Below are 72,089 nucleotides of genomic sequence, written 5' to 3'. Positions count from 1 at the left end.
GACTCAATAATTCAAGACTAAGTCTATTATGGCCAGTTGGCTTGGATGGAGGGGTCATATCCACAGGGTCTTTTTATTTTATTTTATTTTTGATGGGACAGGGGCCTTTTTGTATCTTCATTTTCAGCCAAAATTGGAAATTAAGATGATGTTTGAATTGAATTTATTGTTATTAAAATTAAAAATTAAAAATTAAAAATATTGTAACAAAATAATTTTTAAATGTGTGAATAATATAATAAGATTTATTTTTAATATTTTTTAGTACATAAACAGTATTATAAACAGTGTATGAATTATGATTTTTGTCCCTATACAATGAACCTAAATAATGTTACTGTTTACGTGCAGGAAAAAAAAAAAAAAAAAAAAAATCTGTAAACGCATAATCTGAAAACACAGACGCTACTCCAAACAGCATCTTAGTAGAAGGATCCATATGTCATAATTTTCATTAAGTCTTTTGCAATTCACTTGTGAATGGTAGCAACAAAGGCGTCAGCTACCTCTTGCTAGTGTCACTGGTGAAGGTAGTGGCGGACTAGTTGTGGACCGGTGGGGCGATGGGGTTTGGTGGGTTTTTATTTATTTATTTTGGGTATTTTAATTATTAAAGGAATACAATTAGAATTGAATTAATTAGGTTACACATGACATGTTTTTATTTGTAAAGTATAAAGTAGAACAGGAAAAAATGGAAGGGGAGATTTGGACTTAGAAGAAAGACCCATTAAGGTCATAATTTTCATAAGTCTTCACGCTCACGAATAGATAGACCCACGAGGCCATAATTTTCCAAGTCTTTGGCCAATGACTTGAAGAAACATCTACAGGTTGAAGACTTCTAATTACTTTGCAGCACATAAATATCTATTTGTCATCTATGCCATCTTAATTCTCGTCTCTTTCTATTGTTTAAATGTTTTATGTATCATGCAATTAAAAATTTGGGTTAGTCTTAGATCCAGTGTCTAGTAGTACTGGACCCGTTGAGATGATAACATGTGTCCATTTTTGGATATATGTCATCATCTAACCGATTCCAGTTCACTGGATGCACTGCACCTAAACTAAGTGCTAAAAGTTTAATGATTAATGAATATTAATGAGGTATCAAAGTTCAAACAATTAAATTCATTAGAAAAAAGGAGAAAGAAAACCAAAACAATTAATGTTCATTATAAAAGGAAAAAGTCATCATACAAAAACAATACATAGGGTATTTGACCGGTAAAGATCTTGATCAAATAATTATATCCTTACATTCATGAACCATTAACCATGCTAAAGCCTAATAGCATTAGAGCACCTTCGCGGAAACTCATATCGTTCAAGGACTCGTATTTTAAATTGTCATGCTTTCTAATCTGCTTTATGGAATGCATCTAAGACATAATTAAGTGGAATGATCTTTGTGGAAGTCAAAAATCTTATCTATGGATCATGATATTGTAATTCATAATCTGGTACTGGTCTAGCTATTATGAGGGAACAAATCTAGTAAATCATATGTTAATGCGTATCTTCTTCGTCTTCTTCTTCTTTATGGTAATTTTTTAGATACATATAAAATTCAGTTATATTACGTTCTTCTTCTAAAAAAATCATAACAAAAATACTGAAATATATACAACATATTTTTTTGAAATAAACAAAATGAATTTTGTGTTATGACCTTTTAACTCTAGTCAAGTTTAATTTAATCTTTAAAACATCATAACTTAAAATTTTTATGAGTGATATTAGGTATATTAGAAATTTTACTACATAGATTTTCCACACTGATGTGTCATCAAAAGTAAGAAAAATGCTAAAAGTACTAAAAAAATTTATAACAAATTTTAGGTAATAGGTTGTTATTTGCTATTATGGGTTGGCAAAAAAGTAATTTAATTTGTTTATTTAAATTGGAATCAATAACAACTTACTAATTATGATTTGTTGTGAAAATGTTGTGGACGTAGTACTTCTCAAATATTTATATGTGTTGAGACGATATTGTTATACTGGAACAATATTTTTTTTTCACAATATTTATTTTCATAATTATCGAAGTGTCAATTTCTTATAGAACAAAAACCACAACTGAAAGTAAATTTACTATGAAAATGTTGTAACATTTTTTTGTTGTCACAATATTTTCACAATTGCCGAGATCTTAGTTCCTTATAAAAAAAAAAATTATAAGCCCACAACATTTTCACATTCATTTCATAACAAATCCTAGGTGCCAAGCTACTATTGATGGATAAAAAAGTGATATCAATGATAGGACCAATTTTAAAATCAATAATAACTTGTCATCTATAATTTTTTTGTGAAAATATTGTGAATGTAACATTTTTTAAAAATAAATAATAAAATATCATATCAGAACCTACCACGATTGAAAATAAAATTATTGTGAAAAAGTTGTATCATTTTTTTTATATACCATTTTTTTTTTTAGTTTAGTCAAATTGGATGAGCCAAAATTCATTGTTCCACTCATAGTATTCTTGGGCTGGTTTTTTTTTTTTTTTTTTTAATGCACAATTTTAAGTGGTGACCATAGTTTAAAATCAGTAACAATTTGCCACCTAAAATTTGTTGTGAAAATATTATAAACATAAATAATAAAATATCAGACTAGGACCTACTATAGTTGGAAATAAAAGGTATTATGAAAATGTTATGACATTTTGTTGTGTTCTTAGACTACTTTTTTTGTTTAGTCAAAATTTGGTGAGCCAAAATTTACTGTTTAAAGCACAATTTTCTTTAGTTGGCATTTTGTTTTGTTTTTTAAATTTTTTTAATGCATAATTTAAAGTGGTTGGCCCAGCTTAAAACCAAAAACAATTTGCATCCTAGGATTTGTTATGAAAATGTTGTGAATATAGCATTACTTTAAAATAAAATAATAAAATATCATACCAAGGCCCTCCATAGCTAAAAATAAACGTAATATGAAAATTTTATGACATATTGTTGTGTTCCTAGACTTCTTTTTTGGTAATGTCTTAATTTGTTGAGCCAAAATTCACTTTTTAAGCACAATTTTCTGTAAACAAGCATATACGCATGCTATTACTGTTTTAGTTAAACCTTATCGAAATCTTATGACTCCTAGAAAATTTCATTGTGCAATTAATGTCTTAAATGTCCCAAAAATTTATTCATGTATTTTGAGTTTTATGTGGTGGTAATACTTGGATAGTAAGAATAATGGTGATGTATGGTCTCTATTTGCTACCTAGAGAACACTAATTTACTAGATGTTTAAATCTTCTAGATTTATAAGTTTATCTAATGAAAACTTCAATGACATATCCTTTTTTTCCTTGCTTAAAAGGTTGTTCATTACAAATTAAATAAGTTAAATATCGTAATTACACTTGTAAAATAAGATGACAAAGAAGGAAATATGAATAACAAAATATTCATTGTAGATGATTGTAGGTATTTAATTTGATGAAAAGTTTCAATTATAATATATATCATTCATTGTGAAGTTTTAAATATTGTGACAATATCTTATCAAAACTTAATTGTTTATTATTGGAAGATGATGACATTCATTATCATTCTTAGTAGAATTTTTTCATGAGTAGATATCACTTTTAGTAAAATAGGATCTAAGAAATTATTATATTAAACAGATATTCATATAGTAAATAGCTATACTAAATTTAATTACATGATTTCATACTTCTTCCAAAAAATATATTCTCTTATTTTTCTTGCTTAAGGTGCAGCACGTGGCTTGCAACCCAAACTAGTATTACCAAAAGTGCAAAAAAAATTAAAATTTTTATTATTTATTTAGATTATTTTAATAATCGATTATTCTTTTTAGGTTGTGATAAAACTCAATCTTACATAATTTCATTTCTCTATGTAACATAAAGTAACTTTTCATTTTTACCATGTATTTTATCGTTCATTTTCAATTATATTTTTTATTTATTTATTTTTTTGCATACAATATTTTATTAATCTGCACATTATACAAAAATAATACTTATTTGTAATCATCGTGATGAAAAATAGTGTTCCATGGGACCGTGAAGCATCCATCTAGCAAGGAGAAATAATGTTAGATGATTAAATCAAAATGAAAACCCAATGGATTTATTTAAACTTGTTCGAAAAAGGTTCACAGTGAATATTTTATAGAGAATGGAGGGGATTTTTTTTTTCTTTGTATTCTGTGCATCATTACATGCATGATAAAACATTTTTACGCGTAAAGGCAAAGTCTTGGTTTTTCGTTTTGGGGGGCCAAACCGCCATACCAAATCCCTGGATTAGAATTTAAATCGAAATAGAGAAATTTAAAATATTGTTACTACAAGCTTGTAGCCCACACTATATGATTTGGTTCCTCTCATTGTCTCTTCCTAGCCTCAACCCAACCAACATTTTTAGTTCAAACACAACCAACCCCTCTTCCTTTGTATACTTTCCTCCCTCTCATTCCACTTTTGTAGCATAGCTGTAATGCCTCTTGAAGGGGCAAAATTTAGCGCAGTAGGGCTTTCACGACATTGGGCCTAACGGATCCGAGCCCATGAGCCGGCAACAGTAGAGCCCAGTGGCCTAGAGCAGTCCCATACTCTTGGCGCGCACGTGTGGTCTCCAAGGAAACTAGAAACCTAGCGTAAGGGGCAATCCGGAAGGTACGCGCGTTAATCCTCTCTACAAGGAAATGTCTTGTCCATCACGTTTGGGATTACTCAAGAGGATTCCCATAAGGAAAAGACTTCTAGTCTACTATAAAAGCTACAATACTCTCGCGAATCAAGGTACGCATAATTTACCCTCTTTAGCACTCTAGAGTTGAGAACAATTCTAACTTGACCGTCGGAGGGTATTTGGTCGACACCACATCGATGCCCACGGCGAGATCACTTCTTTCTTCTTGCAGATTGTTAGCGGGAGCGAGCGTGGATTGTGCTGCTCACTGGTGATATTACGGCCTCATCAGTTGGCGCCGTCTGTGGGGAACGCGAAAAGTTAAAGCCAGATCATCGCCTCTCGGACATAAGAGTCGCATGGTACTCACTCGCTCGATGGCTACCACCAACAATGCTCAAGAAGACGATCCACCAAGATCTACTGCATTAGAAAGGCAGGTCCAGACTCTCATGACAGCAGTAGAATGACTCACAAAGCAGAACCACGATCTGGAGAAGCAGCTACGACAAAGGGATGTAGGACCCAACCTTCAGGAGCAAAACTAGGAAGGTAATAGTGCCGAGCGAAGGGAGCAGGAGAAGCCTGAAGGTAGCAATGCCCCAAGCCGACCAGAGCGGCAAAACGTGAGCCTTCCGTCTCTCATGGATTTTGCCCCCCCCCCGCTTATCGTCGCTAAGATGCAGGTGATGAAGGAGCAGATGGAGGTCATGATGAACGCCCTCAAGGGGCGAGTATCTTCTGATCTCGACGATTTAGTGAACAGAACCGACTCACCATTCACCGCGTCCGTCAACTCATTCCCCCTACCACAAAAGTTCCGGATGCCGCAGATCGAAAGTTACGACGGGGTCAAGGATCCACTCGATCATCTAGAGACCTTCAAGACCCTGATGCATCTTCAGGGTGTACCAAACGAGATCATGTGCAGGGCGTTCCCGACCACGCTGAAGAGGCCTGCGAGGGTCTGGTTCAGTAGGTTGACACCGAACTCCATTAATACTTTCAAGGAGTTGAGCGCCCTATTCACCTCACACTTCATAGGCGGACATCGATACAAAAAGTCCACCGCTTGCTTAATGAACATCAAGCAGCGAGAAGACGAGACGCTGCGAGCCTACATAACTCGTTTCAACAAAGAAGCCCTTTCGATTGACGAAGCTGATGATAAAATACTCGTAGCCGCGTTCACTAGCGGGCTATGGAAGGGTAAGTTCTTGTTTTCCTTATACAAGAATGACCCAAAAACCATGACGGACGTTCTCTACAGGGCTACCAAATACATGAATGCAGAAGATGCGCTGCTGGCCCGCGAGGAAAGGCCTAAGAAGAGGGAAAGGCAAGAAGACACAAGACAAGACAGGGGGCGAAAGGTTACTAAAACCGAGGATCAACGTGATGAAAAGCGCTCCAGACCCACAGGAAGGTTCACCAATTTCACCCCGTTAACCGCCCCAATCGACCAAGTATTGATGCAAATCAAAGATGAAGAAGCATTGACCTTCCCTAGAAAGTTGAAGGGAGACCCCAACAAAAGACCGAGAGACAAGTATTGTCGCTTTCACCGGAACCACGGGCACGACACAGCTAACTGCTATGACCTGAAGCAGCAGATTGAGGCCCTAATCAGGCAGGGGAAACTACAGAGGTTCGTTAGCAGGGAAAGAATTGATACACCGGAAGAACAGGCTCCACGAAGGGAGAACGACCGCCCTAGACAACCCATAGGAGACATACGAATGATCGTAGGGGGCACAGCTGCAGCCAGATCTTCCAAGAAAGCCCGCAAAACCTACCTCAGGATGGTCCATAGCGTCCAACTCACAGGATCCGTACCAAAGATGTTGCGGATAGATAATCTCGTCATAAACTTTTCAGAGGATGACGCTTGGAGACTTCACCATCCTCATGACGACGCGCTAGTAGTCAGCCTGCAGATTGGGGATTACAATATGCACCGGGTCCTCGTCGACAACGGCAGCTCAGCAGACATCCTGTACTATCCAGCATTCCAGCAGATGAGGATAGACAAGGAACGATTGTCCCCAACGAACGCCCCACTCGTAGGATTTGGGGGTACGAAGGTCTTCCCTTTGGGCGCAATAACACTAGCTGTGACGGCGGGTGACTATCTTCAGCAGATCACTAAGGAGATAACGTTTCTCGTAGTTGACTGCTCGTCCGCTTACAATGCCATCCTCGGGCGACCCACTCTCAATTCCTGGAAGGCGGTAACCTCAACATACCACCTAATGATCAAATTCCCGACGGAATATGGGGTAGGAGAACTGCGGGGGAATCAAGTAGCAGCACGAGAATGCTATATCGCCATGTTAGAGATGGAGGATCAGCAGCAGACAATGTGTATCGGGAAGCAGCGAGCATTAGCAGAGTCGGTTGAAGAGCTAGAAGAAGTAAGACTTGACGACACACGGCCTGAACGAATGACTAAGATTGGCACACTAGCCAGTTGGCCCGTACGCCAGACGATCACAACTTTCCTAAGAAATAACCAAGATGTTTTCGCCTGGAATCACGAAGACATGCCGGGAATTGACCCATCGATCATGGTCCACAAATTGAATGTGTCGACCTCCTTCCCTCAAGTCCGGCAAAAGAAACGAGTCTTCGCCCAGGAGCAGGATAAGGCCATAGCCGAGGAAGTTCGGAAGTTACTGGAGGCAGGTTTCATCCGGGAAGTATATTATCCCGACTGGCTGGCGAACGTTGTTATGGTTAAAAAAGCCAATGGAAGCTGGAGGATGTGCGTAGACTTCACAGACCTCAACAAGGCTTGTTCCAAAGACAGCTACTGCTCCCACGGATAGATACCCTTGTGGATTCGACTGCAAGACACCAGCTCCTCAGTTTCATGGACGCTTTCTCTGGCTACAACCAGATCAGGATGGACGAATTTGATAAGGAGAAGACCTCTTTCGTCACAAGCCAGGGATTAATCTGCTACAAGGTGATGCCTTTTGGACTCAAAAATGCTGGAGCAACATACCAATGGCTAATGAACAAGATGTTTGCACATCAGATTGGCAGGAACGTCCAGGTTTATGTTGACGACATGTTGGTTAAAAGCATGCACGAAGAAGATCACCTAGACGACCTCAGAGAAACATTCGATATGCTTCGATTGTTCAACATGAAGCTGAATCCGAACAAGTGTGCGTTCGGAGTAACGGCGGGAAAATTCTTGGGTTACATGGTATCCCAAAGAGGAATAGAAGTCAACTCAGAGAAGGTACGGGCGATAATGGAGTTGGAACCGCCAAGGACGATCAAGGAGGTCCAAAGTCTAAATGGAAAGATTGCAGCACTAAACAGGTTCGTCTCAAGGGTGACGGATAGGTGTTTGCCATTCTTCCGCACTCTGAGAAAGTCATTTGAGTGGACGTATGAATGCCAAACGGCTTTCAACGACTTAAAGTCGTATCTCTCGTCTCCACCACTGCTCAGTCCGTCCATACATGGAGAGGAACTATACCTTTATTTGGCAGTCTCGAGTGCCGCAGTAAGCACAGCCTTAGTTAGAGAGGAGGATGGGATACAGAAACCCGTCTACTTTACCAGCCGTGTGCTCCGTGGAGCTGAAGAGAGGTACCCTAAGATGGAGAAGTTGGCTTTCGCGTTAGTAATCGCTGCGCGGAGGCTAAAGCCATACATCCGAGCGCATACAATCATCGTCGTAACGGACAAGCCGCTGAGAAAAGCCATGAATAGCCCAGAAGCAGCAGGAAGGATGGCCTTGTGGGCAATAGAGCTAAGCGAATTCGACATCCAGTACCGCCCGCGGACGGCCATAAAAGGACAGGCAGTAGCTGACTTCATCGCCGAGTTCACACTCGGGGGGAACCAGTTGGTAGAAGAGAAGGAATAGTGGAGTATCCATATAGACGGATCCTCAAACAGACGAGCCGAGGAGCCGGAGTAGTGATTAAAACTCCGTAGGGGGACACGATACAGTGCATGATCCGACTGGATTTCCCAACAACCAACAACGAGGCAGAGTATGAAGCCCTGATCGCGGGGCTAGACCTTGCAAGGGCTGTGGGAGCAAAAAACATAATTGTCCACTGCGATTCACAAGTGGTAACAAGTTAGATCAATGGCGACTACGAGTGCAAGAACAATAGAATGAAGAGATATTTGGAAGAAGTGAGGTACCGAATCAACAGTCTCGAAGTCGAATTCATTCAGGTCCCATGAGAAGAGAACGAATGGGCTGACCAACTAGCAAAAGCTGCATTAGCCGAATTCATGCTGGTTCCCGAACAGGTATTATCATTCGTCCAAATATCTTCATTTATCGATGACGGGACAAATATGCAGGTTGTGAACTCTGAACATAACTGGACCACGCCATTGATCTCCTACCTAAGGGACGGGGTGTTACCAGAGGAAAAGGGCGTTGCAAGGAAGCTGAAGGTCCAGGCGTCACGGTTCGTGCTGATGAAGGATGTCCTATATAAAAGGGGCTTCTCTCGACCGTACCTAAGGTGGTTGTACCAAGAAGAAGCAGACTATGTGATGAGTGAAGTACATGAGGGTATCTGCGGAAACCACTCAGGCGCACGATCACTGGTACACAAATTGATCCGAGCAGGATAGTACTGGCCTACAATGATGAAGAATGCACAAGCTTATGTCCAATCTTGCGACAAATGCCAGAGGTTCGGCAATTTCATCAGGAAGCCGTCCGAAGAGCTGACACCTATGACGGCACCCTGGCCGTTCACACAATGGGGGCTTGATATTATGGGCCCATTTCCGACGGCTATCTGGCAGCTGAAATTCTTGGTCGTTGACTTAGACTACTTCACTAAATGGGTCGAGGCAGAAGCTTTAGCCACCATCACAGAGAAAAACATCCGAAGTTTTGTCTGGAGAAATATCATATGCAGGTACGGGATACCCAGGGTACTGGTCTTTGACAACGGTAAGCAATTCGACCATAACATGTTCAGAGACTTCTGCGCGGAGCTAGGGATCAAGAATCACTACTCGTCACCCGCACACCCACAGGCAAACGGGCAAGTTGAGGTCACGAATAGGTCCCTGCTCAAAATAATCAAAACCCGTCTTGAGGGGGCAAAGGGTATCTGGCCAAACGAACTACCTAGCGTCCTATGGGCATACCGGACCACAACAAGAACACCTACTGGAGAAACACCATTCCGACCCGCATATGGAACTAAAGCTGTCATTCCTGCAGAAGTGGGGCTCACAAGTTACCGGGTGGAGAGCTACGACGAGAATATGAACAAAGAAGGTATGTGCCTCTAGCTTGATCTACTGGACGAAGTCAGGGCGACAGCAGAACAGAGGTTGGCGCGCTATCAGGATCTTATGGCGAAACACTACAACAACAAAGTGAGGCACAGGCACTTCCAGGTCCGGGACCTCGTACTACGGAAAGTAATGGGTGCTGCTAGAGATCCTTCACAAGGAAAACTCGGCCCCAACTGGGAAGGACCCTATAGGATCGCGTCATGGCAAAGGAAGGGAACCTACCACCTCGAGACGATGGACGGACAAAAGCTGCAGCACCCTTGGAACTCGGAGCATCTTCGGAAATACTACCAGTAGAGGAAAATATAGGGAACCGGTGATTTCCAAGTTTATTTTATTTTAATCTTTTAGCTACAATTTACTAGTCTTTCCTTTGCACTTTTGCTACAATCTTTTTGTGCCTTTTTAAGCCCAAAGGGGTAGGTACTTTTTCTACAAACGCATTTTCTTTAAAGAAGAATATTCAGACACAACTTTGATTTCTCACATGGATGATTATTACGAATGTATATATTATACAGGTAACAAAATCCACAAAGGTGGACGGATCACTAAGGTGATGGAAAAACTGTCCATAAAAGTGGACGGATCACCAAAACGGTGAAATTACAAGTCCACAAAGTGGACGGATCACTAAGGTGATGAAAAAACTGTCCACGAAGTGGACGGATTACTAATGTGATGGAAAAACTGTCCACAAAAGTGGACGGATCACTAAGGTGATGGAAAAATTGTCCACAAAAGTGGACAGATCACCAAAACGGTGAAATTACAAGTCCACAAAGTGGACGGATCACTAAGGTGATGAATGAACAGTCCACAAAGTGGACAAATCACCAAAACGGTGAACTAAATTACAAGTCAACAAAGTGGACGGATCACTAAGTTGATGAAAAAACTGTCCACAAAGTGGACGGATCACTAAGGAGATGAAAAACTATCCACAAAGTGGACGGATCACCAAAACGATGAACTAAATTACAAGTCCAAAAGCGGACGAATCGTACAAAGTATGTAATTATCTCATACAAAATGGATGGATCAATCAACACTGTGGACGGATTGAACGTCGGCTAGAAGTACACTCAGATAAACGAATATTTTCTTAATCTCTCCTTCATAAGGAGGACGGATTTTTAAGAAAGTTCCAAACAGTAATAGAAAGCATAAAAATAAAGTATAGCATTAATAAACATATAAAGAGCCCAGGGGGCAACTGTTTAATACAGAAAAAAGGATGGATTATTCTCAAAATAAATTACAAAAAAGACAAGTAATATCAGTCTACTTGTTTAGGTCGACAACTTGGGCATCCTTCGACAGGACTGATTCTCCGTCACCCTGAACCGCATCATCACCTAATAGGTCGTCCGTATTCTCTGAAGCGACGGGCAGAGCAGACGTTTGATCTTGATCATTGACGTTTATCATTGATACATCCAGGTCAGGGTAGGCTTTTTTAAGATGACGGAGTGCATCGTTGAAGCCTTGAAGGAACGATCCCCCCAGCTCTCTCAACAAAGCCTCGGATTCTCGGTATTCACTGACAGCATCCTTCTTGGCTTAACGGAGCTTTTCCTTCAAGTCCATTATTTCCCCGTCTTTGGCTTCCAAGGCCTTCCCAGCTTCCTCCGTCCTCTACTCAAGCTCTTTTCTTGTCTTCTCTGACAGGTCGAACTTCTTCTCCATTGTAGACTTCCACTTATGAAGTTGACCAAGTTCGTCCTCTGTCTGCTCAGCTTTTGCCCGTACACGTTCCAAAGCCGCCTCACGGTTTAGACACCGGTCCATTAGGCCCTTCATCATAACCAAGGACTGAAATAAACAAGTTAAAAGGGTGTTAAACAGAAGGCTAAGAAAAGTTGACGGACACTAAATGTTATGATAAAAGTTAAGCCCTTCATCGACGGATAAAAGTTACCTGTGCAACAGCAAACAGACCCGTCTCCCTCATTGCCTTTGTCGAATGATTGCCCAGGTCCTCACAATCCTCCGTGGAAATTATTGACGAAAGTTTCTCCAAGGAAAATTTGGAGTCATCACGGAGAAGAGGAGGAGGTTTCTCCTGGCTGGTGGACGGGGCCTTCATTAAGCCCTTGCCGGACCCATGTTTTGTTGGGGTCACGGTCTTCGCTCCCTCAGCCATCAAGCCTACAACGGGTTCCAGAGGAACCTTCTGCTGCTTATGTGGACGGTCAGACTTGGACGGCTGCTTCCTCTTCGCCGACAACACCGTCCCCTTGGGAACCACAACCTCGTCCGTCTGTTTTTGTTTGACGGCCTGTGATTTTATCAGTGCCCTCCTCTTTGCGTCGTCCATTTCTGTAATACAAGACGGATGAAGCCATCTACATAAATTAAAAGCTATTTACGGAAAGTAAAAGTTGACGGACTTACGTCTGTGGACTCTTTCGTCGTATCTAATGGCTTCACGGGTAGGTTCGGGACCGTCACAATACCAATGGATTGTTTTTGGATTCACCAACTTTGCCCAAGTTCGTTCTTCCGGCTTCGTCTTCTGGAAAATTCTTTCTAGAAAGCCAAACTCTTCAACGCTGACTTGAGGGCGCCGTCTACCTACAGATGAAGTAGACGGTTAGAGAAAACAGCCAAAGCTGACGAATGTAATATATCAAGCAAAATGTGACGGGTTCATACGAGATGAATGTAAAACCCCCCAAGTTGTGTCGACGGGCAAAAATTTCGTCTCCCCCGGATGGCTCATCCATCCGTCACCCTCTATGAAGAAATAGCGACTCTTCCAGTCTCTATTTGAGTCTGGTGTTTCAAAAATAACCTTCAGCAACGAGCTCCTACTGGCAAAACTAAAAATTCCCCTTGACCTGTCAATCTCGTCTGGACGGTAGCAATGAAGGAATTCACGCACTGTCAGCCTCCGTGCACCGTCAGTCATTGCACCATAGAGTATCTCCATGGCAATGAAGACCCTCCAAGCATTTGGGGATATCTGGCTAACGGACAGACCCAGATACTTTAAAAGCTCTCTATGCAGTCTACTTAGAGGAAATCTAAGCCCCGCCTTCAGCATCTGTTCGTACACTCCGACACCTTCCACCCCGTCGTAATAGCATTTCTCTGATACGTAGGGCAGATGGATTGGAATGTAGTTAGGAATTTGAAAGTTGACCCTAAATGTGTTGAAGTGTTTCTCCTTAATGACGGAAGTAAATTTGTGCACCGTGCACTTTGGTAGCATGATGAACTTCCTAAGTCCATCTGCACAGACGACGGGTTCCGACGATAGATCCTCGCCGTCATCAGACGATTCTTCTACTTCGACCATCTCCATATCCTCATTTATTGAGGAGGAAGAGGTGGACGGACTTCTCTCTTCGCCAGGACTCTCTTGGTCTTTATGACCGAACGGGTATACTTCCTCGTATTCCGTCCCGTCACGAACCATTGACTGGTTACTTGACGTACTAGACATTTCCTACAATGACGGCAAAACCTAAGACAGACGGATCTAAGAGTATTGACGGTTGTATAGATCTACCTAAATATAACTGCCAAATATGAAAACTTGCACGTAAGAATAGCAATACTCACCGTTCTTTGAAGTAACTGGAAGTAGACGGTTGTATGATCGACATGTTTGTATGGGCGACGAACTGTTCTGATAAAGATGACGGTTGCGCTCTGACAATGTGTTTTGGCCGTGAAATGAAGAAATGAGGATTGAGAGGTGTTATATATATATACCTAGAGTGCACGGAAGACAAAGCGACGCTTCGATCCGATAGAAAAACCAATCAAAATGCGACATGTGGCATGCTCATAAATGCTTGGCTATCTGCCATGACATAGTCGCAATCCGTGTTCTCCTTAAGAACCGTCAACTTTAGTGTTCATATGGCACCGTCATAAATTTTCTTTTACCGTGAAATCCAAATAATATAGAACCGTCACCTTAATGGTCCGTCCATATAATAGGTGACGGACCCATAGGGTGAAGGGGCGGTTGAAGGGGCAAAATTTAGCGCAATAAGGCTTTCACGACATTGGGCCTGACGGATCCGAGCCCATGAGCCGGCAACGGTAGAGCCCAGTGGCCTAGAGCAATCCCATACTCTTGGCGCGCGCGTGTGGTCTCCAAGGAAACTAGAAACCTAGCGTAAGGGGCATTTCAGAAGATACACGCGTTAATCCCCTCTACAAGGAAATGTTTTGTCCATCACGTTTGGGATTACTCAAGAGGATTCCCATAAGGAAAAGACTTCTAGTCCAAGAAAGAGAAACCGACTTTCTTCTACTATAAAAGCTACAATACTCTCGCGAATCAAGGTACGCATAATTTACCCTCTCTAGCACTCTAGAGTTGAGAACAATTCTAACTTGACCGTCAGAGGGTATTTGGTCGACACCACACCGGTGCCCACGGCGAGATCACTTCTTTCTTCTTGCAGATTGTTAGTGGGAGCGAGCGTGGATTGTGCTGCTCACTGGTGATATTACGGCCTCATCACCTCTAAATCCATGGAACACCCTCTTCTCCTTCTTAACAATCATCCTTCCCCTCTTGAACCCTTTTGTAGCTTTCGCAGTTAATCCACAAGGCGAAGCTCTTCTTTCATGGAAGCAAAGCCTGAATGGACCCACTAAGGCCTTGTCTAATTGGAACCCAACAGATGAAACTCCATGTGGGTGGTTTGGAATTACTTGCAACATCAACAAGGTGGTTGTAGAATTGGAATTAAGGTACTTGAATTTGTATGGTATAGTTCCGACTAATCTCACTTCATTGGTTTCTTTAACCAAGATTGTACTTTCTGATACAAACCTCACGGGTTCAATCCCAAAAGAGATTGCTACAATACATGAACTGAATTACTTGGACTTGAGTGATAATGCGTTAACGGGTGAAATCCCATCTGAGATTTGCAACTTGCTTAAGCTCCAAGAAATCCACCTCAACTTCAACCAGCTAGAAGGCTTGATTCCGGCTCAAATCGGCAACCTCACAAGCTTGAAATGGGTGACTCTTTATGACAACCAGCTCAGTGGAGAAATACCCAATACCATAGGCAACTTGAAGAACCTCCAGGTGATAAGAGTCGATGGGAACAATAATCTCGGAGGCCTTCTACCCCGAGAAATTGGGAATTGGACCGAGTTGACCATGCTAGGCCTAGCCGAAACAAGCATCTCGGGTTTCCTTCCTCCATGTCTTGGTCTCCTCAAGAAGCTTGAAACCATATACATTAGGAAAACTCTCCTCTCCGGCCAAATCCCACCTGAAATTGGCGACTGTACCGCCCTCCAAGAGATCTCCCTCGATCAAAACTCGCTCACCGGTTCAATACCGAAAAGTCTTGGAAACCTCAAAAACCTCCGAAATCTTTATCTCTGGGGGAACAGCTTGGTGGGTAACATTCCATCAGAGCTTGGGAATTGCAATAAGTTAACACTTCTCCATGTTTCGTGGAACTCGTTAACCGGAAACATTCCGCAAAGTTTCTGAAACTTATCGGCTTTGCAAGGTCTCGCACTCCAAATGAATCAAATATCGGGCGAAATTCCAGCAAAATTAGAAAATTGTAAGGAGCTCACTGGCATCAACTTAGGCAACAATAGTATCGCCGGTACGATACCATCCGAAGTCGGAAACCTTACGAAACTTCAACAACTTTTCTTGTATGAAAACGAGTTAGTGGGACCCATTCCATCCTCAATTTCCAAATGTCAGAATCTCGAAAAATTCTTGATTTGGCTTCTAACGGTTTGATTGGGAATATTCCTCCAAGAATCTTTCAGTTCAAGAAACTGAAAATAATCTATCTTTCCTCCAACAATTTCTCGGGTGAAATACCGGAAAATATCGGAAACTGTTCGTCTCTAATTTGGTTCGAAGTTGGAGATAACAAGCTTGCAGGGCCGATACTGAGAGAGATTGGGAACTTGGAAAATCTAGATATCTTGGGTCTCGGTTTGAATCGAATTTCGGGAAATGTACCTGCTGAGATCTTTGGCTGCCGAAACTTGGCGTATCTCAATTTGCATTCTAATTTGATCACCGGAAACTTTCCCGGTAAGTTAAGCTGCCTTGTTTTGTTGCAGTTTGTTGATTTTTCCAATAATTTTATTGAAGGTACTTGGCCACTTCATGTATTTCCACGGCACATTGTTTTCTTTTCAATCTCAAGGAACAATTTAAGCGGAGAGATCCCTTCCTCGGTTTGCAATCTCAATTTTGTTAACTACCTTGATTCCTCTCATAATCATTTTAGTATGATTCCTCCATGTTTGGGAAATATGAGTGATCTCATAAATTTGGAATTGCGAAATAACAATCTTCGCAGCGCCATCCCTAAATTTGTAAAGTGTAGTAACTTGAGAAGTCTTAAACTGGCCGACAATCAATTAGAAGGGCCATTGCCATGTTCATCGGTCAATTGCAAGAAATTAGAAATTCTAGACGTTGCTAACAACAGGCTTAACGACACATTCCCTCATTGGTTGGTAAATCTTCCAGAGTTGCGGGTTCTCTTATTGCGATCAAACAACTTTAATGGTTCCATAGGCAATCACAAGACTAAATTCTCATTCCCTAATTTGAGAATTATAGACATCTCTCACAATATGTTCCATGGTCATTTGCCATCAAACCTTTTCAAGTATTTATCAGCCATGATGAATGGGAACATGGATAACGATGGATTGCAATATATGGGTGATGATTATCATTTTTTTTAGAAGAGATATGGATGATGATAATTATTCTCATAATGATTCTGTTACAATTGATGTTACAATTGATATTAAAGGGAATTATATTGACGTGGTGAAAATACTAACTCTATTGAAAACTATTGATTTTTCCAACAATAGTTTCAAAGGAGAAATTCCAAAGGTAATTGGAAACCTTGGATCACTTAAAGGGCTAAATTTTTCACACAATAATCTTATGGGTCATATACCTATATCATTCGGAAATTTAACTAATCTTGAATGGCTAGATCTCTCCTCAAACAAGCTCACAGGCAACATTCCTATACAATTGACAAATCTTACATCATTGGAAATTTTAAATCTCTCAAAAAACCATCTTGTGGGATTGATACCTCAAGGTAAACAATTCAATACATTTACAAATGCTACTTACAGTGAAAACTTGTGTTTATGTGGATTTCCATTGAGAAAAATTTGTGGCAATGATGAGGGACAACAACCACCACCATCACCAACCATCCAAGAAGATGATGTTGGGTTTGCAAATGGATTTCATTGGAAAGTTGTATTGTTGGGATACGGATGTGGTTTCATGTTCGGATTAGGTATGGGATATCTTGTGTTCTCAAGTGAAAAACCAAAATATCTCTTGACTATTATTTATGGAGAACGACGCAACAAGGTATGAAGATCCAAGAAGAATGCTCATGGAAGAATTAGTTGAAGCAAAATTTTGCAAATACAAATAATGATTTCAGGTAATTATTTATGTACTATTATATTAGAAAATGCATTTTTTTATTGAGTCATATTAGAGAATACTTTACTTCATAGTTTTGGTTCTTAAAAAAATGTCCTTTTAAATTGTAAATATGAATTTTCAGTTTTAATTTATTTTCTACCAATTAGAAAAACCTTTTTTGTGTCAATGTTGAGTCTATTACCATATTTTATTTTATTTGTTATTATTATTATTTTAAGGGGCAACTCCTCAACCTTGCTAGTTGAAGTGCCAAATAATCGGGGGCATATTCTAAAACTACACTTAAAAAAAATTATTATTATTACTTCCTTGTGATTATTACCGACATTTTGCAGAACAAAGAAGATGTTGTTGGTTGGATCGCTTGAAGAGTGGAGTTAATTTTTTAGTACAAAGTAAGATGTTTTAATTATGCACGTTTTAATTCAATTATGTTTCTCCTAGAGTGTATTTTTTTTTTTCGTCAAATGTGTTGAAATAAAACTTTATTTTGATATAACTAAGCTGTGATGCATTTTGTTTCTGCTTTTATTTTTTCTCTTTGTCTGGTTGGTAGATTATTTGTTGTTATTTTGAACTATTTGTTTGACCCTCATGGGTTACTTGAGTGATGAGCTCATTGATCTAGGGTTTGAAATAAATTTGGAGGTCCTACTCTTAATCTATGACATTATCTATTCATGGGGTTGGGGTATTTCATAAAAAAAGAGTGGAATAATTTGGTCAGATATTAAGATAACACTTCCTTATATCAAACAAACAAACAAATATTTCTAACTGGACTGCTATAGCAGCATTTAGTTTTGTACTTTAATTCCTACTTAAAATGATCATCAACTAAAGAATTAAAAAGAATAATAATTTTATTTGCATTAGCAAATTTCACTAGAAATATTCAATGCAGACAAGAGTGGAATTTAAATTTAAGTCCTTATGATAGATGTTGACTTATTGAGTTTTCTCTTCTTTGTATACCATCTAATTCTTCAAAAAGAATAGTTTGTTATGATTAAATACATTTTCATATATTTGACTGGTAAAGATCTTGAACAAATAATTATATCCTCACATTCATGGACCATTAACCATGATAAGAAATCTTTAATAGCATAAGAGCACCTTCTTGGATACATACTCATAGCTTTCAAGGACTCGTATTTTAAATTGTCATGCTTTCTAATCAGCTTTTTGGAATGCATTTAAGACAGAAGTGGAATCTTTGTGGAAGTCAAAAATCTAATCCATGGACCATGGTATTGTAATTCATAATCTGGTACTGGTGTAGCTATTATGAGAAAATAAATCTAGCAAATCATATGTTAATGCGCATCTTCTTCTTCTTCAAATGGACTGGCATTCTCTTAAATATTTGTTGAGAAGACATGGACATATGGTACAAGCATTTTCTCCATTTGCTTATTTGATCTTGCAACTTGAAAGCACATTGCATTAATTTACTATTCGATTTTGCGTTTACTGACTCCACCACAGTCTACACCCCACTCACAAGTCAAAACAAGGGGAAAATGATAGAAACAATTAATGTTGACAAGGATTGCAACAATTAATATGGGTCCATTTACACAAGATCGAATTTTTAGGAAATCTCAACAAATATATATATATATATATATATATATATATATAAAGTCAAAAGATTAGAGAAAGTCTAATTATATTTTAAATTGAAATTCAATTCTAAGCTACGTGTCTCATCTATTTTTAAATTTTTGTGTTAAGTGAATTATTAGGTGCAAAAATTGAATATTCTAAATCCAATTAGATTCTAAATTGGATTTCAATTAAAATTCAATTTTATGCCACGTATCCTATCTAATTTTTTAATTTTTGTAATAAGTAAATTATTGGGTGCAAAAATCGAAGAGTTTATATCCAATTAGATTCTAAATCATATATATATATATATATATATAAATATATATATATAAAGTGAGGAATCATTACATATTTTAGAAATTTATGACTTAAAAAATGTTTAAGTTGTAACTTTAACACCACGTATAATTTGAACTTATATATGTGTGTGTGTGTGTAAGTGTGATTATTTTTAAATATACATGTGCATATGCACAAGTTTATACACTAGTTATGATATAAAAGCAATTTTCCAAGGGACTCAAATCATCTAACATAATTTTTTTTTTATTTAAAAAAAGATATTTTATGAGATGATTTAGTAAAATCTCTCTCACAACATTTATGAGTCCCACATGTGTAGAACTCATACCATAAGAAGATGGTTTCATGAGACCGTTTCATGAGATACACTCTCATCATAAAAGGAAAATAGGTTAAATGATTTTAATTATCAAAATACAAAGCCAAGAATCTCCTTTATATATATATATATATATATATATATATCAAAGAAATTTTCCGTTCTATATGTTATGGTTGCGATAAGTGGACGCTCTCTCTCTCGTTTCTTTTCTTTTTGTTTAATATATATTTTCCTTTTGTTTTTTCTCCTTATAGCACATGATGAGATGGCGCATAACTACATTAAAATTAACACAATATTTTTTCTAAGTAAACCCCTAACATCAAAGTTTCAAGAGTTTTAACAATATTATTCCAATTAAATTATATTGCCAAATTTTTTTTAAAAAAAAAGTTATATTATTTATTTTAGATTATTTTAATAATTTGTTATAATTTAGGTTTTGATAAAATTCAGTTTTACATAATTCCATTTCTCTATGTAACTTAAAGTAATTTTTATTTTTCAATTTTTCCATGTATTTTATTGTTCATTTTCAATTATATTGTTGAAACACTTGTTTTAACTTACATACAATTATTAATCTATATATCATTGCATAAGCATAATACTAATTTCTAAGAGCATTCCCATCAAGAGTTTTAAATTTTTTAGCATTTAACATATAAAAAAAAAAAAACCAATTTTATAGCATTTAACACGTCACTTTACAATACACCTAACATCAAAATTTCTATTTTTTTTACCACTTTATTTAAATATTCTTTCTTTATTATTTTTTTATTCATTTTTTATTCTTCCTCTCTCTCCTTCTGTGTCTCTCTCTTTCTCAACCCAACTGTTCTAAGCACTACCAGCCATATCCACTAGCCACAATATCAATTGACAACAGAGATAACAACCCACCAAATCACAAAATTAGATCAACCCGCCGAAGTCAAACCACAAAACCCACCAAAATTATATCATACCTCAGCCCACACTTGCCGAACCACCGAACCATGAAATCAACCCAGACCCATGAAATCACGAACAAGGACGATCCACCACCACCCACGAAATCAACTCGTCCTATGGAGAGAGGAGAAAGATCAACAGTCAAAGAAAGAGAGTGAGAGTCAGAAAGAAAAGGGGAGGAGACACGGAGAGAGACGAAGAGGCAAAGTGAAAGAGAAAGAGAGAAGAAATAGAGAAGTGATAACACCTTAAAATGTATATTTGGTATATATTTATGTGGGCGTTATCTCCTTATTACTATGCTTAATTTGTATAATTAAGCCATGATTTGCATTAGTCCCTATTATTTATTTTTACATAATTTCTTGAATAAGATGCTATTCATTGTGTGTAATTTTCCACTTTCAGGAAATCATGTGAGAAAGATGAGTTTACAGGAATTTGTGAGAGAATTGAGGCCAAACTAGAATTAAAGTGGAGCTAAAGGACCATACTTAAATGTTTAAGGAGATGCAGCTGGAGTACTTGGATCGTCTACCATGATTGGAAGCTTCAGATAAGAAAAGAAATCAAAGAGGCAGAATTTGAAAAGGAAAAATCTGATTTAAGTACTGATCAGTATTTTGGGCGTATCTCTCATCCCAAAAATCCAATTGACACAAAGCTAGATGGGTTGGAACTGTGACTTAAATATCTACAACTTTCCAGTTTTGAGTTTTTTGAAATTCTCAATTTTTTAAGGCTGAAATTAACTTACAAGTTAGTTATTGCTGTAAACCTGGACGGAAATTAAAATAGTAAATGTTTTATTTTCTTTGGACACTTTTTACATTAGGGTTTTGGAAGGGAGGTTGTGCAAAACGAATTTTGGTTGAGAAAACCTTGTATTTTTCTTTCTCTAATGGCAGCCTAAACTCTTTGTTAGGGCTAGGGGTTATGTTTCTTCTATACGATATGAATATCTAATGTGATTCTTTCTAGAATTTTATCAACAACATATTTGATTGTTCAATTAGATTTCTTTTGATGTATTAGCTCTTCCATGCTTTCAATAAGTTCAATCATATTTTTCTTATTGTTTAGATGAATTTCTAATAGTTTCAAATAGAAATCAGGTTTTAAAGTGAATGGATTTTTCTGAAAACTTTTCTAACTGCATTATTAATCGAGGTTATCATGCTTCTTGAATTGACTCAGTTCAACCGAATCATACGTTTTTATTTGTATAAGAACAATCAATTATGAAATAGATATTTTCTTAGATCACAAAGAAATTCATATCGATATAGGGAAAAACCCCGATGCCCTAGTATTTACTTTATTGATTTAAATCAGTTTTTATTATTATTCTTGTTAACAATCACCAAGCAAATGTATTTTTCTTCTTCACCCAAATTGTTATTTAATTATATTGTCTTTGAATTTACCATGCTCCTTATGGTTCGACATCAGTACTCCGAGAATTATATTGCTACGATCTCCTGCACTTGGGAGTGAGCAAGAAAGAAGAGAAGAGGCACGGCAAAAGAGAGAGAAAGTGATAAAAAAAGAAAAATAATGATAATAAGAGCATTCTCATCAAATGTGTTAAAAATGCTAAATGCTATTTTTTAGCATTTTTAACACCTCAAATCATAAAAACCCATCTTTATCAAGGGTGTTAAATCTTAAAAATTTTAGCAACTTGCTTCAGTGAGGTTTTATTACTAACACCTCACTGTAGCAAGCTGCTACTATTTTTTTTATTACTTTTTTTCTTTCCTTTTCACACACACACACACTCTCTCTCTCTCCCTCTCTCTCTCTCTCTCTTCGCCTCTCCGTTTCCCTTTCTCTCTACATCTCGAGTTCGTTGGTCTTAGGTGTGGCTGGGTTGAGTTGGTGTTCTTGAGGCGTCATTCTTGAGTCGGTGTGGTCGGTGTTCTTGTATGGGGTTGAGACCAGAGAGGCTAGGCCACTGGGGTGGTGGTCATTGGAGAGGTTGGGGTGGGTTTTGGCTGTAGTTTTATGGTGGGTTCAGATTGGGGTGAGTTTGATTTGATTTTGGGTCTTGATTTGGTTTTGGGATTGTGTTTTGGTTTGAGAGTGCGAAGGAGGAAAGGGAGAGGAAAGTCAAGTCGCCGCCGTGGAAGAAGATGACGACGGGGAGGGAAGTGGTGTCCGTGTCCGTGTTTGTGGGAACAAAGAGGCAGAACCAGATCAGCTGTTGACGATGCTGTCAAATCAAGTCTTCCATGGGAGGACCAAGGAATTAGAATCTGATGGTTTGTTTTTGTGTGTGTGGGTGTGCTACAAAGTTAAAGAAGGGATGAACTTTTTTTCTTTTTGGTGGTTGGGGTTTGATGTTGTGGTTGGTGGTAGTCGCTGTGGCTATGGCTGTGGGCGGTGGTGGTAGTGGGTGTTGGCAGTGGCAGTGGGTTTGTTGGTAGTGAAAGAGATGAGAATGAGAATAAAAAATTAATATTTTAATGAAGTGGTAAAAAATATAAAATCTTTGATGTTGGATGTATTGTAAAGTAAAATTGATAAATTAGGTTTTTGAGATGCTAAATGGTAAATTTTTTGAAATCTTTGATGAGGATGCTCTAAATAGTAGCAACTTGCTACAGTAAGGTACAACTACTTTTTAGTTTTAGCATCTTTGATGTATAGCATATTTTAAGATTTTAAGCTATAAAATAGCATTTTAGCATTTTTCACATCTTTGATGTGAATGTTCTAATCATTGTGATGGGTCCATGAAGCCAGGAAGAATAAAACACAAACCCAATAGATTTATTTAAGCTTTTGTACGGAAAATGATCATTTTGATTTTATTGGAAATGAAGAAAGTTTCTTTCACAGTTAAATTTTTCTTTTTCTTATCTAACATTGCAGAGAATAGTATGTAATTTTACATAAACTATGAAATGAAACTATCATGGAGAGAGGATCATTTTCTTTTGTGTTGATCTATACATCATTATTACACGCATGCCTTCTTCTTCTTCTTCTTCTTCTCGCTTAGTAAGTGCAGAGTATAGAACCCCAAGCAAAAGGTTACAAAGGAACCCGGGTGCCACTTGGCTACAAGGCCATTGGCATCATTACATGGATGCTAAGCAATAAAGTAGGGAGCAGACAAATGAACCAAGTGTGTCCAATAGTGTACTTGTTATGAATTATGATCAAACATCATCACCATTGATCATTCTTTTCTATGAGGATGTGAGCTTTCCACATGTCAGTTTCATGAAGAGAGGGACCTCTCTCACCTGAACCTGGCTATCAGACACGAGATCATATTCTCTTAGTTCTCTATATAACTCTAGAACTAGCTAAACTTTTTCCTTAGCACTGACCATTTGAATGGTTCTCCACAGCCTCTCATAGCTCTCTTATGCTCACATACTTATGTGCTGCTTTATTTCCATATATACTCACACAGCATTAAACAAAAAGTAATGCCCATTACAATCAACAAGCTTAATGGAAAACCCCCAACTCTTAAAAAGTGTAAGAAAGAAAAAATTATCCTTTATTTTTTTAAGAAAGTTTCGACATATAACGTTTGCTTTTAATAATAAATCTTTATTATCAAACCAAAATATCAATCAGTTTTAGGTGTAAACGGGGATTGAACTCTAAATCTCTTATTCAATCACAGAAAAAATTATCCTAGTTATGTGAAAGTGATCTTCATGGATTCCAAAATATAACTCTGCATAAAACACTTCAATTGTAATTCCAAGGGGTAGCCGCAGTGTATATGTGAAAATGATTTTCTTTGGGTAACCGCTTGGAACTGCTTAGTGCTTAATGAATTGGAATGTACATAATCTCCCACTTGTGTGCTCACTGAAAGCCATTATCAGGTCATGTCAGATGACTGATAGGTATCTGATATGAAAACGTTATCACTTTTTTTAATGGTGGAGCTTCTTCTAGATGGCCCAAAAAATGATGTTTTGTACCGCTCAATTATCTAGTTTGTTATAAGTATAAATCCGCATGTGTGAAGAGACTACTAGATATATAAAATCACTACGAAAAGATCTCTCAATCATTTTTACGTGGAAATGTGAAGTCTTGATTTTTTGTTTTGGAGGGGCCAAACTGCTATAGTGAATCCCTAGATTAGAATTTGAAGCGAAATAGAGAAATTAAAATATTGTGCAATTGGAAAATGCAGAAGATAAATATATCATACTTAAACAGTGGCACAGAGGTAGAAAGAGATAAAATAATTAACAATATTTTTTTAAAAATAAAATTAAACACACTAAATATAGCGTCCTATAGGAAATCCATCTTTTTTATTTTGGTTGGGAGTAATAACAATTATTAAGAAAATACACACTTAAGATATTCATATAGGAGACATGAAAATTTGGAGACACATATATTTGTTGTAAAATATAACTCAAACATAGGGCTAAATTTAAATTTGTGGAAAGTTTGGAAGGCAATGACACTTCCTTCCTACCTCGCAAGAAAAGACATAGAAAAGGTTTAAGAATTATTAAGAAAAATTATAGTTTTCATTTAATGCTTTTGTGCACTAGACAAGATATTGGCAAACTCGTGGCCAAAATGGCCCCATCTCCCTCTATATAACATACGCTGTAGATTGTAAATTCTCTGACAGTTTTTTGGTGTACATTGCAAATCTTCTCAAAGTTTTAGAATGCACAATTCTAAACTCCCGTAGATGATGATGGATTGATTAAACTATTAAATTGTACAATAATTTATACGTTGAGAGATGGATAATGTAAATTAACATCAAGTGAGGGTGTTGATTAAAAAATTATTGAATTTGTGGTCATATTATAAATACTCCTATAGTTTAGGGTGGGATGATTACAATTAACCAAAAAAAATATAATATAATAAAATTACACCCAAAAACATAGCTACTAGATAAGAGACAATGGGAAATTGGCGAAGGATTGTTCCCAAAAGTTCAAGGGTACAATTAAAGTTACTGCTTTGCAGATAAGGAAACTATAACATAATAAAACTAAATTGATCGTTTCTTCAATTATTGATATCAAACTTTTGAGTCACTTGGAATATATGAATTTCTATTATTAACTCAGTTTACATTTTATTCTTAAATCCCATCATATTATTAAAAAAACACATGACACGGATAAGCACATGATGTGCTTGTGAATCATTGAAAAATGACCAACCATTCTCAGGTTCATTACATGCAAACTTTCCAACCCAAAACAAAAGAAGATAACTTGTAGTAGGAATGCTTGCCCAGTTGATTGCACAATTCATCAATCATGCAATTATATCCATGATTTGGTTCCAAAATGCCTATTTAGTTGGAACTTAGTTTAGTACATTGTGACACCACCAATTATGGGTTTTAAATTGGATAAATGCATGTTATGCATTGAATCCTACAACGAGTGTTTATTCGGTCCTACTAAATTATGAGAGGTAGAGGGCTTGAGAGAGTTTTTGAGTCTTCTAGTTTCTTTGAGAAAGTGTGAATAAGAAATGAGATGAGTCTTGTCTTTCTATTGGTGTGTGAACCCGTGGACTTGAGAGAAAGACTCAAGGGAGCTTCCTAGCTCTTTCCTTAAGAGAAAAGAGAGTAAAGTGAGTGAGAAATTCTAATTTGTGTGTGGACCCGTGGAAAATGAGAGCAAGAGAGTTTCTTGGAAGCTCAAATTGTCTTGAACAGTCAAAGAAGAATTGAGATGAAGATTTCTTTTTTGCATGGCCGGCCAAGTGTTGGTCTTGGGGCTTAAGAAGTCAACATGTATGATGCTTTGGCCCTATATGTGTTGAATTTCAATTGGTTGCATGTGGGTGAAATTTCCACTATAACATCTCATGCATCATATACCTAATTAAAATACTAACTATGTATCTAATAACTTAAACCACTTAATATAGTTTTGTACATACTAAGTATATATTTATAATATAAATAGCCAGTCAATTATTTATAATCTTTACCATTCTTATTCAATGGCATTATAAAATTGTAAGGACACGATTCGTAACGACCCGTAACAGTGTTGGGTTCGCACATAAAAATGGCCCAAACAATATCATTTGTAGAGCGTGGGTTTGAAAGGCTAGGCTTTGGTCACCAGGCAGTGGGTTTCTCGTGATATCCATACATGGTTAAGTCGTCTTCGCCCTAGGAGTCTTTCTCCTGGAGGCGGGCTGGGAGGCTCTGGTTTTTGGCCATTTTTCCAGCCCTTTTTTGGCGCACTAACTTTTACATTATATAGTCCTTCTTGGTTGATCCTAGCCCTCCACTTGTTGGTCAGGTAAGTGCTTACTTCTGTACCTGTCCCATCAGCTGTCCCCTCTTACTTTTCTGTTTAGTCGCGAGGATCGAAGTTACATCGTCCAAGCGTCTTTTCTCATTAACATGATCAGGACGTTGGCCGGTGCATTTAATGCGGAGGGAACGTATTTTCCTTGAACCTATTTTGCACCGTACCTCCATGTGGGCCCTATTCCACTCACATCCCCTTCAGGGGACGATTTGGGGATGGCCTTCACTAAGACGTTGCTCTTCTCATCAAAGCCTTGGAGTGCCGAGGACAGGGTCGTCCTCAGCTGTTCCCCTTAACCCCTTGGCCTTTGATCACTCGTCTTCGGCACACTACCTCCTCGGCACGGGCCCTGAGCCCGAATAGAGCGTGGGCCGGATCATAAGCTTCCCAGCCCTACAAAAATAATATGATTATTAAATACTCTTCTATTAATTATAAAAAGAAAGTAGCTTAAAATAGTAATTAACCACTTAAACACATAGTTTATTTATAAAGTTGAGTCGGGGTGTTACATTTTTGTTCAGTCTTTTCTTACTTTTATATATAAAATTCTATCTTCTTTTTCAAAAGAAATAATAAAATAATAATGTTATTAATTAAATATTGTGAAAGATAAAAAAACGCAATTTTAATGAGAGTTAATAGATAGTTTAATGGAATACTAACTGTAAGAACCAAGTGCAAGACTTCTGGACCTTGGGTCACTTGGGCTCACAATTTATTTGTAGTGGGCTTAAGTATTTCCTACAATGGGTCGTTCTCGGCAGAGAGACTCAAAGTAACACCCAGTTAGTACCCTCTCCTTGACTGTTTTCTCTCAATATTTCTGAACCCCTTCTTCTCCCAACTTTCTTCTATTTATAGCCAAGGTAAGTGGGGAGATTATGATTACAGTCACCGTTAGTGCTACTGAAGGTCCAGTATTATCTGGTTAAAGTGGGTGTTTAGGTGAAAGGGCGGTGCAGCATTTATGATCTTGGAACTTGGTTCCATTTTGACCGATTATGTTCGGCAACTCACGTTCCCGTGCATATCATGATTTTCCCGGATATGACTCATACGCTCTACCGGGAAAGCTTAACCGGTCAACTCTGGGAACTCAATACCTAAAACTTGTTTTTTACTCTAAGGCAGTTTCAAGAAGGGCACAAGGTAACTGGAACTTTCTGCTGGGCCTGCGCCCAAGGCCGGTATGGGCTTGGGCCCGGGGCCTAGATGGGTCTGGGCCCAAGGCCAGTATGGGCTTTGGAATCTCGGTGCCGTACAATAGCCCCCCCTTGATTCATACTCGGTCGCCGAGAAGAATCAAGGAGCTGCCTGGGCCTTTTGACCTCGGGAATCTTCTAATCTGGGACTTCTGGCTGTCACTTTTTATTAATATTCATCTCAAAAGACGCGCCGTTTCGCTGCGCCAGGCGCAGTCGTCATTATTGCCTGACGGTTCGTGAACCGAAGCGACGCGCGAATCGGTTATGCTTGGCATTCGCTGGGTCGCTCGTAGACTGTGTCCATTTATTGCTTGATTAAGCGTTTCTTCTTCCCCCATTTCTTTTTGGCTCTATAAATAGTCCTTCTCTAAACACCATTCCATTTTTCCTTCGCCTCTGATCTTTAGTGCTTACTCTCTGCCGACCACATTTCTATGCGCTTGCTTGCTCAGCGTTCTTTTCCTCCTTAGAACCCAAAGTAAGTCTTTCTTCCCCTTCCTGTTCCTTCAGCTTTGTTTCTTTGAGTTCACTCTTGTAGTTTTAGGCTTTATAGATGGGTTACTCTTACCTTCTAGATACCCCGGCTGCTTTGGCCACCTTTAGGAGTAAATTTAGTATTCCCAATGACGTGGACGTGGCTTACTGCCATGAGAGTGATATGGAACTCCACCGAGGGCAGGGTACAGCCTTCTTTCCTTTGATGTCCATTTTAGAAGGTGGGGTTAGGTTCCCCGTAGATCCCCTCTTGATAAGCACACTCACTTACTACAGGCTGTGCCCCGACCAGCTTCCCCCCAATTTTTACCGGGTAGTTAGTTGTGTCAGCAAGTTGAACCATACTTTTAACTTACAATTAGACCACCATGATATTAACCAAATGTACAGCCTCTGTGGGAACAAATCCACCAATTATTACTTAAAGACCAGGGATGCTCGGGTACGGCTGATATCGTGCCTACCCGATTCGAACAGGAACTCCGCCGGGGAGTTCGTCAGGGTGCGCGGCAATTGGTTTGCCGGGGAGATCCCTTGCCCCCTTACACGACGTGAAGTGGGTTCGTACCATCCCCTTCGTATAACTGTTTTCCACTGCCTCTTCCTTTCTTCTTATTGGAGTAAAAAAAAGATTTTTTTTTTTTTGTTAAAGGCTAATGCGTCACCTGTTCTTTTGCAGACGGCAAAGTGTTTGTTCAGGACCTCAGAGCCGTCCACACCAGGGATCTAAACTTCGTCCTCCGTTCCGAGATCTACGTGCATTGGGACGGGCAACTCCGGGCCTCACACCTGATCCTCGGAGTGGAACCGGTTTATTCTACCTGGCAACCTTTCAAGCAGGCGCTGATAGTTGACAGCCCCCTGCTATCGTACATAGACGTCCGGTACGTGAATTTTTTGCCGCCGAAGCTTACAACCGGGGAAGCGAGGGAATTTGGTCGGCGGTTCACTGCCGCGGACGAGCTAGTCCCCCTGCGAGACGATTCCGCGGAACGGGTATCTCGGCGCCTTAGAGAGAGAGCTCACGAAGCCATACAGCAAGGGGACCAAGCCCAAGAGTAGCCCCATCCCGAGGATCCACCCGCTGAGCCTCAACAGCAAGTGATAGAAGCGGCTAACTTGCTAGCTGAAGCGATCCAACCCGGTGCAAGAATGGTGGCAAGGAGAGTCATGACCCTTGACCGGTTCGTGCCTGGCGCCTGGCCGCCCAACCAGCCCCCGCCTACTCAGGGTCGGGGTCCAGCGTTTCAGCCTCCTCCCCCTCCGCAGTCCGGATGGGCCCGTAAGAAGCAGAAAGTAACCGAGCAGCCTTCCACGGGCCCGGGGGATGCCATAGTCCAGACTCCTCCCCGACCAACAGGCGGAATCGTTATCCGCGAGCCGCCGAAGCTGGCACAGGGGGCGCGTCCTCCTCCCAAGTGGCTCCAGCGTGGGAGCCAAAGTTCCTTCTGGACGGCAAGCCATTGCCCTCAACCGCCTCTGTTCGGATGTGGGATAAGGGCGAGGGCGGCCGTATTGCCCAAACTTTGGCTGGAGCTCTCCAACTCCCCGAGGACGTGCATGCTTTCGAGGATGGGTCCGAGGAGTCTGTGGGGCGCCGGTTAGAGTGGCACGCCATTGCGGTAATTCTTTTATCTCTTTACTCCATATAGATTTCCTTTTGTTTCTTTGCTAACCCCCGTGTTTGCTAGGCCGCTCAACTGGCTCACATCGTGGCTGCCCGGGCACGGGAGCTTGATGAAGAAAACGAGCGCGAGAAGGGGGCGCGGGAGTCAGCAGTAAAAACGGCCAAGGAAAAGCTGAAGATTGCTGAGGCTGCCGAGAAGAAGGCTGCTGCTGCGGAGAAGTACCGGGCATTGGCTGAAAAAAGAAATGCAGAGCTCCTGACCAAGCAAAATGAGATGGAGCTCAAACTAGCCGAAGCCCTCAGCCTCAACACTTCTAATGCCGAGGAGATAGCTGATCTTAGGGCAGGCTTGGCGGCCGCGGAACAAAAGTGGTACGACGTAGGTTTTGCCGACGTCGAGAATTCCGCGGAGCCGGTGGTGGCTCGGGCTCGGCATATGGGTTTCGAGGCCGGGTGGTTTGCCGCTCTTCAGGCAATGGGAGTTCCTGAAGATTCGTCGCTGAGAGACCCCGGCCAGATTCCCTTTCCGAACCCTGTACCTGCCGTCCAGGACGCCCCGGCTGCTCTTGACGATGAGGAGACGGCCAATATGAGGGAGTTGGTTGAGCAAATCGACTCTCACGCCGAGCCCGAGGAATTGGAGGCCACTAGCATACCTACTGTGCAGGAACTTCTTGATGTGGGCCAGCCTTTTTCCCTGATCGTCCAGCAGGAAGTGCCACCGCCGACCCAACCTCCCAGCTGATTTTACTTTTACTTATTAGCTTATTTTTATTTTATTTTTATTTGACTATGTCACCGGGATGTGGTGATTGAACAACAGTTTTTACTTATTAGTTTTATTTGCCCACGTCACCGGGATGTGGTGATCGAACAATTTGCTTTAACTTATCGGTTTTGCCCATGTCACCGGGATGTGGTGATTGAACAATTGCTTTTACTTGTTTAATTAGTAGTCCGTTTTCTTTTTCCGTTTCAATTTGTTGAATGAATTTATATCTGTTTGTGTTTTGCTTGAATTATACTGGTGCTATGACCGCTTAATAGAACGGTACCCCCGAAAACCTGTTGTGCGGTTCTGTGGGTGTTTTGAGAGTGCTGTTTGGACTTAGTATTTGTAAAAAGGGTTAGGTTTTTACCATGTTTTGGTTTAACCGAGAATTGTGTTTTCGTCCTTCGAGTATTTGTTTGCAAAGTTTCTACTTGTCCGGATATTTGGTTTTAACCGAGAATCAAGTTTCTGTCCTTATAGATTTACTTGTAAGGTTCTCACCTGCTCGGCGATATTGATCGAGCCGAGGGTCAGGTTTTGTCCTTAGGATTCATTTGTAAGGTTTTCACCTGCTCAGCGATATTGATCGAGCCGAGGGTCAGGTTTCTGTCCTTAAGATTTATTTGTAAGGTTTTCGCCTGCTCGGCGATATTGATCGAGCCGAGGGTCAGGTTTTGTCCTTAGGATTCATTTGTAAGGTTTTCACCTGCTCGGCGATATTGATCGAGCCGAGGGTCAGGTTTTGTCCTTAGGATTCATTTGTAAGGTTTTCACCTGCTCGGCGATATTGATCGAGCCGAGGGTCAGGTTTCTGTCCTTAAGATTTATTTGTAAGGTTTTCACCTGCTCGGCGAAATTGATCGAGCCGAGGGTCAGGTTTCTGTCCTTAAGATTTATTTGTAAGGTTTTCACCTGCTCGGCGATATTGATCGAGCCGAGGGTCAGGTTTCTGTCCTTAAGATTTATTTGTAAGGTTTTCACCTGCTCAGCGATATTGATCGAGCCGAGGGTCAGGTTTCTGTCCTTAAGATTTGTTTGTAAGGTTTTCACCTGCTCGTAGATATTGATCGAGCCGAGGGTCAGGTTTCTGTCCTTAAGATTTGTTTGTAAGGTTTTCACCTGCTCGGCGATATTGATCGAGCCGAGGGTCAGGTTTCTGTCCTTAAGATTTATTGGCGATTCTCTTGGTGTGCGGTTTCGGGGTCAAAAACAGCATAGACAAAAAAGTTCATCATGCTCTTAATCTTAATAGAATACAAGTTTTGGCTTACATCGATGATTACGCGTAGAATTTCTTCAGGTTGTTGGCGTTCCATGGTCGGGGGAGCGGTCTCTCGTCCAGGTCTTCCAAGTAGTAGGCCCCTGCACCTGCGACGGCTGTGACTCTGTATGGTCCCTCCCAACTCTGAGCAAGCTTCCCTGCAGCCATGTCCCGCATGTTCCCCACTACCCTTCTTAACACTAATTCCCCGGCACTGAATTCCCTGGCCTTTACATTTCGGTTGTACCTTTGGGCCAGCTTCTGCTGATACTCGGCAAGACGTACGGTCGCGGCCTCCCTGCATTCTTCTAGCCAATCCAAATGCTCCATCATCAGGTCGGCATTCTGTACGGGGTCAAACCCGGCGACCCGTGCACTGCATAAGCTCACCTCGGTCGGTATCACCGCTTCTGCTCCGTATGCCAGAGAAAATGGGGTTTCCCCCGTGGATCTCCTGGGGGTCGTGCGGTAGGCCCATAAAACGCTGGGTAGTTCTTCTGCCCATCTTCCTTTCGCTCCATCCAACCTTCTCTTGAGCCCGTTCAAAATAGTCTTGTTTACTGCTTCGGCTTGGCCGTTGCTCTGGGGGTACGCCGGGGTTGAATACTTGTTCTTGATGCCGAGCTCGCTGCAAAAGGTCCGAAAAGCGTTGCTGTCGAACTGTAGCCCATTGTCTGTTACTAGCGAATTTGGCACCCCAAACCTTGTAACTATGTTTTTCCACACAAATGTTTTCACGTCAGTATCCCGGATATTGGCCAAGGCTTCAGCTTCAGCCCACTTTGTGAAGTAATCTACAGCCACCAGTAAAAATCGGCGGTTCCCCGTTGATAGGGGGAATGGCCCGAGGATGTCAAGCCCCCATTGTGCAAATGGCCACGGGCTGCTGACAGGATTTAGACGTCCTGCCGGCTGATGGATCATTGGTGCGTGCTTTTGACATTGTTCGCAGCTCCGAACGTATTCGGCGGCGTCCTTCTGCATCTGTGGCCACCAAAACCCCTGCGTCATTGCTCTGTGTGCTAAAGATCGTCCCCCAGCATGCCCGCCGCACACTCCTTCATGCAGCTCGGTTAGAAGCTCCTTGACTCTTTCGGGATGCAGGCACAAGAGGTAAGGGCCCGCGAAGGACCTTCTGTACAACTTTCGATCCGAAGACAACCAGTACCTGGGATCCATTCGTCGAATCTTGTTGGCCTCGGTCTCATCCTCTGGAACTTTATCTTCGGAAAGAAAGCCTATGATCGGGTTCATCCAGCATTGTCCGGCTACCGCCACCTGCGCAACCTCTACTCCGGCTTGGTCGAGAGCAGTCTTCACACAGATGCTTGGCTCCCTTATAAGTTCTATCATGATAAGCCTTGGTGTGTCCTCGGTAGCCGATGAGGCTAACGTGGCAAGAGAGTCAGCATGCTTGTTTTGTGACCGGGCTACCTGGGATATCTTTACCGTTCCAAACTGACCGATAATTTGCTTTGCCGTACTTAGATTAGCTTTCATTCGGGGGTCCCGAGCCTCGAAGTCCCCGGTGATCTGATAAACAACTAGCCGAGAGTCCGAGTAGATCTCTACGTCCTTTGCACCTAGATGCAATACTGCCCTCAACCCGGCCAGTAGGGCTTCATATTCGGCTTCGTTGTTCGAGGCTTTGAACCCCAATCTGAAGGAGTGTTCCAGTCGCATACCTTCAGGGGTGATTATGACAATACCAGCCCCGGCCCCCATAGCATTTGATGCGCCGTCCACAAATAACCTCCACGGGCGAATCTCCACACTACAGATTACCTTGCCTTCATTCTTGGGTGTAAATTCCGCGATGAAATCAGCGAGAACCTGTCCCTTCACCGAGCTTCTAGGTCGGTATCTTATGTCAAACGATCCCAACCGAGTCCTCCATTTAGCAATCCGTCCTGTGAAGTCGGATCTTTTCAACAGTGATTGCAATGGATACTCGGTGAGGACGAACACTGTGTGTGCCTGGAAGTAGTGTGGTAACTTCCTCGTGGCGTGTACCAGGGCCAAAACCAAATTTTCAAGAGGCAGATACCTTGTCTCAGCATCGACTAAGGTTTTGCTCATGTAATACACCGGCATTTGTACTCCCCGGTCCCATAGTAACACAGCACTTACGGCATGATCGGTGACTGCAAGGTACATAAACAGATCCTCCCCGGGCTCCGGGGCTGTCAACCTTGGCGCCTTTGCCAAATATTCCTTTAGTTCTCGAAAAGCTTCATCGCAGCTCTCGTCCCATTGAAACCCCTTCCACTTCTTCAGAAGCTGATAGAATGGCCGGCAGCGATCGGCAAACTTGGAGATGAATCGGTTCAGGGCGGCCAACATCCCAGTGAGCACTTGCACCTCCTTAGGATTGCTCCGTGGTTTGAGGCAATTGACGGCCTCTATTTGGTCGGGGTTAGCCTCTATTCCCCGAGTGGAGATCAGATAACCCAGGAACTTGCCAGCCCCCACTCCGAAAGTGCACTTTTCGGCATTCAGGCGCAGCTTGTGTCGCCGTAGTATCTCGAATACTCCCCGAAGGTCTTCAGTATGCAGCGACTCTTTTCTGCTTTTTACCACCATGTCGTCGATATAAACTTCAACCGTGCACCCAATTTTTTCTCGGAACATCCTTGTCATCATACGCTGGTAGGTGGCCCCGGCATTCTTCAATCCAAACGGCATGACCTCGTAGTGATAGTTTGCGTTCGGGGATATAAATGCTGTCTTTTCTCGGTCCTCGGGCGCCAAGGCAATCTGGTGGTAGCTTTGGAAGGCGTCTAGGAAGCTCATTCTCGGGTGCCCGTAAGTGGCATCCACTAGCTGATCAATCTTGGGCATCGGGAATGGATCCTTGGGACACGCTCTGTTCAAGTCGGTGAAGTCCACACAAACTCTCCATTTACCGCTTTTCTTCTTCACTACGACAGTGTTTGCTAGCCATCTCGGGAAGAATATTTCTTTTATGACCCCGGCTTCCTTCAGTCGCTGGACCTCCAGGTTTACTGCATCGACGTGTTCCTTTGATGCTCTTCTCGGCTTCTGCTTTTTCGGGGGAAATGATGGGTCCACATTGAGTTTGTGAACAATGAACTCGGGGTCTACGCCGGGCACTTCATACGGGTTCCATGCGAAGACATCTATGTTCTGCAACAGGAACAACAACATCTCTACCCTTTCCCGGTCATTCATGCTTGTACCAATCTGGAAATATTTGTCACTATCTGGGAGAATTCTTACCTTCAGCACCTCCTCGGCAACGTCCGCCCCAGTTTCCCGGGGTATCTGTAATTGCTATGCAGTCTCTTTCTCGGCGTGCTCAGCTTGACCGAGCTGTTCCTTTTCCCACCGGACCGCGGCTACGAGGCATTGCTTCGCCACCTGTTGATTCCCCCTTACCTCTACAACTCCATACTCAGTAGGAAATTTTACTTTCACGTGAAGGGTGGACGGAACGGCCCCCATGGCGTGAATCCACTGCCTCCCCAGGATTGCGGTGTAAGGTGCGAATGATCGGACTACTATGAACGTAACTGTAACTTCCTTGCCCTCCATGTCCACTGGGAGAGAGATTTGCCCCTCGGGAATCACAACTCTCCCGTCAAACGAGACCAATGGCGTGTCATACTTTGCGAAATCCTGGGTTTTTAACCCGAGCCCATCGAAGAGGTCCGGGTACATAACGTCAGCCCCGCTACCCTGATCAATCATCACCCTCTTCACCAAGAATCCGCCTATCCGGGCCGTCACCACCAAAGCGTCGTCGTGAGGTTGGATTGTTCCTTCCAAATCATCTTCTCCGAACGAGATGTCCAGCCGTCCAACTTTCTTCTGCTTCTTGGATGATTCTCCCTCCGCGCAAGCCACTGTCATTACCCTTTTTACCGCTGCTGCTCTTCTCGGTGCGGCATGAATGACGTTGATTACCCCCAGGGGTGGTGGATGGGGGTTCCTTTTCTGTTGGGCGCCCTGCCCGGTCTCCCGGTCAGTGGAATCTGCTACAAACTCTTTCAGGTGCCCTGCCTTCACTAACTGTCCGAGATGATCTTTCAATACCCTACACTGCTCGGTGGTGTGCCCCTTGTCTCTGTGATAGGTGCAGTATAGGCTTTGGTTCCTCCGAGATGGGTCGCCCCCCATTTTGTTCGGCCATCTGAAGAATGACTCGTTCCTTATCCGTTCCAATATTTTGTGCACGGGCTCTTTAAACAACACATTAACCCCTTCGATTTGCACCTCTGGTTCCTGCATTCTGAAGTCCCTTTTTGGCTTTGGCGGCAAGATGCTTTGCTGAGATCTCCCCGTAAAAGGAGCTTTCCCCCTGCTTTACAGCCGGTCATCCTCCAGGCGTTTGTACTCCTTTATGCGTCTCATCAGTTGCCTCATATCCTCCGGGGGTCTTCTTGTCAGCGACTCCCGCAGTTCAGAATCTTCGGGGAGCCCCATCCTGAAGGTGCTAGCCGCAATTTACACATCAATGCATCGTTGTGTGCATGCAAAGACATCATGTGGATGTAATGACTGACATGCTCCACGGGGTCTGTCCTCCCCTCATAGGAATTGAATGGTGGACGCGTGAATCTGCTCGGCATGGGTGCCCGTTCAATCTCATCAGAGAATGGAGACCGGGCTGCCATCCGCAAGGCCCTGCTCATGGCGTCCATCGCGGCGTTGTGGTGCCGCCGCTCCTCTGGCGACTCTGACCCTTGGTTATCATATCCATGCGACCGGGAACGGTCCCGTCTACGACGTGTCTCCCGGGAGTGTCGATGTGACTCTTGAGAACGTGATCGGTCTCGGCGTCGTTGTGTAACAGATCGGCTGGAACCTTCCTCGCCACGGTTTCTCCTGGGTTGGGGGTTGTGGTTCCTTTCGTGGCGCCGACCCCTTGCTTCCAGCTCCAAGTCCATTACTAATCTGCGTAACCGCTCCAGCTCCCGGTCTCTATCATCATGTTGCTGATGTGCAGAGACGCCTGAAATCGTCCGGTGTGTCTGGGCCGATCCTTCTCCCAATCCGGACCTTTCCTCTCTTCTTGGATGCTCCCTATCCTCCAGCCGCTTCTGCCTTCTCTCCCTCCCCGTCGATCCCCGAGAAGATCCTGCGGAATTGCTCGGGACGTGCCCCCCTGAACGCTCCTCAGACATCTCCCTTGCTTGAGTCTCTCTCAAACCACAGCTTCGTAGGAGAGCCCCACGGTGGGCGCCAATTGTAAGAACCAAGTGCAAGACTTCTGGACCTTGGGTCACTTGGGCTCACAATTTATTTGTAGTGGGCTTAAGTATTTCCTACAATGGGTCGTTCTCGGCAGAGAGACTCAAAGTAACACCCAGTTAGTACCCTCTCCTTGACTGTTTTCTCTCAATATTTCTGAACCCCTTCTTCTCCCAACTTTCTTCTATTTATAGCCAAGGTTAGTGGGGAGATTATGATTACAGTCACCGTTAGTGCTACTGAAGGTCCAGTATTATCTGGTTAAAGTGGGTGTTTAGGTGAAAGGGTGGTGCAGCATTTATGATCTTGGAACTTGGTTCCATTTTGACCGATTATGTTCGGCAACTCACGTTCCCGTGCATATCATGATTTTCCCGGATATGACTCATACGCTCTACCGGGAAAGCTTAACCGGTCAACTCTGGGAACTCAATACCCAAAACTTGTTTTTTACTCTAAGGCAGTTTCAAGAAGGGCACAAGGTAACTGGAACTTTCTGCTGGACTTGCGCCCAAGGCCGGTATGGGCTTGGGCCCGGGGCCTAGATGGGTCTGGGCCCAAGGCCAGTATGGGCTTTGGAATCTCGGTGCCGTACAATAACTAAGGTCTTAATTGAATACTTTTAAAACTTAGAGAACTGAATTAAACAAAAGCTGAGTAAGAGTACTGAAATAAATTATGGTGAAACATAGGGGGGGTGGGTTTTGTATTTTAGCCTAAATTATAATGACTCTTTCTCCTAATCAATGCAGTTTTTTTTTTTTTTTTTAATAGACAAACATCTAAAACCAGTTGAGGACTGTAGGGATGGCAATAGGGTGGGGCGGGTCTGAAGGATGGGGTCTTCGCCCCTACCCGGCAAGATTTTGTCTGGCCCCATCCCCGCTCCGCCTTGCATGATGGAGAAAATTTTCTTGCCCCATCTCCACCCCTTGGGGCCCCACGAAGCCCCATCCCACTCCGTAAAATTCTATTTTTTGTTAATTTGCCATACAATTAGTACAATTTTTTTAATGAAACCAATTTCATTAATAAAAATATACTTGAAATTACAACTAAATTTATCCCATTAAATCAAATCAAATCAATTTTTAGAAAAAATTGAACAATATATCCAAGTGTTTAACAAGACAATCATTTAAAAAAAATTAATAATATAACACATGACAAAATAAAGGAAAAAAACCACATTGGGTAAAATAAAATAAGCTAATATTAATATGTTTGTTTAAATAGTAGGATTTTAGGGTATGAAAATTTTATAATTATAACATTTAGCAATGCAAGAGGAGGTGGGGACTGGATGGGGTGGGGCAGGGTGGGTCTAAAAAGTCTAAACCCATCCCCGCCCTGCCTCGTGGTGCAGGGCTAAAATCTTGCCCCATCCCCACCCTACCACCTTTGCGGGGCGGGGAAAATCCACGTGGGGGTAAAACAGAGAGGGGTGGGGAAAAATTGTCATCCCTACTTGGGCTAACGAGAGATGCATATTCGAAAATTTCCTTTTTCCTTTCTTACCTTTTTATTTATTCCCTTCCTGCATCTGCATACTGCATGCATGCCCTTTATTTATTTATTTTTTTAAAAATTTTATTGGAACCTTCCTACTCTAGTTAAAGAACAATAAACATACATCAAAAATAAAAATAATAAATGAATAACCTTCAAGATTTCCATCAATGCACAGAGCCTTGCACCTACGCCTGTCCCTTCAAGTGATGGTTTCTGTTCCTTCTCTCTCTCTCTCCCTCTCTCTACTTGTAAGTCGTAATTTGTAAGTAACTCCCCACCCCCAATGCATCTCTTCATGATTAAAATTTAAAGCTAGGACCTATCTACTTTAAGGTAGTGTTTGGTTGGATGTAAAATATTTTCTGGAAAGGAAAATATTTTTGGGAAAGGAAAATATTTTCAAGTGTTTGGTTGCATTCCAAAAAATGTTTTGGAAAATATTTTTTGGTGTTTGGTTGTATTCTTGGAAAATAATACAGAAAACACATTTTCTACTTGATGCTCACATTTTCTCAGCTTCCAAACAAAACCCAACCAAAAAAAATTCATCAATGGCGCGATCTGAGTGAAAGAAAACCCATTTGTCGGAGTGGTGGGTTTGACGAATGGGTTCGTTGAAGTGGTGGGTTCATCAGCGCATTGCGATCTGGTGCGATTGGCGCAGTGCGAGTGGGTTCGTCGGCGATCTGGTGCGAGTGGGTTCAAGAACGATGGCGATACGATCTCGCCAGTGGTGCGACGATCTCTCTACTCTCTCTTCTTTCTCTCTCTTTGCGCGTGGTCCGAAAATGGCGAGACGATCTCGATGATCGGTGACTGGGTTCGACGAGGGTGGGTTTGAACGATCAGAGCAGTGCAATCGTCTTGCTCCAATGCAATCTGGTTGTTTTCTTGCTCCGACAAGGCGATCTTCTTGCTCTTTCTCTCTCTCTCTTTTATTTTCCCAGGCCAGAAATCATTTGAAGTGAAAATGAAAACGGAAATCATTTTCCACCGTTTTGGTTATATTTTACAGTCAACCCAGAAATGCTTTTCAGTTTGACCCAATTTGAAGTAACAACCAAATATCAACTTTTCCGAAAAATCATTTCCGGAATCAGTTTGAAGCCAAAACAAACGGAGCCTAATATTTAAAAAAAAAAATCATATTGTTAAGTATCAAAAAATACATATAATAATAATAATAATAATATATAAGATCTGTTTGAATATAATTTATTTTTCTTAAACTAAAAATTAAAAATACTATAATAAAATAATTTTTAAATATATAAATAGTATTGTAAAACTTATTTTTTTTTTTATTTTTCTGATAAACAGTATACAAACAGGGTACAAACCGAGCCACTGATGCGCACTGTTAGATCCAGAATGGTCAACAACTGCGGCTGTGAAAAAAAAAAAAAAGAAAAAAAAAAAACGCGCAAATAAGGAACGCAAACGCGGAATCGTGATCCAAACGCACAAATAATAAATAATACTAATAATATGAGTTTCCTTTTTAGTATTTTAAATAAAGATTGAAGAATAAAATCACGCTAGCTTCAAAGTACAAAGTATCAACTCTTCTCATCAGTCTGACTGAAACTCTTCACTCCCACCGCAGTCACTCTCCATCTACCCCCCATCCCAATCCAAAAAAGAAAAAAAAAAATGCAGCTCCTCCTCTTGCTACTCCTCCACCTCCACCTCCAAATCCACACAACTCACTCAGCCCACATCCCAGAATACAAAGCACTTCTCTCGGCAAAGTCCCTCATAGACGACCCACAATCGGCCCTTTCATCATGGAACGCCACCACCAACCACTGCACGTGGAGGGGCGTCACGTGCAGCGACACCACTCACCGTCACGTGACATCTCTTGACCTCTCCGGTCTCAACCTCTCCGGCACTCTCTCCCCTGACCTCGCCCACCTCCGCTTCGTTTCGAACCTCACCGTCGCCTCTAACCGACTCTCCGGCCCCATTCCTCCGCAGCTCTCTTCTCTCTCGGCTCTCCGCTACCTCAACCTCTCCAACAACATTTTCAACGGCACTTTCCCAACCCAACTCGCTTCCCTCAAGAACCTCCAAGTCCTCGATCTCTACGACAACAACATGACCGGTGAGTTGCCTCTCACTGTCGTTGAAATGCCTAACCTCCGCCATTTGCATCTCGGCGGGAACTATTTCACCGGTCAGATCCCGACCCAGTACGGACAATGGCAGTTTATTGAGTATTTGGCCGTTTCCGGCAACGAACTAAACGGCACTATACCTGCCGAGATCGGAAACTTGACGACCCTGCGTGAGCTTTACCTTGGATACTTCAATGCCTACGAGGGAGGCATTCCCGCCGAGATCGGAAACCTGTCGGAGCTTGTTCGTATCGACGCCGCAAACTGTGGGTTAACCGGAGAGATACCACCGGAGATTGGAAAGCTACAGAAGCTCGACACTCTGTTTTTGCAAGTGAATGCGCTTTCGGGGTCTTTGACGGTGGAGCTTGGGAATTTGGCGTGCTTGAAATTCATGGACTTGTCGTGCAACATGCTCACGGGTGAAATTCCATCCTCGTTTGCTCAGCTGAAGAAGATGACGCTGTTGCACTTGTTTCGCAACAAGCTTCACGGTGCTATTCCGGACTTTATCGGAGACTTTCCGGCGCTCGAGAATTTAGAGTTGTGGGCAAACAACTTTACTGGTACCATTCCATCCTCAATTTCCAAATGTCAGAATCTCGAGAGGCTTGATTTGTCTTCTAACAATTTGACTGGGAATATTCCCAAAAGAATCTTTCAGCTCAAGAAGCTGAAATTTCTCTTGCTTTTCTCAAACGATTTATCTGGCGAAATACCAGAAAATTTTGGAAATTGTTCGTCTTTGATTCGGTTTCGAGTTAATGATAACAAGATTACTGGGCCAATACCGAGAGAGATTGGGAACTTGGAAAATCTAGATACCTTGGATCTCAGTTTGAATCAAATTTCGGGAAATGTACCTGCCGAGATCTTAGGCTGCCGAAACTTGACATATCTCAGTTTGCATTCTAATTTGATCACCGGAAACTTTCCTGGTAAGTTAAGCCGCCTTGTTTTGTTGCAGTTTGTTGATTTTTCAGATAATTTTATTGAAGGGACTTGGCCACTTCATGTACTTCCACGGCAGATTGTTTTCTTTTCAATCTCAAGGAACAATTTAAGTGGAGAGATCCCTTCCTTGATTTGCAATCTCAATTTTGTTAAGTACCTTGATTTCTCTCATAATCATTTTAGCATGATTCCTCCATGTTTGGGAAATATGAGTGATCTCATGTATTTGGGACTGCGAAATAACAATTTTCATGGCACCATCCCAAAATTTGTAAAGTGTGGTAACTTGAGAAGTCTTAAACTTGCCAACAATCAATTAGAAGGGTCATTGCCACGTTCATTAGTCAATTGCAAGAAATTAGAAATTCTAGACGTCGCTAACAACAAGCTTAACGACACATTCCCTCATTGGTTGGTAAATCTTCTAGAGTTACGGGTTCTCTTATTGCGATCAAACAACTTTCATGGCTCCATAGGCAATCACAAGACTAAATTTTCATTTCCTAATTTGGGAGTTATAGACCTCTCTCACAATATGTTCCGTGGTCATTTGCCATCAAACCTTTTCAAATATTTATCAGCCATGATGAATGGGAACATGGATAATGATGGATTGCAATATATTGGTGATGATTATCATTTTGTTATCAAAAGAGGTGATTATTATGATAATTATGCTTCTGTTACAATTGATATTAAAGGGAATTATATTGACATGGAGAAAATACTAACTCAATTGAAAACTATTGATTTTTCCAATAATAGTTTCAAAGGAGAAATTCCAAAAGTAATTGGAAAGCTTGGACCACTCAAAGGGCTAAATTTTTCACACAATAATCTTACAGGTCATATACCTATATCATTCGGAAATTTAACTAATCTTGAATGGTTAGATCTCTCTTCAAACAAGCTCACCGGCAACATTCCTATACAATTGACAGATCTTACATCATTGGAAATTTTAAACCTTTCAAAAAACCATCTTGTGGGATTGATACCTCAAGGTAAACAATTCAATACATTTACAAATGCTTCTTATAGTGAAAACTTGGGTTTATGTGGATTTCCATTGACAAAAACTTGTGGCAATGATGAGGGACAACAACCACCACCATCACCAACCATCCAAGAAGATGATTTTGGGTTTGCAAATGGATTTCATTGGAAAGTTGTATTGTTGGGGTATGGATGTGGTTTCATGTTCGGATTAGGTATGGGATATTTTGTGTTCTCAAGTGAAAAATCAAAATATCTCTTGACTATTATTTATGGAGAACGACGCCACAAGGTGCGAAGATCCAAGAAGAATGCTCATGAAAGAATTAGATGAAGCAGAATTTTACAAATACAAATAAGGATTTCAGGTATTTATTTATGTACTATTATATTCGAAAATACATTTTTTTATTGAGTCATATTAGAAAATACTTTATTTCATAATTTTGGTTCTTAAAAAAATGTCCTTTTAAATTGTAAATATGATTTTTCATTTTTAATTTATTTTCTACTAGTCAAAAATACCTGTTTTTGTGTCAATGTTGAGGCTATTACCATATTTTATTTTATTTGTTATTATTATTATTTTAAGGGGCAACTCCTCTACCTTGCTAGTTGAAGTGCCAAATAATCAGGGACATATTCTAAAACTACACTTAAAAAAAATTATTATTATTACTTCCTTGTGATTATTACCTACATTTTGCAGAACAAAGAAGATGTTGTTGGTTGGATCGCTTGAAGAGTGAAGTTAATTTTATAGTACAAAGTAAGATGTTTTAATTATGCATGTTTTAATTCAATTATGTTTCTCCTAGAGTTTTTTTTTTTTTTTTTTTCCCAACCAAATGTGTTGAAATAAAACTTTATTTTGATATAACTAAGTTGTGATGCATTTTGTTTCTGCTTTTATTTTTTCTCTTTGTCTGGTTGGTAGATTATTTGTTGTTATTTTGAACTATTTGTTTGACCCTCATGGGTTACTCGAGTGATGAGCTCATTGATCTAGGGTATGCAATAAATTTGGAGGTCCTACTCTTAATCTTATGACATTATCTATTCATGGGGTTGGGGTATTTCATAAAAAAAGAGTGGAATAATTTGGTTAGATATTAAGATAACACTTCCTTATATCAAACAAACAAACAAATATTTCTAGTTGGACTGCTGTAGTTGCATTTAGTTTTGTACTTTAATTCCTACTTAAAATGATCATCAACTAAAGAATTAAAAAGAATAATAATTTTATTTGCATTAGCAAATTTCGCTAGAAATATTCAATGCAGACAAGAGTGGAATTTAAATTTAAGTCCTTATGATAGTTGTTGACTTGTTGAGTTTTCTCTTCTTTGTATACCACCTAATTCTTCAAAAAGAATAGTTTGTTATGATTAAATACATTTTCATATATTTAAAAGTATATATATCTTTGGGACCTAGTGTAAAGCACATTTTCCCGGGGAGAAACAATATAGAAAATGCACCTAGTGCTTTAAGGAATAAGGATTGACACTGTAGGGATATTGGGCCCATGAGCTCATAATCTATGTACACATTAGACGCAGGAGCTTACTATCTATGTATACATTGGGCCTGAGGCCAAATCCGAGGACATAAGGTTGTCCGAGGAGGAGTAAATGTTGTTAGGGGAGTCCGTGTTAGTAATTCAAAAAGTCAGTTTTGGTCATTGGGGCCCGAGAGGGTAGGCTGAGGATGAACACCTCATCGGTTAGTCAAAGCTGAAGTCAGAAGAGTCAGTTTGCCGTCCAAGGGAGCACTCTAGGAAAGTTCTATTGATACGAATATGCATTACAGGAATGCAGGACAGGGAGGAATCCTAAAATATCTAAGAAGAAAGCTGCTACCACCGCATTAAATGCTCTACAGCTAACTTTCTAATTGTATTAATGCGGAGAAAATCCCTGAGCAGTGTTGCATTGGCTACCCCAACGCATAGAGGGCCTGAGAGGGTGTCCGATGGGCTTAAGTAAAAACTTGGATGGTCTACAAGTGGAGGGGTAAGATCGTCTAAAGAGAACTATATAATGGAAGAGACCCTTCATGAAGAAGGGATCTAGAAATCAAGAGAAAAACACTGTAGTAATCAAGAAACAATTTGTAATCAAACTTAAGAGAGATATATAAGAACTGATCTCCTCAGACTGTGCCGAAAACGATTTTCTTTAGTTGAATCAATCTGTCTTTTTGTTCTTGTCATTGAAACCCACTATATTGGTCATCAAACTCATTTGAGCCCAGTTTTCCAACCTACTCTCTACAAATTCATTGTTTTGGGCTTTTTGGGCTTGAGTTCATCCATCATTTGGGCTAAGATCCAAATCTGGTCCTTACAATTGGCGCTGTTTGTTGGAAATTCTGGTGTTTCAGTGAGTTTGATTTCCAACTATGGTAGGTTCAGGTCCACACCAAGCAGAATCTAGGGGTTCCCAATGTGAAAATCATTTTGTCAATCTCAAACGAAAAAGGGGCCGGGAGGGGAGTGTGCATACTACCCATACTAGTAGGAGTCATTCTAGGGGTGGTAGCCACCTCTATCAGGAGAAAAATACCAGGGTCATGCAGCAGGAGATTGATCATTTAAAAAGGAAGTTGCACCACGAACGGAGAAGGCGAACTCCTTTCGTTTGTAATTTCTCTTCTGGCGATGAGGAAGACGATAGTTATAGGCAAAAGTCAAGGACTCCTTCCAGTGAGTCTTTTTCATACAATGAGGACTACCACTATGAATACAAAAACAGAAGCTCATCTTCCAAAGGCCTGGGGAACGATGTGATGAGCAAAGCGTTTAAACAAATTTCTAGATCTCCTTTCACATGCAAGATTGAGCAAGGGAGACTTCCTCGACGATTCACCCAGCCAACATTCACCATATACAACAGTTATACAGACCCTGTGGAGCATGTAAGTCACTTCAACCAGAGAATGACTATACACTCCAAGAATGAGACCTTAATGTGCAAGGTATTTCCATCTAACTTGGGGCCTATGGCTATGAGGTGGTTTGATGGTCTGGGTGCAAGTTCTATTGACTCCTTCAAGGAACTCACCTGAGCATTTGGGTCTCATTTCATTACATGTACTAGGGTTCCTCGGCCCTTAGATTTTCTATTATCCATGTCCATACAAGAAGGTGAGACCCTGAAAACATACTTGGATAGGTACTGAAAGATGTTTAATGAAATTAATGGGGATTTTGATGACATGGCTATAAGGACCTTCAAGGTCAAATTGCCCATCGAGCATGATTTGAGAAAATCCTTAACTAAGAAGCCAGTAAGAAGTGTTCGTCAGCCTATGGATCACAATTATGAGTACAAGATGGTTGAGGAAGACCAACAACAAGAAAAGGGAAAGGGTAAGGTTATCTCTCAAGAGAGGAGGGATTTCAAGTCGGACAAGTACAATAACAACAAACCTCGAAGGGATTTTACGGGACAGTCTGGGTCTACGGCCTCTCAGGTGGTTAATACTGTGTTCCGAGAACCAGTGCATCAAATCTTGGAGAAGATCAAGAATGAGCCATACTTCAAATGACCAACCAAAATGAGAGGAGATCCCTTAAGGCGCAACCAAAGCCTCCATTGCCAATACCATCAGGAGCGGGGACATACCATCGAAGACTGCAGAACTCTGTGAAACCACCTAGGGCAATTGGTCATAGAGGGAAGGTTACAACAGTTTTTGTATCGGCCCAACAAATAAGGAGACCAATCGAGGACAGGGACTCAAGGAAATGCCTCCTCAAGGCCCCCATTAGGCACAATCAATGTCATCTTTGCTGCACCTGGGAGAGCTGGTTCTCATCCTTCCAAGGTGATGTCTGTAGCTCAGCTACTAGCTGAGGACTTTAATTCTATGCCGAAGAGGGCTAGAGTGGAAATCCGACCGATACTGAGTTTTTCGGATGAGGACAAGATAAGAATCATTCAACCATACGATGATGCTTTGTTGGTTACCCTTAGAATATGAGGGTATGATGTAAAAATGGTAATGGTAGACTAGGGCAGTGGTGCACAGATTATGTATCCTGACTTGTACAGAGGGCTGAACTTAAAGCCTGAGGACCTGACAGCCTATGATTCACCTCTGGTGAGCTTTAATGGGAAAGTTGTCATCCCAAGGGGTCAGATTATGTTGCCCGTACAGGCAGGGTCAGAGGTTGTCACAGTGGATTTCATTGTAGTGGATGCATACTCTCCTTACACTGTCATTGTGGTTAGACCCTGGCTTTATGCCTTAGGGGCCGTCTCTTCCACTCTGCATTTGAAGGTGAAGTATCCAATAAAGGACCAGATTGAGGAGCTTGTAGCAGTCAAAGACTCCAATGTTACTTGTCGATGGGCTAGCCGAGGAGACGAAATGTAAGGATTTAAAGAAGATTGTTGTAGGTGATGACCCGAAGAAGTTTTTTTTTTTTATAGGTTGGGGCTCAACTACCTCCTTAGGAGAAAGAAGAGCTGGCAAAGTTTCTCAAGAAGAACGTTGATGTGTTCGAATGGAATGCATACGAGGCTCCGGGTGTGGATCCGAACTTCATCTGTCATAATTTGAATGTTAATCCATCTGTCACCCCCAGAAAGCAACCACATCGGCGCTCATCTAAGGATCATTTCGACACTGTCAAAAACGAGGTGATGAAGTTTAAACAAGCTAGGACTATCAAAGAAGTGTTCTACCTAGAGTGGTTGGCCAACAGTGTGGTTGTGAAGAAGAAAAATGGAAAGTGATGGGTGTGCGTGGACTTCACGGCTCTGAATAAGGCCAGCCCAAAAGATCCTTTCCCCATGCCTTAGATAGACCAGCTGGTAGATACCACTGTAGGTCATCCTCGGATGAGCTTTTTAGACGTCTTTCAAGGCTACCACCAGATACGTTTAGCCTTGGAGGATCAGAAAAAATAGCTTTTGTCACTCCTATTGGAAACTACTATTACAAAGTGATGCATTTTGGATTGAAAAATGCAGATCTACTTATCAGAGGATGTTGATTAGGATGTTTGAACCACAACTGGGTAAGAATATTGAAGTATATATAAACGACATGGTGGTCAAGAGTAAGGTGGAATTTGAGCACATTAACGACCTCGAGAATATCTTTGAGATCTTGAGAAGGCATAAGCTACGACTTAATGCTTCTAAGTGTTCTTTTGGGGTCGGATTAGGGGAGTTTTTGGGGTACATGGTTACGCATTACGGAATTGAAGTTAACCCTGACCAGATTAAAGCAATCAACAATCTACAGCCACCTCGGAATCCCAAAGAAGTCCAGAAGCTAGCGGGGATGACTACTGCTCTGAACCGATTCATCTCTCGGTCAGCAGACAAGTGTAAACCTTTCTTCCAGTTGTTAAACAAGTGGAAGGGATTTGAATTAACTGAGAAGTGTGTTTTTGCCTTTTAGCAATTGAAAGAGTATTTATCTCGACCACTCATTATGTCCAGGCTCAAGGTGGACGAGGTCTTGTTTGCCTACATCGCAGTTGCTTCCCATGCGGTAAGCTTGGTGCTGGTGTAAGTTGATAGTGGTGTACACAGGCCAATTTATTATGTGAGCAAGTCACTACACGAGGCCGAGGTCTGTTACCTACCACTGGAGAAAGCCATTTTGACAGTGATGCATGCCACACGTAAGCTCCCTCACTACTGCCAATCACACACGGTCGTTATCCTAACCTAGCTCCTACTTAGATCTCTACTTCAGAGCGCTGATTACATTGGGAGGATTGCTAAGTGGGGTACGATTCTAGGGGCCTTTGATATTAAGTACATGCCTCGCGCTTCTATCAAGGGTCAGGTCCTTGCCGATCTTACGACCGAGTTTGTTGAAACCTCGCTAGAAGAGAGGTTAGAGAAGCAGAACATGGATGGAAAATCGGTTGGTGCAATCTCCTGACAAGAACCTCTGTCCTGGAAAGTATACATTGATGGTGCAACGAACCACAAAGGATCTAGAGTGGGGCTAGTTCTGATATCTCCAGAGAAGATCATAATTGAGAAATCCTTGAGATTGGGTTTCTTGGCCACAAACAATGAGGCTGAGTATGAAGCTCTATTGGTCGGGATGACCATGGTTCAGAAGATGGGTGGAAAAGCAATGGAAATATTCTCTGATTCAAGGCTGGTTATAGGCCAAGTTCAAGGAGAGTTAGAAGCCAGAGATCTCAAAATGCAAGAGTACTTGAGCCAGGTTAGACATTTACAGTTAAGATTTGAATCTTTTAACTTATCACAAATCCCTAGAAGTAGAAATACATATTTCGACTCTCTTGCCACACTAGCAACCTCCTCGGTACAAAGTTTACCTCGGGTGATTCTTGTGGAATACTTGTGTAAGCCCACTAAAGTAGGGAGAAATGTGGCTCACATTCATTAGATTAGGGTGGGATCTAGCTAGATGGATTCTATAGTATTGTTCCTTAAAGAGGATATCCTACCCGAGGAGAAATCAAAGGCTGACAAGGTGCGAAGAAAGGCTCCTCGATTTTGGCTGTCTGAGGACCAAAAGTTGTATAAGAGATATTTTTCTGGATTATATCTGCTATGCATACACCCCGAAGCAGTTGGATTGCTCTTGAAAGAATAACATGAGGGGATTTGTGGAAGCCACACAGGGGGCAAATCTTTGTCTTACAAGGCCCTCACTCAAGGCTATTGGTGGCCAAATATGCAGAGGGAAGCACAAGAGTATGTGAAGAAGTGTGACCAATGCCAAAGATTTGCACCAAATATTCACCAACCAAGAGGTGTCCTTAATCCTCTATCCAACCCTTGGCCATTTGCTCAGTGGGGCTTGGACATCGTAAGTCATTTCCCTAGAGCAGCAGGGAATAAGAGATATTTATTGGTCGGCACAGACTACTTTACCAAGTGGGTTGAAACTGAACCATTGGCAAATATTAGGGACGTGGATACCAAGAGATTCGTTTGGAAAAATATTGTCACTTGGTTTGGAATCCCTCACACCCTTATCTCGGACAATGGACTTCAGTTTGATAGCAAAAATTTCAGGAGATACTGCTGTGACCTGGGCATAACAAATAGATATTCCACCTCGGCTTATCCCCATGGGTGGAATATCTGTTGGAGCTTGTTCATATCGACGCCGCAAACTGTGGGTTAACCGAAGAGATAACACCAGAGATTGGGAAGCTACAGAAGCTCCACACTCTGTATTTGTTCATGAATGTGCTTTCGGGGTCTTTGACGGTGGAGCTTGAAATCCCTGGGCTTGTCGGACAACATGCTCACGGGTGAAATTCCATCCTCATTTGCTCAGCTGAAGAACATGATGCTGTTGAACTTGTTTGGCAACAAGCTTCACGGTGCTATTCCGGATTTTATCAGAGACTTGCCGACGCTCAAGGTTTTACAGTTGGAGGATAACAACTTTACTGGTACCATTCCATCCTCAATTTCCAAATGTCAGAATCTCGAGGCGCTTGATTTGTCTAATAACAATTTGACTGGGAATATTCCCAAAAGAATCTTTCAGCTCAAGAAGCTGAAATGGCTCTTTCTTCTCTCAAGTGATTTATCTGGCGAAATACTAGAGAATATTGGAAATTTTTCGTCTTTGATTCAATTTCGAGTTAATGATAACAAGCTTACAGGGCCAATACCGAGAGAGATTGGGAACTTGGAAAATCTGGAAGTCTTGGATCTCGGATTGAATCAAATTTTGGGAAATGTACCAATTGAGATCTTGGGCTGCCAAAACTTGTGGGCCTTGGATTTGCATTCTAATTTGATCACCGAAAAATTTCCTGGTGAGTTAATCCGACTTGTTTCGTTGAAATTTGTTGATTTTTCTAATAATTTGATTGAAGGTACTTGGCCACTTCATGTACTTCCACTGCACATTGTTTTCTTTTCAATCTCAAGGAACAATTTAAGTGGAGAGATCCCTACCTTGATTTGCAATCTCAATCTCATCAACTACCTTGATTTCTCTCATAATCATTTTAGTATGATTCCTCCGTGTTTGGGAAACATGAGTGATCTCATAAATTTGGATCTATGAAATAACTATCTTCATGGCACTATCCCAAAATTTGTAAATTGCAGTAACTTGAGAAGCCTTAAACTCACCGACAATCAATTGGAAGGGCCATTGCCACGTTCATTGGTCAATTGCAAAAAATTGAAAATTCTAGATGTTTCAAACAACAAGGTTAATGACACATTCCCTCGTTGGTTAGTAAATCTTCTAGAGTTGCGGGTTCTCTTATTGCGATCAAACAACTTTCATGGTTTAATAGGCAATCACAAGACTAAATTCTCATTCCTTAATTTAAGAATCATAGACCTCTCTCACAATATGTTCTGTGGTCATTTGTCATCAAACTTTTTCAAGAATTTAACAGTGATGATGAATAGGAACGTGGAGAACATTAAACTGCAATATATGGGTGATACTTATTATCAAGATTCTATTACGATTGATATTAAACAGAATTATATAGATGTAGTGAAAATCCAGACTCCATTGACAACCATTGATTTTTCGAACAATAGTTTCAAAGGAGAAATTCCAAAAATAATTGGAAAGCTTGGATCACTTAAAGGGCTAAATTTTTCATACAATAATCTTATCGGTCATATACCTATATTATTCAAAAATTTAACTAATCTTGAATGGTTAGATCTCTCCTCAAATAAGCTCATAGGTGACATTCCTATACAATTGACAGATCTTTCATCACTGGCAATTTTAAATCTCTCAAAAAACCATCTTGTGGGACTGATACCTCAAGGTAAACAATTCAATACGCTTACAAATGATTCTTACAATGGAAACTTGGGTTTATGTGGATTTCCATTGACAAAAACTTGTGGCAATGATGAGGGACAACACCCACCACTATCATCAACCATCCAAGAAGATGATTTTGAGTTTGCAAATGGGTTTTGTAGGGACGAGGTTCAAGCACTTCTACTACTAGATGTGTGGACTTAAGCCCAACTAGCCCAATACAATGAATTTATAGAGAGTAGGTTTAAGAACTAAGTCTTAGTGAGGATTACAACAACTTGGCACGGTTACGAATGGATTGAATAACAAGTATATGGACTAAAGCATGAAATTCTGTCCTCGGGCATTTCGTTCGAGGAACTTAGTGTTCTTCTTATTTCTTCAATGCTAGGTTACAAAAGTTTTTAAGATCATGCATATTGCTTCTGTATTCCCCTTTTTTCTCTTCCTCCTAATTCTTCGATCCCTCATTCTTGGAGGATCTCTCACATTATATATCCCCTTACAATCGATCTTGGCCCTCCATCTGTTGATCATTCAGGTCCTTACTCGAGTGCTCGTCCCATCAGCTACCTTCCCAAACCTTCTGTGAGTTGCGGTAACTAAGACCGCACTGTTCAGGGGTCATTTCCTCATTAATGTGGCCAGAATGTTAGTTGGGTGCACTTAATGAGGAGGTGACGGTTTCTCCTTGAATTACTCCTACACCATACCCCCATGGGTGTCCTATTGTACTTGCCCTTTTTCTAGGGGCGCTCTGGGAGGCTGCCTTTGACGGCGTGCCATTCTTTCCTTTTGGGATCTGGGATACCAAGAATAGGATCGTCCTCAGCAACGTTTCCAGGCTATTTGGGCCTTCTTTATTCGTCATCAGCCATTTCCTCCCCCTTGGCGTGGGCGTTGGGCTTAGTATGAGGTGCGTCGGGATTGTTAAATTCTTTGACCCCACAATAGCCCCTCAAAATCCTGCTGTCCGGCTCCTCAAACAGAGAGGGGGATTTTGGTGTCCTCAGGCCTTTATAATGGCTTCTCAAGTCTTGTCCTCTGTCAGTGCCAGAGCCTCTTCCCTTGTCCAAGGCTCGTTCCTGGTGCTTTGGTATATGGAACGCGCTCTCATTAAATTCTGGCGGCTTTGTGCTCCCTACGTTTAACGGTGTGATGGTAATCTAACGGTGGGGATTCTTTTAACTTTATGGGCGGGAAACCCGCATGGTTATTTTTAATTGGAGGTATAAATACCCATTTGAACCAATTCGTCTCTTTACTTTTGCACTCAAGAGTTCTTGCACACATATCCTGAGTTCAGTCAAATCTCCAACCAAACTTACGTCTCTTTCCAGCACAAAGCCTGTTCGAGGAACTTTTCCTCATTTCTGTAAGTTTTCTCTCTCTCTAACTCGCGTTTTCTCTCTTCTAAGTTTCTTTTCCTCTTACTTCTCTCCTTCTTTTGTCATTCCCTGAGTCTCTTTAGCCGTTTCTAGAGATGGGTAAATTAAAAAAGTTGGTTGAGTCCGAAAAGACGATGGAAAAATTCATCGCCGATTATAGGATACCCCCTAATGTAGGTTTGAGGTACTGTGAGGAAGGGGAGTCACATTTTAGGAGGCAAGAGGGTGAAGTGGTGATTCCCCTAATCGCCTTCATAGAAGGTGGCGTGAGAATTCCTATGGGGCCAGTGATGAGGGATTACCTTAGGCATTTCCGATTAGCTCCCACCCAATGCGCTGTTAATGTGTTTAGGATCTTGGGTTGTGTGGATGCTTTAAACGAGAAAATGGGGTTGAGGTTAACCCATCACAATGTAAACTGGTGCTATAACCTCCAACACCTGAAGGGTAAATCCTTCTATATGAAGACGAGGGACGATAAGGTTCGGCTTATCCAGTGCCCCCCTGAGATCAGCAAAGGGTTAAACAAGGACTTTCTCACTGTGTCTAGGGAGTGGCACGACGACCTTCATTGCCCAACAGAGGAGGGGGAACCAGGTGGGGTGTCGAGAGTAGGAGAGGGCTAATCTTTTGTGCCATCATAATTTGCGTTGTTCGATTACTAATATGAACATGTTTTCTTTTTGTAGATCTACACGCCTTTGAATGGCATTTTCACCTAGTCAACTGGGGAGATTTAGAAACTATTCTCAAGCGGCGGTTTATGTAAACGAAGCTGACAACCAAGTCAGGGCCGCTCACAAGATCCTAGAGTACGATCCCATCTAGAAATCGTTCCCTGCTTCAAAGCACGTGATCAGAGCTAACGACCCTCGGCTTCAACAAATCATTGTAGCAGAACACGAGTTTGTGCTTCTCGAAGGATCTCCCATCCCGGAAGGCATCCCATTGGCAGGCCCTACTTCATCCCACCAAGTTGCGGAGGCCGAGGGTGATTTGGGTCCGTCCGAGGAAGAATTTGGTGTATTTGACCAATTCAGTTTATCCGAGGATCCCTCTGGTGACTTGGGTGACCTTGATTTGACCGAAGCGGATCTCCTATCAGTAGGGACATCTCCTCAAGCTAAAATGGGCTTTAAAAGAAAACCCTCGACTAGCCTGTTCGATCTAATTGAGGGCCAACCGAGGAAGGACGCGCCGGGGAAGTCACAATCCAAGCTCCCTCCTCTTCCACCCCAGCCTCAGCCTACCCAGTCCAGGTTGTCTTTCGCCCAACTACAACCATCATCTCCACGATCCAGACTTCCTCCCTCCCCTCCCCCCCCCCCCAAATCGACTCTGCCTCTTCAGCCCGAGCCCACCAATCCAAAAAGGAAGAGGGCAGCCAAAGGCAAGAAGCCCGTGGACGGGGGAAAATCTCGGCCTCTTGAGAGGAATATGAAGCCCCACGAGTTTCAAAGCAATTAAAGATTGGGCACCACGGCCAGGAAAAAGAGGTCGACGCTTAATCCGTGCCCCAAGCTTGGCTTCCTGCCTCAATGCTCCACGGGGAGCCGTTGATGGACAATGCCTCCTTTATGGACTTCCGAGGGGGTGAAGGCACTTATGTGGCCGATGCGCTAGAGAGGTCCCTGCTGCTCCCCCACTGATATGGCCGAGTTGGGGAATTTGAGGAGGCAAAAGGTCTTTCTCAGCATCAAAAGATACCTAGGCATGGTAGGGTTTCTAGTACACGTGACTCTATTGATCTTTATTCCTTGGTTTCCAACTTACCGTGTGTTTGTTCTAATTGTCAGGTCGTCCAGGCCACTTAGAGGCTGGAATAGGCTGGAGGAGGATGCTAAGGAGCAGAGCAGGTCCCTAGAGCTCGAGCGTGACAAGTGCTTGGATGCTGTGCGGATCCTCAAAAACTACGAGGCTGATCTCTCGAAGGCAAGGGAGGAGCTGAAGAAGGTGACCAGGGCCAGGGACAGCGCCGAATCAGGCCTAGCCAGCTCTCAGAGACAGGCCGAGAGCCAGACAAAGCGCCTACTTGAAACTAAAGATCAGCTGAGAATTGCTAAGGAGCAAATCGTTGATCTAAAGAAGAAGCTGGCTGAGGCGGAGGGAGCTAAGAATGTTGCAGGATGGGCCAGGGATGAAACTTTGAGGGCTAAGACAGAGGCAGAATTCGCTAGGACGGAGGCCGAGAGCTCCAAGGAGAAAGCCAAGGAGGAGGCTTATGACTTGGGAGTGGCTGAGACTCAGGCCACTCTCAAGGCTCAAGTCCCTGGAGTATGCAGGCTTTACTGCTCCCAGGTTTGGAATGAAGCCCTCAAACAAGCTGGGGTTGAGGCTTCATCCGATTATGGAAGGTGGAGAATGTATACTATCCTCCGGCCATCCGGGAGACCGCCCATGTCAGCTCCGAGGCTGAGAGTGCTCTAGAAGAGGCTGAGACTGCTCGGCCTGAGGCTGCTCTGGCCATAACCACTCCTAATGAGCCAGCCAAGGAGGGTGAGCTTCCTGGGGCGACAGAAACACATGGAAGTTTGAATCCTGAAGTGCCTTAGGAGGCTGCCGAGTCTACAGCTAGTGCTCAGGCCCCTCATGCCGAGGAGCCAGCTCTCTTAGTTCAGCCCTTTCGAACCGTTCCTCCGGGTGATGTCTCAAAGGGTCCTGAGGTCACTCCTGCTCAGCTCCCCAAGGAAGGGGTTAAGATAAAGTTAAAGAAGTAGGCGACCCGACTAACTCTTGTATTAGTTCTAATTTAGTTTTCTAGTTAGTTTTTTTTGTTTGTTTTAAGGACATTGGATTCATTGTAATTAAATTTTTAGACTAAATGTATGAAATTCCTTTCTTTCTCTTCTCTTCTTCTTTTTATTTTTATTTTTATTTTTTATTTTTTATTTTTTATTTATTTTTTTACATTATGTGTTTATTGTTATTACTGCAATTGTTATTACTGTGAACCTTGTGTCTCATGATTGGTTATCCTACTGGGTAAGAATGGCTGTGTACATATCATATTTGAAATTAAAACTTTAAATTCTAACTCACCAGCATTAAGGGGACGCTTAGTTTGCGTCTACCCACATTTTTAGGGGGCAAGGACCTAGTATATGATCCGACGTACCGAGTGTGTACTAAAGCCATATTCGCAACTTTTATGAATCTTGAAGTAGCTAGTTTCCCCATAGGTCTGAGTCTGAGGACCATGCAAGACCTTGGTTTTGTCTAGTACCTAGGTTTTTCTTGAAGTAGCTAGTTTCCCCATAGGTTTGAGTCCAAAGACCATGCAAGACCTTGGTTCTATCTAGTACTTAGATTTTTCTTGAAGTAACTAGTTTCCCCATAGGTTTGAGTTCGAGGACCATGCAAGACCTTGGTTCTATCTAATACTTAGATTTTTCTTGAAGTAGCTAGTTTTCCCCATAGGTTTGAGTCCGAGGACCATGCAAGACCTTGGTTATGTCTAGTACTAAGACGGTTGCCAAAATGCAAGACATATAATCATGATAGACTTAGAATTTGAACTAGAGAAATGCTTTTGTTAATAATAATACATTTTCAGGTTATTTACATTCTATGGATGAGGTACAACTTTTTCATCTAAGTCTAAGTAGTATGCTCCTATTCCTGCTACTGAAGTAATTCGGTATGGTCCTTCTCAATTAGGTCCAAGCTTTCCCAAGATGGGTTCTTGGCAGCTCCCACAACTTTCCTCAACACCAAGTCCCCTGGTGCTAGTGGTTTAAGCTTCACATTGGCATCATATCCTTGCTTGAGCTTCTGGTGGTAAGAGGCCAACTGGATCATTGCCTTTTCTCTTCGTTCATAAATCAGATCCAGGTTCTTCCCCAGTAGTTCATCATTACTACCCGGGGTGAAAGAGTTCGTTTTCAGCGTTGAGAAGTTTGCCTCTAGAGGGATAACAGCCTTGACCCCATAGGTCATGGCAAAAGGTGTCTCCCCTGTTGACCGCTATGGTGTAGTCAGATAAGTCTATAAGACGTGCGGCAGCTCTTCTACCTATCTCCCCTTAGCGTCATCTAGTCTCTTCTTAAGCCCATTGACTATGACCTTGTTGACAGCTTTAGCCTGTCCATTTCCTTGAGGGTAAGCTGGAGTTGAGTACCTGTTAGTGATCTCCAATTCGCAACAGTATTTTCTAAAGGCTTTGCTGTCAAATTGGGTCCATTATCTGAAATGAGGGTGTGAGGGACCCCAAATCGTGTAATAAGGTTTCTCCAAATGAATTTCTTAACATTCACATCTCTGATGTTGGCTAGTGGCTCGACTTCAACCTATTTGGTGAAGTAATTTGTGCCGACCAACAGATATCTCTTATTTCCTGCTGCCTTGGGGAAAGGGCCTACAATGTCCAAGCCTCATTGGGCGAACGGCCATGGACTAGACAAAGGGTTGAGGACCCCATCTAGCTGATGAATATTTGGGGCACACCTTTGGCACTGGTCGCACTTCTTGACATACTCTAGGGCTTCCTTCTGCATCCCCAGCCACCAATATCCCTAGGTAATAGCTCGGTGCGACAGAGATCTTCTGCCTGTGTGACTCCCACAAATCCCTTCGTGCAGCTCTTCAAGCAGTAACTCTGATGCTTCTGGGTGAATACACAGTAAATATGGCCCAGAATAGGAGTGCCTATACAATTTGTGATCCTCGGACAACCAGAACTGAGGGGCGTTTCTTCTTATTTTTTCAGCCTCTGATTTCTCCTCGGGCAAGACATCATTTTTGAGGAACCTTACTATAGGGTCCATCCAGCTAGGACCCATTCTAACCTCATGGATACGGACCATGCCTTTTGTTACCTCATTTGCTCTATCCAGATGCTCGACAAGAATAATTCGAGGTAGACCCCCTGCCAAGGAGGTAGCAAGCATGGCCAATGAATCTGCATGAGTGTTTCCACTTCTGGAGACGTGTGATAGGCTGAAAAGATCGAAGTCTGACTACAAGCGTTTAACCTGGCTTAAGTACTCTTGCATCCTTGCGTCTCTGGCTTCTAACTCTCCTTTTACTTGGCCCACTACTAGTCTCGAGTCCGAGAACATCTCCACTACTTTTCCTCCCATTTTCTACACCATGGCCATTCCTTATAACAAGGCCTCATAGTCGGCTTCGTTATTCGTGGCCAAGAACCCGAGTCTCAGGGATTTCTCTATGATAGTCTTCTTAGGAGATATTAGGACTAGCCCCACTCCGGACCCCCTTTGATTCGCTGCGCCATCAGCGTACACCTTCCAACATGGGGGTCCTGGCATAGAGATTACCCCAACCGATTTCCCATCCATGTTGCGCTCCTCTACTACTGTTTCTACTTGTGGTTTAGCGAATTCGGCCACCAAATCAGCTAGGACCTGGCCCTTTATGGAGGTTCGAGGCATGTACTTGATGTCAAAAGCTCCCAAGATTGTGCTCCATATGGCAATCCTTCCAGTGTAATTAGCGGTCCGAAGTACAAACTTCAAGGGTAGTTGGGTTAGAACAACCACTGTGTGGGCTTGGAAATAATGGGGAAGCTTTTGCGTGGCATGGACCACAGCCAGTATGGCCTTCTCCAGGGGTAAGTATCTGACCTCAGCCTCATGCTGTGACTTGCTCATGTAATAGTCTGGCTTTTGAAGGCCATTGTCATCCCGTATTAGCACCAAGCTCACAGCATGGGGGGCCATAGCAATATATGCGTATAAGACTTCATCGGCCTCGAGACTGGACATGATAAGTGGTCGGGATAGGTATTCCTTGAGTTGCTGGAAGGCCACAATACAGTCCTTGGACCACTCAAACCCTTTCCACTTGTTGATCAAGAGGTAGAACGGCCTGCATCTATCCGCCGACCTGGAAATGAATCGATTCAGGGCTGCGATCATTCCAGTAAGCTTTTGGACCTCCTTAGCATTTTGCAGTGGTTTTAAGTCATTAATAGCCTTGATCTGGTTGGGGTTAACCTCAATTCCCCTATGAGTGACCATGTAGCCTAAAAATTTGTTTGATCCCATGCCGAATGAGCATTTGGAAGCATTTAAGTGCAGCTTATGCTTCCTTAAGACATCAAAGGTGTTGCCGAGGTCTCCTAAATGCTTGGACACTACTTTGCTCTTCACCACCATATCATCAACATAGATTTCGATGCTCTTGCCCAACTGCGGCTCGAACATTCTTGTCATCATCCTTTAATAAGTGGACCCTGCGTTCTTCAAACCGAACGACATTACCTTGTAGTGGTAGTTCCCAGTTGGTGTCACGAAGGCTGTCTTCTCCTGATCCTTCAGGACTAATGGTATTTGATGATAGCCTTGAAAGGCATCTAAGAAACTCATCCGAGGATGGCCTACTGTTGCATCCACCAGCTGGTCTATCCGAGGCATGGGAAACGGGTCTTTCGGGCATGCTTTATTTAGGTCCGTGAAGTCTACACAAACCTACCACTTTCTATTTTTTTTCTTGACTACCACAGTGTTGGCCAACCATTCGGGGTAAAAAACCTCTTTGATAGCCCCTACACGCTTGAGCTTCGCCACTTCGTCCATAATCGCATCAACGTGCTCTCTGGATGGGCGACGGGGTGGCTGCTTCTTGGGAGTGATGGACGGGTTGACATCGAGATGGTGACAGATGAAGGTTGGATCAATCCCAGAGCATCACAGGCATCCCATGCAAACACGTCAATATATGAGGGAATAAATCTAGTCTAGCTATTATATATGAGGGAATAAATCTAGTCTTCTTGTGAAAATGTTATATCATTTTGTTATATTCCTTTTTTTTTTTTTTTTTTTTTTTTTGGTTTAGTCAAATTAGGTGAGCAAAAATTCATTATTCCACTCATAGTCTTCTTGGGCTGGTTTTTTGTTTTTTTGTTTTTTAAATGCACAATTTTAAGTGGTGATCATAGTTTAAAACTAATAACAATTTGCCACTTAAAATTTGTTGTAAAAATGTTATAAAAACAAATAATAAAATATCAGACCAGGACCTACCATAGTTGGAAATAAAATGTATTGTGAAAATGTTGTGACATTTTGTTGTGTTCCAAAACTTCTTTTTTGGTTTAGTCAAAATTTGGTGAGCCAAAATTGACTGTTTAAAGCACAATTTTCATCACTTGGCATTTTGTTTTGTTTTTTTTTAAATTTTTTTAATGCATAATTTAAAGTCGTTGGCCCAGCTTAAAACCAATAACAATTTGCATCCTAAGATTTATTATGAAAATGTTGTGAACATAGCATTACTCTAAAATAAAATAATAAAATATCATACCAGGGCCCTCCATAGTTAAAAATAAACGTAATCTAAAAATATTATGACATTTTGCTGTGTTCCTAGACTTCTTTTTTGGTAATGTCTTAATTTTTTGAGCCAAAATTCACTTTTTTAAGCATAATTTTCTGTAAACGAGCATATACGCCTGCTATTACTGTTTTCGTTAAACTTTAAAGAAATCTTATGACTCCTAGAAAATTTTGTTGTGCAATTAATGTCTTAAATGTCCCAAAAATTTATTCATGTGTTCTGAGTGTTATGTGGTGGTAATACTTGGAAAATAAGAATGGTGATGTATGGTCTCTATTTGCCACCTAGAGAACACTAATTTACTAGAGGTTTAAATCTTCTAGATTTATAAGTTTATCTAATGAAAACTTCAATGACATGTCCTTTTTTTCCTTGCTTAAAAGGGTGTTCATTACAAATTAAATAAGTTAAACATCGTAATTACGCTTATAGAATAAGATGATAAATTAGGAAATATGAATAACAAAATATTCATTGTAGATGGTTGTAGGTATTTAATTTGATGAAAAGTTTCAATTATAGCATATATCATTCATTATGAAATTTTAAATATTGTGGTAATGTCTTATCAAAACTTAATTGTTTATTATTGGAAGATGATGACATTCATTATCATTCTTAGTAGAATTTTTTCGTGAGTAGATATCACTTTTAGTAAAATAGGATCTAAGAAATTATTATATTAAATAGATATTCAATGGTAAATAACTATACTAAATTTGAGTACATGATTTCATACTTCTTCTAAAAAAATATTATCTTATTTTTCTTGCTTAAGGTGCAGCACGTGCCTTGCACTGCAACCCAAACTAGTATTACCAAAAGTGCAAAAAAAATTAAAATTTTTATTATTTATTTAGATTATTTTAATAATCCATTATACTTTTTAGGTTGTGATGATAAAACTCAGTCTTACATAATTTCATTTCTCTATGTAACATAAAGTAATTTTTCATTTTTACCATGTATTTTATCGTTCATTTTCAATTATATTTTTTATTATTATTTTTTTTTTTTTGCATACAATATTTTATTAATCTGCACATTATACAAAAATAATACTAATTTGTAATCATCATAATGAAAATAGTGTTCCATGGGACTGTGAATCATCCATCTAGCAAGGAGAAATAATGTTAGATAATTAAATTAAAATGAAAACCCAATGGATTTATTTAAACTTGTTTGAAGAAGGTTCACGGTGAATATTTTATAGAGAATGTGACGTAAAATTACATAAACCATCAAATGGAGTGGATTTTTTTTTTCTTTTGTATTCTGTGCATCATTACATGCATGATAAAACATTTTTACGCGAAAAGGCGAAGTCTTGGTTTTTCATTTTGGGGGGCCAAACCGCCGTACCCAATCCTTGGATTAGAATTTAAATCGAAATAGAGAAATTAAAATATTGTTACTACAAGCTTGTATCGCACAATATATGACTTGGTTCCTCTCATTTTTATTTTTTTTATAGTTCAAACACAACCAACGCCTCTTTCTTCGCATACTTTCCTCCCTCTCATTCCACTTTTGTAGCATAGCTGTAATGCCTCTAAATCCATGGAACAACCTCTTCTCCTTCTTAACAATCATCCTTCCCCTCTTGAACCCTTTTGTAGCTTTCGCAGTTAATCCACAAGGCGAAGCTCTTCTTTCATGGAAGCAAAGCCTAAATGGACCCACTGTGGCCTTGTCTAATTGGAACCCAACAGATGAAACTCCATGTGGGTGGCTTGGAATCACTTGCAACATCAACAAGGAGGTCGTGGAATTGAAGTTAAGAGACTTGAGTTTATATGGTACAGTTCCAACTAATCTCACTTCATTGGTTTCATTAACCAAGGTTGTACTTTCTAGTACAAACCTCACGGGTTCAATCCCAAGAGAGGTTGCTATACTACATGAACTGAATTACTTGGACTTGAGTGACAATGCGTTAACCGGTGAAATCCCATCTGAGATTTGCAACTTACTTAAGCTCCAAGAAATCCACCTCAACTCAAACCAGCTAGAAGGCTCAATTCTGGCTCAAATCGGCAACCTCACAAGCTTGAAATGGGTGACTCCTTATGATAACCAGCTCAGTGGAGAAATACCCAGTTCAATTGGCAACTTGAAGAACCTCCAGGTGATAAGAGTCGGTGGGAACAAGAATATCAGAGGCCTTATACCCCGAGAAATCGGGAATTGTACCGAGTTGACCATGTCAGGCCTAGCCAAAACAAGCGTCTCGGGTTTCCTTCCTCCGAGTCTTGGCCTCCTCAAGAAGCTTGGAACCATAAGCATCTGGAAAACTCTCCTCTCCGGCCAAATCCCACCTGAAATTGGCAACTGTACCGCCCTCCAAGATATCTTCCTCTATCAAAACTCGCTCACCGGTTCAATACCGAAAAGTATCGGAAACCTCAAAAACCTCCGAATTCTTTATCTCTGGGGGAACAGCTTGGTGGGTACCATTCCATCAGAGCTTGGGAATTGCAATAAGTTTACACTTCTCGATGTTTCGTGGAACTCGTTATCCGGAAACATTCTGCAAAGTTTCGGAAACTTATCGGCTATGCAAGATCTCGCACTCCAAATGAATCAAATATCGGGCGAAATTCCAGCACAATTAGAAAACTGTAAGGAGCTCACTTGGATCGACTTAGGCGAAAACAGTGTCGCCGGTACGATACCATCCGAAGTCGGAAACCTTACGAAACTTCAACAACTTTTCTTGTATGAAAACGAGTTAGTGGGACCCATTCCATCCTCAATATTCAAATGTCAGAATCTTGAAATTCTTGATTCGGCTTCTAATGGTTTGACTGGGTATATTCCCCAGGAAATCTTTCAGTTCAAGAAAATGAAAATAATCTATCTTTCCTCCAACAATTTATCGGGTGAAATACCGGAAAATATCGGAAACTGTTCGTCTCTAATTCGGTTCAGAGTTGGAGATAACAAGCTTACAGGGCCAATACCGAGAGAGATTGGGAACTTGGAAAATCTAGATATCTTGGATCTCAGTTTGAATCGAATTTCGGGAAATGTACCTGCCGAGATCTTTGGCTGCCGAAACTTGGAGTATCTCAATTTGCATTCTAATTTGATCACTGGAAACTTTCTTGGTAAGTTAAGCCGCCTTGTTTTGTTGCAGTTTGTTGATTTTTCCAATAATTTTATTGAAGGTACTTGGCCACTTCATGTACTTCCACGGCACATTGATTTCTTTTCAATCTCAAGGAACAATTTAAGTGGAGAGATCTCTTCCTCGATTTGTAATCTCAATTTTGTTAACTACCTTGATTTCTCTCATAACCATTTTAGTATGATTCCTCCATGCTTGGGAAATATGAGTGATATCATAAATTTGGGACTGCAAAATAACAATCTTCATGACACCATCCCAAAATTTGTAAAGTGCAGTAACTTGAGAAATCTTAAACTTGCCAACAATCAATTAGAAGGGCCATTGCCACGTTCATTGGTCAATTGCAAGAAATTAAAAATTCTAGACGTCGCTAACAACAAGCTTAACGACACATTCCCTCATTGGTTGGTAAATCTTCCAGAGTTGCGGGTTCTCTTATTGCGATCAAACAACTTTCATGGTTCCATAGGCAATCACAAGACTAAATTCTCATTTTCTAATTTGAGAATTATAGACCTCTCTCACAATATGTTCCATGGTCATTTGCCATCAAATCTTTTCAAATATTTATCAGCCATGATAAATGGGGACATGGATAATGATGGATTGCAATATATGAGTGATGATTATTATTTTGTTTTCAAAAGAGAGATGGATTATGCTAATTATTATATGGGTGATGATTAAGATTCTGTAATAATTGATGTTACAATTGATATTAAAGGGAATTATATTGACATGGGGAAAATACTAACTCTATTGAAAACTATTGATTTTTCCAATAATAGTTTCAAAGGAGAAATTCCAAAAGTAATTGGAAAGCTTGGATCACTCAAAGGGCTAAATTTTTCACACAATAATCTTATGGGTCATATACCTATATTATTCGGAAATTTAACTAATCTTGAATGGTTAGATCTTTCCTCAAACAAGCTCACAGGCAACATTCCTATACAATTGACAGATCTTACATCATTGGAAATTTTAAATCTCTCAAAAAACCATCTTGTGGGATTGATACCTCAAGGTAAACAATTCAATACATTTACAAATGCTTCTTACAGTGAAAACTTGGGTTTATGTGGATTTCCATTGACAAAAACTTGTGGCAATGATGAGGGACAACAACCACCACCATCACCAACCATCCAAGAAGATGATGTTGGGTTTGCAAATGGATTTCATTGGAAAGTTGTATTGTTGGGGTATGGATGTGGTTTCATGTTCGGATTAGGTATGGGATATCTTGTGTTCTCAAGTGAAAAATCAAAATATCTCTTGACTATTATTTATGGAGAACGACGCAACAAGGTGCGAAGATCCAAGAAGAATGTTCATGGAAGAATTAGTTGAAGCAGAATTTTGCAAATACAAATAATGATTTTAGGTATTTATTTATGTACTATTATATTAGAAAATACATTTTTTATTGAGTCATATTAGAGAATACTTTACTTCATTATTTTGGTTCTTAAAAAAATGTTCTTTTAAATTGTAAATATGAATTTTCAGTTTTAATTTATTTTCTACCAATCAGAAATACCTTTTTTTGTGTCAATGTTGAGGCTATTACCATATTTTATTTTATTTGTTATTATTATTATTTTAAGGGGCAACTCCTGTACCTTGCTAGTTGAAGTGCCAAATAATCTGGGACATATTCTAAAACCACACTTAAAAAAATTATTATTATTACTTCCTTGTGATTATTACCTACATTTTGCAGAACAAAGAAGATGTTGGTTGGATCACTTGAAGAGTGGAGTTAATTTTATAGTACAAAGTAAGATGTTTTAATTATGCACGTTTTAATTCAATTATGTTTCTCCTAGAGTTTTTTTTTTTTTTTTTTTTCACCAATGTGTTGAAATAAAACTTTATTTTGATATAACTAAGCTGTGATGCATTTTGTTTCTGCTTTTATTTTTTCTCTTTGTCTTGGTAGATTATTTGTTGTTATTTTGAACTATTTGTTTGACCCTCATGGGTTACTTGAGTGATGAGCTCATTGATCTAGGGTTTGCAATAAATTTGGAGGTCCTACTCTTAATCTATGACATTATCTATTCATGGGGTTTTTGGGGTATTTCATAAAAAAAAAGTGGAATAATTTGGTCAGATATTAAGATAACACTTCCTTATATCAAACAAACAAACAAATATTTCTAGCTGGATTGCTGTAGCAGCATTTAGTTCTGTACTTTAATTCCTACTTAAAATGATCATCAACTAAAGAATTAAAAAGGATAATTATTTTATTTGCATTAGCAAATTTCTTTAGAAATATTCAATGCAGACAAGAGTGGAATTTAAATTTAAGTCCTTATGATAGTTGTTTACTTATTGAGTTTTCTCTTCCTTTTATACCATCTAATTCTTCAAAAAGAATAGTTTGTGATGATTAAATACATTTTCATATATTTAAAAGTATATATATCTTTGGGACCTAGTGTAAAGCACATTTTCCAGGGGAGAAACAATATAGAAAATGCACCTAGTGCTTTAAGGAATAAGGATTGACACTTATATGGTTAAAACACACATTGTTTAATCTATCATTCGTAGGGAAATTAGAGCAATTATATTATTAAGGTCTGTCAGATGTGTACAAGTTGCTTATTTCTTGACTGAGGCAAATTATTATGTGGATTTTCAAGGGTAACTCATACAACCTAGCAAGATTCAATTTGGCCTTTTTTTCCCTACTTTTTTTTTAAGGAGTGTTCTCTATTGATATTAAACTATGAAAGGATTACAAAGTAAGCAACACACTTCAACAAAACACAAATAAATAATTTACCCCAAGATATGATGAAACTACAAAGACCAGTAGTCTCACATATTTCTTTAAGAAATCCACCAAAACTTTTAAATATCTTTTTCTTTTTAATTCAGCATCTATTTTTTTTTTCTTTGGGTATTAATTCATGATCAAATTGTCTAAAGATAAACACTCTACCACAATTTTTACACATGCGTCACCCATGCATTTGTCAACCATTAGCTTATAACAAAATTAGGGGGATTAATACATAACAAAAGCCTCCCGACTATTAATTATTGTTTTAGTTAGAATATTAGCATATATATATATATATATATAGTAGTTTCTTTCCCAATGAGCATGTTGGGGATGGTCTTCCTAGAAATGTTGGATCAGTAGAAACTTGTAGTAAAAAATCAGAGTGCTACAAGGACGACAATTAAAACACCAATTAGCTCCTCTTTCTAGCTTTTCCGCGAAAACTAATATGAAGCATACATGTGAATGACCAAATGATTTGCCATAAAATAGGTTAGACAATTTGGAAGAAAATTGTTTGGTTTCATTTATAGCCCATACAATGAGAAGCAATTCTCTCAGTTTTCTTTCTTTATGTGGGAAACTGGGAATCCATTCCACGTATATACCCATAATTAAAGCTCACAAGCCAAATGTACACACTTTTTTTTTTTACTTTTAGATTTTATAAATTTCATGTAGATAAACTATATGAAGTTTGAAAAATTACAGATTTATAAAGTATTATAAATAGAGTATAAGTGTTAACTGATACCCATTGAGTTTCATATTCTTTGGTACCCTTACTTCTTCGGCTCATGCTTATAAGGCTTAAGGGGGAGGGAGATTTCTTCGATGTGGGACAAGCAAAAATTGCCGAGGAGTACATGAGTTTCCTTGAAGTAAAAAATGCGCCCACAATTACTATTATAAATATTTATAATCCACTTAATAATATAAAATTAGCAAAAGAAAAAAAAGTGAAAAAAAAAATTATCTAGTACTTGATTTCTGAAAAGTAATGTACCATATAAAAAGAAAAAAAAAATAAAGATAAATCGCTCCAAATTCCACATTCTAAATACTAATTTTGGGGTCAGAGAACTTATGACCCCGGCCCATTTCATGTTAAGGCCCAGGGCCCGTGCCGGGGAGGGAATTTGCCAAGGACGAATAGGAAAAAACCGAGTAGCCTAGGGCCACAGCCGAGAATGACCCTGTCCTCGTCATCCCAAGTCTTCAGAGGGCAGAACGACATCACGTCGAAGGCGGCCCCCAAAACGCACTCGGAAGAAGAGGCGAGTAGAATGGGACCCACGTAGGGATACGGAGTGGGGGTGGTTCAAGGTAAATACGTCATCACTGCATTAAATGCGCCCACAAACGTCCCAGCCATATTAATGAGAGAAGACGTCTGGACAGGGTGGCTTCGGTTAGAGCAACTAACAAAAAGTAGGGGGAGACGGCTGATGGGACAGACATACAAATAGGATCCTGCCTGATAAACAGGTGGAGGGTCAGGATCAACCGAAAAGAGATATAAAAAGGAAGACTTGTACGCCAAAAGGGAGGGGGATAACCAGTCCTCCCAACCATGGTGTCCTAGAAATAAGGAGAATAACAAGAGCACAAAGCTCCCCAGACTCCTTGGACGAGATTCATTGACCGAAGCCAACCCAAACCACCGTCCGGTGACCAAGGCCTAGCCTTTCAAACCCACGCTCTACAAATGATATTGTTTGGGCCCTCTTTACGTACGAGCCCGATGTCATCTTGGGGTCGTCACGAATCGAGTCCCTACAATTAGCGCCATCTGTGGGAAAGGCTTGTGCGTTGGCCCAGGCGGAGGAACGAGAAGTCCTCTCATCATTTCCAGCAGACCGTTGTTGTGTCTTAACACAAAGTTCCACTAGGGGCTGTGCGTCGAAACGTTAGTAACGCGGACGGTTCTAGGGGCTTTCCATGGCGGATCAACGTCTCACATCTTGGTTGAGGGGCTAATCCCTCAAGGGGCTAATCCTTCCCATACTTAAAAGAAATTTAAGTTTTGGACAAAACCAGGGTATTGCATGGTCCTCGGATTCAAACCTATGGGGAAACCAACTACTTAAAAGAAATCTAAGTTTTGGACAGAATCAGGGTATTGCATGGTCCTCGGACTTAAACCTATGGGAAAACCAACTACTTAATAAATCTAAATTTTGGACAGAACCAAGGTATTGCATGGTCCTCGGACTCAAACCTATGGGGAAACCAACTACTTAATAAATCTAAGTTTTGGACAGAACCAAGGTATTGCATGGTCCTTGGACTCAAACCTATGGGGAAATCAACTACTTCATAAATCTAAGTTTTGGACAGAACCAAGGTATTGCATGGTCCTCGGACTCAAACCTATGGGGAAACCAACTACTTAATAAATCTAAGTTTTGGACAGAACCAAGGTATTGCATGGTCCTCGGACTCAAACCTATGGGGAAACTAACTACTTAAGGAGAGTTCTAGGTTACTCAGACCTATGGGGAGATTATTTACTAAAGTCGGATTAAGTCCTAGACATAATGAAGATCCCAACCTGTCATCAGAGTCTCAACTCTAAGGGAACTGATGCAAACGAGCATTTGAGCTCGGCACGATCGTACCTCAGTCCTCGGACTGGATACCAAAAAAGGACCAAGGCTATGAAAGCCATCAGGAAGGCGGCGAAACACTCTAGTACTTGGCGGCCCGCATGGACGATCCTCTTTTGAACCACCCATCCTCGGATGGTTACCTCCTACACCGCACCGAGAATTCAACTGTCATCTCGGCTAGTTTGGAGTATGTACCGCTTTCTTAGGTCGGCATTATTGTGCCGTAAGTTCATAATAACATCTTTTTCCTAGCAAGGGTTTTGACCCTAAGTATCGTTTTTTCAGGTCGGTATTATTGTGCCGGACAGCTCTAATAAGTTCATAATAACATCTTTTTCTTTGCAAGGGTTTCGGCCCTAAGTTTTGTCTTTTTCAGGTCGGCATTATTAAGCTGACTAGCCTGATAAGTACAGAATAACATCTTTCTCTTAAATATAGGTTTTTGCCCTAGATATCATTTGTTCAAGTTGACATTGTTGTGCCGGATAGTTTCAATAAGCACAAAGCAAGGTCTTTTTATTAATAGGGATTTCGGTCCTAAGCATCGTTCAGAATATAGAAATAAAAAAGAAGTCATGTGGTAGTACGTCTATTCACGGCATAACCATTGCAAAAAAAGATAGAATACACAAAATGAAGCAATGTTGACTTTTATTAATATAAAGAGGTATTACAGCGTACAATGAAGGGCTTAAACAAGCCTATACAGGAAACGAATTACAGAAACAATAATAAAAAGAAAAAAAGAAAAAAAAAAAAACAAACAACCAGAAGTCTTTCCAAACTTTGCTCCAGTAGCAACCATATTGAGAGGAGGACCTCCTTCGATGGACGAGGAGAAGAAGAGGAAGAAGTAAAAGCACCAGGATGGATCTGGTGATGGGAAAGAAGAAGAAGGGGAGGCAAAAGGAGGCACCAGTGAAGGAAGAGAGGAAGAAACAGGGACACTTTGTCCCTGCATCAGCCCTGACTCCTAACACGCTGGTGCCATGTTAGCTATGCTCATAAGAGAGCGGCTAGTACTGATAATGGGTGACCCCAGCTCAGTCGCACCAAAAGCTTGACGCGATGAGCCCCTGCTTCAGATTTTGGCTGAAGGGGGGATGAGAGGTATCTTGAGTCTCTGCCAACCCTGCCCTGACCGAGCCATTTTAAACTTCGGAAGAACATAACGTTTCTAGGAGGGGTATGGTCTCTTCATTCCTGCTCCGACCTCAGACATATCACAATTCAAGGTGTAAGCGAGCGGATAAGGGAAACTCTGGGTGAAGCTAGGGGTTTAAGACTTTAGAGGGATTAAAGGGTCTCTGTGTAAGAGAAGTAACCTCTTGCCTTTCTTCTTATATGGAGGGCAAGATGGGTGGCATTTAATCTATCCAAATTTCCAAGAAGATCTGTAAACGCGAATATACCCACTCCACTTCCCAACGCCGTCAATAACCGTCGAATTTGAATGGTCTCGTAAAGGGAAATCATTAAAGATGCGTCTCGAACACTGAAACGGCAGGAGCGCATCGTGAGTGAATCTAAAAGAATGTCTCGTAGTCCGGCGTGTTTCCTGGGTAGGTGAAGAGATACCCACATTGATGAAGGGTAGAGCTAAACAGACCGTAATAAAGATGTGGCATCACCAAAATCCTCCTCTCCGACTAAGAGGTCGAACAGCAGGATTTTGAGGGGCTATTGTGGGGTCAGAGAACTTATGACCCCGGCCCATTTCATGTTAAGGCCCAGGGACCGTGCCGGGGAGGGAATTTACCGAGGACGAATAAGGAAAAACTGAGTAGCCTAGGGGCATAGCCGAGGATGACCCTGTCCTCGGCATCCCAAGTCTTCAGAGGGCAAAATGACATCACGTCAAAGGCAGCCCCTAAAACGCACCCGGAAGAAGAGGCGAGTAGAATGGGACCCACGTAGGGATACGGAGTGGGGGTGGTTCAAGGTAAATACGTCATCACTGCATTAAATGCGCCCACAAACGTCCCAGCCATATTAATGAGAGAAGACGCCTGGATAGGGTGGCTTCGGTTAGAGCAACTAACAAAAAGTAGGGGGAGGCGGCTAATGGGACAGACATACGAATAGGATCCTGCCTAATAAACATGTGGAGGGTCAGGATCAACCGAAAAGAGATATAAAAAGGAAGACTTATACGCCAAAAGGGAGGGGGACAACTAGTCCTCCCAACCATGGTGTCCTAGAAATAAGGAGAATAACAAGAGCACAAAGCTCCCCAAACTCCTTGGACGAGATTCACTGACCGGAGCCAACCCAAACCACCGTCCGGTGACCAAGGCCTAACCTTTCAAACCCACGCTCTACAAATGATATTGTTTGGGCCCTCTTTACGTACGAGCCCGATGTCATCTTAGGGTCGTCACGAATCGAGTCCCTACACTAATTACTATCTTAAATATTTTTATAATCCACATAATAATATAAAATTTACAAAAGAAAAAAAATTTAAAAAAATTACCTAGTTCTTTATTTCTTGAAAGTAAAGTCCTATATAAAAGGAAAAAAATAAAATAAAATAAATCACTTCACAATCTACAATCTAAATACTAATTACTATCTTAAATATTTATAATCCTCTTAATAATATAAAATTTATAAAAGAAAAAAAAAAGTGAAAAAAATTTACCCAGTACTTGATTTTTTGAAAGTATAGTCCTATACAAAAAAAAAAAAAGGAAAAAAAAAAAAGATAAATCACTTTACAGTCCATACTCTAAATACTAATTTATATCTTAAATATTTATAATCTACTTAATAATATAAAAATGAAAAAAAAAAAATTACCCAATACTTGATTTCTTGAAAGTAAAGTATCATACAAACAAAAAAAGAAAAAAAAAAGATAAAGATAAAGAAAATCACTACATAGTCCATACTCTAAATACTAATTATTATCTCAAATATTTATAATCCATATAATAATATTAAATTTACAAAAAAAAAAATTACTTAGTACTTTATTTCTTGAAAGTAAAGTACCAT

General features: G+C 40.8%; 4 protein-coding genes across 4 annotated transcripts; all 4 read left to right on the top strand.

Moving 5' to 3' along the window:
- Positions 1–4,401: 4,401 nt before the first annotated feature.
- On the top strand, positions 4,402–15,457 carry LOC126704259 (leucine-rich repeat receptor-like serine/threonine-protein kinase RGI4). The gene is made up of 2 exons (XM_050403272.1): positions 4,402–4,486; positions 14,463–15,457. The coding sequence occupies exons 1-2, from the start codon at positions 4,483–4,485 to the stop codon at positions 15,455–15,457; spliced, it is 999 nt and encodes a 332-aa protein (XP_050259229.1). The 5' UTR covers positions 4,402–4,482.
- A 154-nt stretch (positions 15,458–15,611) lies between these two features.
- LOC126701577 (receptor-like protein 7) lies at positions 15,612–17,952 on the top strand. Its single transcript, XM_050399777.1, has 2 exons — positions 15,612–17,423; positions 17,764–17,952. The coding sequence occupies exon 1, from the start codon at positions 15,676–15,678 to the stop codon at positions 16,687–16,689; it is 1,014 nt and encodes a 337-aa protein (XP_050255734.1). The 5' UTR covers positions 15,612–15,675; the 3' UTR covers positions 16,690–17,423; positions 17,764–17,952.
- A 22,593-nt stretch (positions 17,953–40,545) lies between these two features.
- On the top strand, positions 40,546–65,052 carry LOC126701573 (leucine-rich repeat receptor-like serine/threonine-protein kinase BAM1). Its single transcript, XM_050399771.1, has 2 exons — positions 40,546–43,294; positions 64,909–65,052. The coding sequence occupies exons 1-2, from the start codon at positions 40,663–40,665 to the stop codon at positions 65,025–65,027; spliced, it is 2,751 nt and encodes a 916-aa protein (XP_050255728.1). The 5' UTR covers positions 40,546–40,662; the 3' UTR covers positions 65,028–65,052.
- Positions 62,030–64,376, top strand: LOC126701575 (leucine-rich repeat receptor-like serine/threonine-protein kinase RGI4). The gene has a single exon (XM_050399774.1). The coding sequence runs from the start codon at positions 62,088–62,090 to the stop codon at positions 64,359–64,361; it is 2,274 nt and encodes a 757-aa protein (XP_050255731.1). The 5' UTR covers positions 62,030–62,087; the 3' UTR covers positions 64,362–64,376.
- Positions 65,053–72,089: the final 7,037 nt, after the last annotated feature.

The sequence above is a fragment of the Quercus robur genome, chromosome 10 (genome assembly GCF_932294415.1).
Source record: "Quercus robur chromosome 10, dhQueRobu3.1, whole genome shotgun sequence".
NCBI lineage: Eukaryota > Viridiplantae > Streptophyta > Magnoliopsida > Fagales > Fagaceae > Quercus > Quercus robur.
Note: the sequence above shows the minus strand (reverse complement) of the source record. Positions and strands in the feature narration are given on the sequence as shown.

Excerpts from the sequence above, each read along its gene's own strand:
- LOC126701577 (XM_050399777.1), top strand. The coding sequence starts at position 15,676 with ATGTCAGAATCTCGAAAAATTCTTGATTTGGCTTCTAACGGTTTGATT.
- LOC126701573 (XM_050399771.1), top strand. The coding sequence starts at position 40,663 with ATGCAGCTCCTCCTCTTGCTACTCCTCCACCTCCACCTCCAAATCCAC. Across the intron at positions 43,295-64,908 it reads TGGTTTCATGTTCGGATTAG|GTATGGGATATCTTGTGTTC; the intron begins GTATGGGATATT and ends TGTTCGGATTAG.
- LOC126701575 (XM_050399774.1), top strand. The coding sequence starts at position 62,088 with ATGCCTCTAAATCCATGGAACAACCTCTTCTCCTTCTTAACAATCATC.